This window comes from Hemicordylus capensis, chromosome 3 (assembly GCF_027244095.1).
Source record: "Hemicordylus capensis ecotype Gifberg chromosome 3, rHemCap1.1.pri, whole genome shotgun sequence".
In the NCBI taxonomy this organism is placed as follows: domain Eukaryota; kingdom Metazoa; phylum Chordata; class Lepidosauria; order Squamata; family Cordylidae; genus Hemicordylus; species Hemicordylus capensis.
In genome coordinates, this window is record NC_069659.1 from 218,916,986 (window position 1) to 218,989,074 (window position 72,089).

At 43.3% G+C, this 72,089-nt stretch overlaps 1 protein-coding gene and 1 pseudogene across 3 annotated transcripts; both read left to right on the forward strand.

The window, feature by feature from the left end:
• Positions 1 to 2,477: 2,477 nt before the first annotated feature.
• Positions 2,478 to 8,498, forward strand: LOC128350562 (plasma membrane calcium-transporting ATPase 1-like; annotated as a pseudogene).
• An 18,703-nt stretch (positions 8,499 to 27,201) lies between these two features.
• RGR (retinal G protein coupled receptor) lies at positions 27,202 to 60,611 on the forward strand. Of its 3 annotated transcripts, none has more exons than XM_053305231.1 (7): positions 27,202 to 27,284; positions 40,043 to 40,199; positions 41,903 to 42,024; positions 49,044 to 49,197; positions 54,499 to 54,616; positions 57,578 to 57,691; positions 59,459 to 60,611. In XM_053305231.1, exons 1-7 carry the CDS (start codon positions 27,203 to 27,205, stop codon positions 59,600 to 59,602), a joined length of 891 nt encoding a protein of 296 aa, XP_053161206.1. In that variant the 5' UTR covers position 27,202; the 3' UTR covers positions 59,603 to 60,611. The 3 variants fall into 3 exon arrangements, with proteins under 3 accessions (XP_053161206.1, XP_053161204.1, XP_053161203.1); XM_053305229.1 differs by lacking the exon at positions 27,202 to 27,284 and adding an exon at positions 29,199 to 29,343; XM_053305228.1 differs by lacking the exon at positions 27,202 to 27,284 and adding an exon at positions 32,624 to 32,932.
• The last annotated feature ends 11,478 nt before the right edge of the window (positions 60,612 to 72,089 follow it).

Genomic DNA, 72,089 nt, shown 5'->3' on the forward strand with positions numbered 1-72,089 from the left:
AGTAAAGTGTCCAAATTTGCAGGTGACACTAAGGGTAGTGAAATCCAAAGCAGACTGTGAAGAGCTCCAAAAGGATCTCTCCAAACTGGTGGAGTGGGCGACAAAATGGCAAATGCAGTTCAATGTTAGCAAGTGTAAAATGATGCATATTGGGGCAAATAAAACCCAGCTTCACATATACACTGATGGGAACTGAGCTGTCGGTGACTGACAGCTTGTGGAAGTGTTGACTCAGTGCATGGCAGCTGTGAAAAAGGCCAGTTCCATGCTAGGGATCATTAGGGAGTGGACTGAAAATAAGAAACCGAAAAGGTGGACCTCGATATTTGCGGGGATTCCATTACACAGCAATACCACAGATATGAAAACCACGAATATTGAAGTATTGATCCCTATGGGATCATGGGGGTTAGGTTCCCAGTCGGCCATTTTTGGCCAAAATAGGCCGAAAATTGGTTGATTTTCACAGGGGGGAGCTCCATACTAGTCTCTGCTGCTCCCCCGCAACTTGCACTGTGCCCCTAAACCAGCCCAAAACAGCTGGAAATGGCAGGAAATGGCCAAAAATTGGTGAAAATGGCAAAAATGAACTGAAAAATGGCTGAAAATGACAGAAAATTGGCCAATTTTCACAGGGGGGAGCTGCTTACTCATTTCTGCTGCTCCCCCCAAGTCACACTGTGCCCCTAAACTAGCCAAAAATCAGCTGGAAATGGCCAAAAATCAAATAAACATGGCAGAAGACTACTAAAACCAGCCAAAAACTGGCCAATTTTCGCAGGGGTGGGGAGCTTCTGCTGCTCCCCCCTAAGTCATGCTGTGCACACAAAACACCAGAAATCAGCTGAAAATCATGGGTTTTTTTGTTTTTTACGGGAGCCATTTTGTAGCTCCGATTCCTAAAATGACGGCTGGAAATTACCTCTGCAGTCATTTCCGGCTACTCCCAACCCACGGATATGCGAGGTCGACATGGGGGGGGGGGTGTTCCCCCATGTATGCTGAGATCGGGTGTCATTTTCCCGAACACAGACACGCGAAACTGCAGATAACAAATCCGCAAGTAAGGAGGTCCACCTGTATTATAATGCCCTTATACAAATCAATGGTGCGGCCACATTTGGAGAACTGTGTTCAGTTCTGGTCACCGTATCTTATGAAGATACTGTATCTTATTGTACACCGTATCTTATTGTAGAACTGGAAAATACACCGTATCCTATTGTAGAACTGGAAAAGGTGCAGAAGAAGGCAACCAAGATGGTCAGGGGCCTGGAGCACCTTCCTTATGAGGCAAGGCTACAGCATCTGGGGCTCTTTAGTTTGGAAAAGAGGAGACTATGGGGAGACATGATAGAGGTATATAAAATTATGCTTTGAGTAAAGAGAGTGGACAGAGAGAAATTCTTCTCCTTCTCTCACAACACTAGAACCAGGGGTCATCCCATAAAACTGAAGGTCAGGACATTTAGGACAGACAAAAGGAAGTACTTTTTCACACAGTGCATAATTCATCTATGGAATTCTCTGCCATGGGATGTGGTGATGACCACTAGCTTGGATGGCTTTAAAAGGGGCTTAGATAAATTCATGGAGGACCGGTCTATCAATGGCTACCAGTCTGGTGGCTACGGGCCACCTCCAGCCTCAGAGGCAAGATGCTTCTAAATGCCAGTTGCAGTAGAGCAACAGCAGGAGAAAGGGCATGCCCTCCGTTCTTGGCCTGTGGGCTTCTCAGAGGCATCTGGTGGGCTGCTGTGTGAAACAGGATGCTGGACTAGATAGGCCTTGAGCCTGATCCAGCTGGGCCCAAGCTGCAATATATTATCAGCCCCAGCTGCAATTTATTATGGCCGGGGATGATGAGCTGGAGAGCATGAGGTTGGCCACCTTTGCAGCAGGAGATCCATGACAGGATGTCCTGCATGTGTTTTGTTCTGTTTTGTTCTTAAAAGCAGCTTCAGGGTGGTTTAGATTGGGACTGTAGTGCTGAACAAAGGGAAACAACCCTTTTCCTCCATGCCATTTTCCCATTCTAAAGATAGTATTGGGGAAAGGGTTAATTCCCACATGCACACCAAATCCTTCAGTGCCGAAGCTCCAATCCAATGTTCACTCCAGCAGCAACTTTTTAAAAATTTCAGCAGGTCTTGATCACAGATCTCCTACATCACATCTAGTTTGACCCTCACTGCAGGTCTCATAGCAACATATGGCTCTTTGCTGCAGGGTCCATTACAGAAAGAGGAGAAAGGGTGTCTTCCTTAGTCAAGAAGGAAAGTATTACTTACTGATAGTGAAACTCTTGATTTCATTTGTTTTGGTTCCAAATTTTCTTTTTTAATTGAATGTCCTTTCTAAATATTGCAAGAAGTAGCTTCACATTAGTAAATATAGCAAGAGTGCTTGTATGCTTCTGTTTTTAGTTCAATTAAATGGTTCTAGATTGTCATTGTAAATTACAGGAAGTCAGGACAATGGTGACTCCAGTAAAGGCTGTGGCAACGGACTTCACTATCACTCTCTCAGAGCTAAGAAACTTGATGAAGTTATGAAGAACAGATGCAGTAAAGAAAATACAAGAAAACTATGGTGACATCAATCAAATCTGTGAACGGCTGAAAACCTCTCCCACGGATGGGATATGTGGTGACTCATCAGAATTAGATATAAGGAGAACTGTATTTGGGGGAAACTATATACTCCCTAAAAATACCCTAACATTCCTGGAGTTAGTATGGAAAGCACTGCAGGATGTGACATTATGCTTCTTAGCAGTAGCAGCCATCATATCACTAGGACTTTATTTGTATAGGCCACCAGGAGGAAGCATTGCAACATGCCACACAACCGACTGTGGAGAAGATGATGAAGAAGGGGATGTGGATTGGAAAGAGGGTTGTGCAATACTCATATCATTAGTATGTGTGGTACTGGTAACAGCTTTCAAAGACTGGAATAAAGAAAAACAATTTCAGGGATTGCAGCATCGCATTGAAAGTGAACAGAAGTTTCCAGTCATCTGGCAAGCGGCAGTGATCCAGGTGCCAGCAGCTGACTTGGTGGTTGGAGATGTTGCACAGATCAGATATGGTAACCTTATTCCAGCTGATGGTGTGCTTCTCCAAGGACATGTTCTGAAAACTGATGAGAGTTCCCTCACAGGTGAATCAGATCATGTCAAGAAGACTTTGACAGCCGATCCCATGTTGCTTTCAGGTACCTATGTGACACAAGGTTTTGAGGAAATGGTTATTACAGCTGTAGGTGTGAATTCACAAACAGGCAGTGGCAGCTGGTGACTCCTGAGACTTTGGGGAGGCACTAGGCAAGGCAGATGATAGGAAGAGCCAGGGATAGTGAGAGGTAGAGCCAATTGTGGATTCTTCTCTTTCTCTTTCTCTTTCTCTTTCTCTTTCCCTCTCCCTCTCTCTCTCTCACGAACACACACACATACACACTCCCTCTCACCAGAGCATACCATGCCCCATTTATCTCTGTGTGTGTCTCTCTCTCAAACACACACACCCCAAGCCCCCCTCTCTCAACAAGCCCCCGCTTTCTCCCACGAAGCCCCCCTCACACCAACTCTCTCTCTCTCACACACACACACCGTCTCTCTATCTTTATCTTTCTCTGACCATGCCCCCCACCAAGCCTCTCTCTCACACACCAAGCCCCCCCCCCTCGTGCTTGTGTGCCAAGCCTTGCCATCCAACCCACCCACCCTTCTCTCTCTCTTTCCCTCTCTCATTCTCTCTGCAATTATCCTCAGTTTACTGGAGTTAGGGGGACCAGTGAGAAAACAAAAGACAAAAGACAAAAAGCCTAAAAAGACAAAGGACTCTTCTGAGGAAGCAAATAATCTAGCCTCTGTAGGTACTGAAAAGGTGCCTGAAGATGCAAAAACCAAAATAAATGAAGAAGAAGAAGAAGAAAGAAAAACCTTCACACAAAAAGGAAAAATCAGTTCTACAAGCAAAACTTACCAGATGGACTGGCAATGTCTATACTCACAGTTATTGTCCTTATAACCAATTTTTCATTACAAATTTTGCAATTCATAAGTGTGTTTGGACTAAGCAATGCATTTGCACAATATTATAGAGTTCTTCTCATGATCCATGAGAAGAGCTCACAGGCAGTGTTTGGGGAAGGAGAGTTTAACTTACCTTCCCTGCAGACAATTGGCTAGAAGTACCTGGGCAGGCAGATTGCCCGCCCAGATGAGCAGCGGCTCCCACTGCAGCTCCCGGGGTCGGGGTGCCAGGACTCACCGCTGCGCATTGCCCTGCCCCCTGGAGCCTCAATAAAGATTACGAGAATTATGAGATTATGAGAATCCCCCCTCCCCTCCCCGAGTGTGCCAGCCACCACTGCAAGCAGTCGCGGCTGACACACGATTTAAAAAATTAGGTTAAGGGAGCACTCGCTCTCTTAACCTCATTTAACTGGATAGCTCAATAGGCGGGTTTGCTGCCATGTAGCCACCAGGATCGGGCATGAGCCCGGTGGTTCACATAAGCATGCAAAACTGGACTGGGCTCCCAGTTTTACACGCTCCTGTGAATAGCCTCTATATCTACTATATATCGTGACAGGCGCGTAACAATGATAGGGCAAGGGGAGACAGTTGTCTGGGGGCCCCACTGCCTGGAGGGGCACCCCAGAGGCACCTCATGTGACTCCCCATTGCCGCCTGCCCAGCCCCATAGCCTCTCAGCCACTTGCCCTCTTCGCCGTCTCTCCTGCGTGTTCTGCTGGCCGCAATCCAAGCAGCAGGCAAGCTGCAAAGAGCTCCTTTTCTCCCACCTCTCAGCTGATCGGCGGGTGGGCGGGGCTTCCACGGAGGCCTCAGTGTAGGCCGCAGTGAAGCCTGAACTCGAGTAGGGCCCAAGCAAGCCAGGAAGGAGGAGGCAGCCAGAGTGTTCTCTGCAGCAGAAGACCCCTTGCTGCCCTGCTCAACCCAGACCAGCATTTGCCAGGTAGAGTGTGAACTCCTTTTTGTGGTTACCTTTCCCGCCCCCCGCCCCCATATATAGGGATCTGCTTGCCATAGGGCTTGGATATGGGTGCGGGGGGGGACCGAGAAGTCTCTGGATATTTATTTTGAAACAGCTTGGAAAATTTGCTGATTTAAAAAAAACTATCTAAAAAGTCCTATAAGTGGCTTGTTTCATGGCAGAAAATTGCAAAAACTTCTGGAACAGTATTTTATTAATTTTATTTATTCATTCATTCATTTATAAATGCACTTATGTTCAAGTTGTTTTGCAACCCAGAAGGTCTGAGTGAGAACTGTGAAGCATGTGTGGTGTTTTTATTTTATTTTTCTTGTGTGTGAACTGCTCCCCAATAACTTGCAGGGACTTCAGGGTAAATCTGGCCAACATGTGAATGCAGCACCTCCATTCCAGAGGAGATGTGTCTTAAAGGGCTTTAAAAGCCTCCTGTGAAAAACCTCCTGCAATCAAACTTGACTGAATTTGTTCAGAATTCTGGGAAAACAAACATAGGCTCACCCTGCATGGTTGAAAGTCTCCTTTGCTAATCTGCAGCGAGGGGCCCATTTTAATCATTCATCTTTCTAGTGTGTTCTAGACATTAAAAGTAATACAAATGTATAGTACTCAATGTATATCACTATATATTGTGATGTGTGTGTGTGTGTGTGTATTCAGTGAAATGTATTTGCAGGCAGCATACTTATTTTGGAATATCAGACTTAAATCCTTGGGGTCCTGGGGTGTGCGGAGGCCCTGGACTTTGGGGGGGGGACCCATTTTAAAATCTTGTCTCTGGGCCCACTCCAACCTTGCTACGCCCCTGTATCGTGAAGTTCTTTTGGAATTACAATTTTGGTTGTAGCAGTGCCAGAGGAGTTTCCACTTATAGTCACCATCTCATCTGCATTCTCTGTGAAGCAAATGATGAAAGATAATAATCTAGTGAGACATTTGGATGCCTGTGGAACGATGGGTAATGCAACAACAATTTGCTCAGATAAAACAGGAACCTTAACCATGAGTAGAATGACAGTAATCCAAACCTTCATTGGTAACACACATCATAAAGTTATTCCTGAATTTAATTTAATTCTTCCATCTACTTTGGATTATCTGTATAAAGGCATTGCTATTTACTGTGCATATACTTCTAAAATAGTGAGTCCTGAAAAAGAAAGAGGCCTGCCCCTCCAAACTGGCAATAAAACTGAACGTGCTTTATTGGGATTTATTCTAGAAGTAGAACAGGATTACAAGGCTGTAAGGATGAAGATATCAGAAGAGAAGCTGTATAAAGTATACAATGCTTACAGGAAATCTATGAGCACAGTTTTGAAAAATGATGATAATTGTTATCAAATGTTCGCTAAAGGTGCATCGGAAATAGTCCTTCAAAAACGCTGCTGCATACTGAATGATGCTGGGGAACCTGTACCTTTAGCAGAAGAAGACTATGCTTGATGACAAATGTGATTGACCCAATGGCCTCCAAGGGACTCCAGACTATATGTCTAGCTTTCAGAGATTTCCTAGCCAGTGATGCAGAACCAGAGTGGAACAACGAGGACGATATAATCAAAGACTTGACATTTATCACAATTGAAGGTATTGAAGATCCAATGAGACCTGAAGTTCCCAATGCAAGAAGAAAATGCCAGGATGCCGGCATTGTTGTGCATACGGTCACTGGGGAAAACATTAATACAGCTCCTGCAACAGCTGTAAAATGTGGCATCCTTCAACCTGGGGACACCTTTAAATGCTGGAGAGGAAAGAATTTAATAGACAATTCAGAAAGGGAGATAAAGCAAGAGCTTTTTGATGAGGTTTGGCCTACACTTCATATGCTTGCAAGGTCCTCACCTACAGACAAGTACAGCTTAGTAGAAGGGATCATTAACAGCAACATCACCAAATAAAGGCAAGTAGTAGCAGTAACTGGAGATGGCACTAATGATGGGCCTGCATTGAAGAGCTGATGTTGACTTTCCAATGGGGGTTGCTGGAACAACTGTAGCCAAGAAAGCATTGGATATCATTCTAACACATGACAACTTCTTAACTTCTTGAGCATTGTTAAAGCAGTTATGTGGGGAAGGAATGTATATGATAGCATTGCCAAATTCCTTCAGTTTCAGCTTACTGTCAGACTTGTAGCAGTGATAGTCGCCTTTACAGTATCATACCAAATTCCATTCTGTAAGCTGTTCAGATGCTGTGGGTCAATCTTATCATGGAGACATTTACTTCTCTTGTTTTAGCAACAGATAAGTTTGTTGAAATGGAAACCTTATGGTAGAAATGAATAGGGGTGTGCACAGAACTGGCTGGTCGAGTCTGGTTCAAGCCTGAACCAAACCAAAATGGATCAGGCCTGTTCAGTCTGGCACCCCCTCGAACCCACCCCCCGGTTCAGTCGGGGGGGGGGATTCGTGAACTTTAAATATATATATATATATATATATATATTAAACTTACCCCCTCCGTGACCCAGGCCATACAGAGGCCCATTGCACAGGCACAGCAGCCTCCAAAATGGCCACCAAACCAGGGGAAAGGCCCAAACACCCCCCTCCGCTGCCTCAGATAACACCCCCAGAGGGGGTAAGGTTTTTTAAAAACAAAAACCAAAACCCATGAACTCCTCCAAACGGGCCGGGGGAGTGGGGGTGTTTGGTCTGGGGTCAGACAGAACAGGGGGTTCAACCCTGAACTGTCAAACCTGTTTGCACATCCCTAGAAATGAACCTCTTATCTCCTTACCTGCTTGCCCCCGCCTGCCACTTTCCTGCCAGCAGTGCTCGCCCTAGCAATGGCTGCGTGGGGCTGCAGCACTGTTCCCTGCAGCCTCTGTGCGGTGTTGGCATGCAAATCGCCAGCATACTGGCCATGTGCATGCTGACACTGCACGGAGGTTGCAGGGAACAGCACAGCAGGCTGTTGCTAGGATGCGTGCCACCAGCAGGGTTGTGACCCAGCAACGCAAATGACCCATACGCATGTGTGCCAGCCTCAAAAATGGCCACCGGTCACTCACAGAGGGCTGAAGGCCCCCAAATGGGCTAAAACATCCCGTAGAAGACTGGTATTAATGTCAATCGCTATTTAGATATTAAATATTAATATAAAAATTCTATTTATATATTAATAAATACTACTATATTATTATTAAGACATTAATATTAATTTATCAAGGATACATTCTTAATCAATATAGTAATGATTTATTAATCAAATAGAACTAATCAATAATATATTGTTATTAATAGTATATTAATAGTATTTGTGTGTATATGTGTGTTTGTGCGTGTATATAGAGTATATTAATAGTATTAGAGTATATGCGTATCTATGACTTCTGTGAATTAAAGGCTTTAAGTATATGGTATTTTGCTTGTGTTTGTGCTGTGCTTAGGCACTTTTTCATCTATTAAATATTTAGAACTGTGTTCTTTAGTTCCTGGGCTGCAACTCTTAGGGGATTGGGGATGTATTTGGCAACAAGTAGGCTATTTGCATTTTGTTGTTGATAGTTCTTTATAAGCAAAGAATATTCAATAATAAACATGCCAAAAACTTTCTTTACTCTTGTTGCTTAATTATTAAAAATTCTACCAAAAATTATGCATACAAAGAGAAACGCTTTAGACCATAGACTCTACCCTTGACTCTATATATACTGAACTCTATATAATTCTTCTATTTTTGTGTTCTATTCAAGTATTCCAATAGGACATTCCTTCCAATGATAGCCCTCCATTCAGTCTAGCTGAAGGAGGTAACCACCTTCAGCTTCTAAATTTCATCCTGGGCCTATTCTTTAAGACAAGAAGAAATTATACGGGCACAGTTTTTCCCATTAGTGCACAGTGACAGAGGAAAACTAATTCTGCCAAGCATCTCCCCATCACATAGCTTTTAAAGGGACAGATGGGGTGTCCAGAATGGAATTTGACAACTTTAGCCACTCAAGAACCAAAAGGAATATTTCCAGACAATGGTATTTTTGCATTTTGAGTGTGCAGTTGTTAGTACCAGCCATCCCCTCCCCGCCCCTCCAACAAACAGGAAACCTGAGCTTGCCAAAGACCACCCAAACAGGAAGATTTACAACATAATGGAGGCCGGCAAGGGTAGGGGGAACCTCCAGAGGACACCTCACACACACAGAGCCTCAGAGAAGCCCCCCCCAGTCTGAATTTTTTAAAAGAGCATGAACCCCTCATCTGAACCAAACCGGGGGGTTCGAGGAGGAACGTTTGGGTCCAATTTGGACCCGAACCAAACTAGGCCAGTCAGTTTTGTGCACACCCCGACTCTTTGGCCCTCATACATCACCTTCCCCTTCTTGTGGCAGCAAACCAGCAAACTCCTCCTGCAGCCACAAAAAGCGAGCGAACTATTGATGGCCTCAGCTCTACCTTCTTCCAAGGGTGGATCTATAATGGAGTGGCTGTGTGCTTTGTACATGATCTGCCCAGGGGGGTTGGTCTGCTGCTGCCTCAGAGGCACCTCCTCCCACCCCCAAGATCACAGCTACCATCAGCTGCCCCCTGCTGGCTTCCCATTCTACCATTGTGATGTGGTAGAATCATTATAAGCAGTGTAATGGGAAGCCAGCAGGGGCAGACAGCAGTGAACTACTGCAGAAGCCAGCAGTCTCACCACTGCCATCATCTGCCCCTGCAGACCTCCCATTATACTACAGTGACACGAGGAATCAGGGCAGTGACATCATTATACCATGCCATGGCAATACAATGGGAGACCAGCAGACAGAGCAGTGGTGAGCTGGGGGACACTGCGAAAGTCGGTGATGGGTGTGGGGGGCAGGTGGCAGTGAGTGCTGTGAACCAAGCTTGATTTGTATACTAGATATGCTCTGGAGCTAGCATATGAAATTAGGCTTATTTCACCAGTGTCACAAAGTGACCAGTTCTTTATATGGTGACCATGTATAATCTGGGCACGAAGGTGGAAAGAAGACCCAACATACTCTCAAACAATTCAATGGGCTTTATGATAGAAAGTTGCACATCAGGATAAAATTCAAACAGGTCATCCAAATTAAACATGTTTCTGATTCAAGGTGTAGTGCAATGTGCCTAGCTATTATATGTGTGTGCAATCAATCATTACAGCTGTCTGATAAATCCTAATAAAAACATTTAGAAAGAAACCGAGAGAAGAAGGAAGGGAGGGCTTAGGAAAGGGGTGGTAGTGATTAGTAGGGAGGAGGGAAGTGGAAACCAAGGCCATATTTACCAGGGTCCGACATGGGGCTGTAAGTGTACACAGCTTGGGTGCAAGTCTTGGGAGCGATGAGGCTTCAGATGGAAAGAGCTGGTGCTGCATTTCACAGACAGAGTCAGCCCTTGATTCTTCGCCCCGCAGCAAGAATCACTAAGCAGCCTCTTGTATGGAGGTTTCAGGCCTCTGCCTAGTTACACAGCTAGGCAGTCGCACTTGGGTTACGCACATAAGCAAGTATTGCTTGTTAGGCAAAGATAGCTGATTTGTCATGTCCAGAGACCCCTTCTTATAGTTGTTCCATCATTCGATCTCCATAGAGTCTATTCAAAATATCATCATTCTTCCTGGATCACAAAAGGTGTTAACTGCTGTTACCCTCCAGATCCTGTCTTCTAATTATTCAGTCCAGGGTAAACAGGATCTGGGTCCCATCTCCTGTTTGGGCAGAGTATTGTTCTGTTGACATTCTCAAAGCAAATCTGCATCTCTAGAGCTTGCAAATGGACATCTTCTTTTGTCCCCAGATCTTCTGGCACCTGGTCCCCGCCACCCAAGAGTGTTAAAAAGGTGTTAAGAGAAGGAAAATTCAAAGCTATAGGTGTGAGAGAGCAATTAAATCATTTTCTTTTGTGTGCATTTACCTAGGGTGGAATTCTAAAGACAGCAATAAGGTATAACAATGCTTCTAATTCTACATAGCAAATATCCCTCAGAGAAAGGCTGGATTATCCCCTTTGAGCAAATCAAAGCAATCACCAATGATTAACATAGACTTTTTTTGAACAGGAAATGCAAGCTCAGCTCCTAGCTTCCCCCAAAGACATTACCTGAAAGCAAGCTCAGGCACATTTTAGGAGTTTAATCATTTTACTCCATTTGAATTCCTGTTGCAAGGAGTTCAGTAGTACTGGCAAAGATCAGAACTCAACCTGGCCCACTGGGCTATGAGTTCTCATTCAACATGAATGAGTTGGGCACCAACATATCCAAATTGTTAGTGTGTGTGTAAATCTTCCTGTCATGTGTCTGTAAAGGCATTCCACAGTGATAGCAGTTCGATATGTGTGAGACAGGAAACCAAGCCTGGCCATTGTGTCTCTCAATTACCTGTTTCACAGACATTGAGAAACAATGTTGGATTGCCCCTACATTCACAAAGCAATTATCCTCTGTCTCAGATGCAGTTCATGAGACCTGGGTGTCATGTGCTGGTTAGCTCATCTGAGTTCAGGCATTAATTGATTCCTTAATACAATGGAATCAGACACAGGCCTGGATTCTACATAATTCTGCATTGGTAACTCTGGGTTTAATGTTGGAGTCAGGGTATCCACAACATGTGCCTCTGCAGGGTTTAGCTATGGGTGGGTGGGTGATGGCCTACCAAAAAATGTAGACATGGGCCATCTCTGACCTCACCATACTATTGCCTTCTTCCCACACCTTTCAGGAGATACTCCTCATTTCCAGTCCACCAAACAAGGCGAAAAGCAGCAGGCTAATACAGCAGTAATAATGGAGGTGGTTGTTATTAAGTGAGGCCTGAAGGTAGGGATGGGCCAGGCTTATAAACAGCTATTTTTCTGTTTCTTTGAACAGGTAAGGATCCTGTTGTTAGCAAGTACCCTTTCATAAACAGTTGGTCCTTTTTTCTACCCCATGGCCAGTGTGCCACAAATGAATAGAGACGTGTGGGAAGCCAGGCTAGTAAACTCTCATTAATTTATTTTCAAGGTGGGGATGGATGTTCTTTGCCTTGCAAATGTGCTTATGAGTCATTTAATGTTATGCATTTATTTTAAACAGTTCTAGAAAATCTAGCAGGACAGCATACCACAATGATACATCAATAAAATAGTGGACCGGGTCTCATGATCCGTGAGACCCGGTTTTGGGAAGTGAGCGGTAAGAGCGGACTAAGCCCGCTCTCCCCACTCACAAGCAGGGAGGGAGCCCTGGGCAGCCAGATCGGCCGCCCACACAATGGCCAGCTCCAAGATGGAGCCGGTGGGGGCTGGGGAGCTCGTGGGCCGCGCGGCCCCCGGAAGCCCTAGTATGCCCTGCGCGAGTGCGCAGGGCATACTGGGGAGGCCCCCGAGCCGGGAGGCTGCTTTTAAGCCTCCTGGCCAAGGGTCTACTTGCAAGTAGCCACGGTGCGGAGCCGTGCCGCGGCTACTCACGAGCAGATAGCCCGGGTTTGTGGATCGCTCACTCCGCAAACCCAGGCTAAGGGGTGGACTACAGGAGTGGGTTAGCCGCTTCAGAACCACCGGGCTCGGCTGCGAGCCCGGTGGTTCTGATGACCAACAGAAATCAGGCTAGCCTCTGCTAGCCCGATTTTTGTTGGCCGTCAGAATAGCCCCAGTGTGTATTATCACCTCAGCAGACCACTGCAGACTTGTGGACTAAAGCTGGGGTTGTCAACCTTCATTTTCCAGATATTGTTGGACTACAACTTCTATCATCTCTAAACTCTCTGGCTGAATATCATGTTTTTCCCCTCTAAGGCCAATGGGAGTTGTGGGTCAACAACACTGGGGAAGCCAAGGTTGGGAACCGCTGGACTAAGTGGTAGGAATAGCAGCCCACATACCCCAAACCAACATGCCATCACTTCTGCTGACGTTTTTGCTCAACCTGCCACCAGAAGTGCAGAATTCCTCCAATGTGACTAACCCCATCTCAACAAAATTCTTCAGTCTAGTTCCGTTGCATGGCAGCCAGATATTTCACAATTAGCACTGGCTGAGGGTTTATACAAATATAATGCTAACCAAAAATGTGTTGGGGTTTTGTTGTTCTTATTGTCTGTAAAGCACCAAGATTTCTTGCTAAGGAAAGCAGGGAAGAGAGAAGAGTCACTACTGTTACACAGTGGTAGTGGTGGTGGTGGTGGTGGTGGTGGTGATGATGATGATGATGATGGTGGTGATGATGATGATGATGGAGGAAGGAAGAACTCATGGCACACAACCATTTTGTTCCCCTCCCCCAACTTAGTCCTCTCCTGCGAATGATGGACCAGCTTCTTGCTGCTCTTCGCTGCTCTTCTCCACAGTTAATGACGTAGCTGGTGTCCACACTTTTCCTTATTCTGGAACAGGTGCTACTATATTGGGCAGCAGTGATATAGGAAGGTGCTGAAAGGCCATCATCTCCTACTGCACAGGAGGAGGCAATGGTAAACCCCTCCTGTATACTACCAAAGAAAACCACAGGATTTTGTGGGCACCAGGAGTCAAAATGGACTTGAGGGCACAACTTTACCTTAGCAAAGCCATGACATAAACATAACTAAGCCTGTACCCTCCCCCTCATTCATAGTCATCCATCTTATCCATCCAGGCCTTCAAGCTTCCTTTTCATTGATCTACCACCCGGAACTTAATGGTATGTTGTGCTAGCCTTCCATCATCTCTCAGATTTTCAATGTATTTCTATTCATTTAAATAGAGCTTGAAGTGATTTATGTTCAATACAATCACTCTTACATCCCAAACCATAAAAACAATGTTCGCAAATTATTGAAGTCCTACTGGAACAAAAATGACAGCTGGATGCTGAAGGAGGGTCCGATTGAGAACGGTGTGTCTGCACTTTGTTTCTACCACAGTGATCTGAAAGAGTAATATTTTATGTTCCTGGCTTCTAAATAGAAAAGTCCAGAAGCAGAATAAGGGAGAATGGGGGGGGGGGGTTAAATGGGACAATTTTTTATTTTGTGAGGATATGTGGTGGACATTTGTGTATTTCTTTGTTTTATTTTTAAGGTTGTAGTTTTTGAGATAGAATAAAAATCTAAATAAAAAATTTTTTGTACAACAAAAGACAATGCTGGAGAACAATGCCAACCACACCCAAAGTACACACAAAAAGGTAAACTTGCTTGCATGAACAACTCATATACAGTCAACAGTGTTCAACAGGACTGCAGGAACCTTGCCTCATACCACTGAACACAATATCAACCAAGAATGGATAGATGAAGCTATGAAGCTACAACAGTGGTGTAAAATTAAAGCCGACCAACAAGGCCTCGGGCAATGACTGTATCTCTCCTGAAATGGTTAAACTCAATGCGGATTGGTGGGCTCCTATGCTGACAGCTCTCTTTACATGCATAGACCACACTGGGCACATACCTAAAGACTGGGGCATAGCTATAAAAGGTAAAGGTAAAGTGTGCCATCGAGTCGGTGTCGACTCCTGGTGACCACAGACCCCTGTGGTTGACTTTGGTAGAATACAGCAGGGGTTTACCATTGCCATCTCTCATGCAGTCTTGAGATGATGCCTTGCAGCATCTTCCTGTATTGCTGCTGCCTGGTATAGGTGTTTCCCATAGTCTGGGAAACATACCAGCAGGAATTCAAACCAGCAACCCCTGGCTTGCTGGTCAAGTCATTTCCCGTGCCCCATATTTTAAAAGGGGAACAGTTGAGATCCTGCTAATTATTGCCAGATCAGCCTGTTGAGCATCATGAGTAAGCTTTACTCGAGACATTTAGATTGGAAGCTCCAAGATTAGATGGAGAAAGAAAGGGGGATGAACAGGCTGGTTTTAGAATGGGGCGCTCAACTATGGCTCATGCCTTAGCACTACATCACCTTATAGAGAAGTATAGCAGTAAGCCCAAGTGCTTCTTGTACGTGGCCTTTGTAGATTTCAAATCAGCATTTGACTCAGTTTTTGAGGCCAAGGCTGTGGGGAAAACTCAGGGATACCAACGTTGATAGGCTATTACTTCTCCTCATTCAAAAACTTTATGAGAACACCAGCGTAAGGGTGAGATGTAACCTGCAAGGCTCACTTTCACAACCAATAACTTCCAGCAAAGGAGTCAAACAAGGGTGCATTTTGGTACATTTTTTGTTTAACCTATATATAAACACCTTAGCCAAAAAGCTCTCAGATCCAGGGTTACATCTGCCAAATATTGCGGGGATAAAAACCCCAATTTTGCTGTATGCGAATGTTGCTGCGATTATCTCTCAAATCCCAGTAGGAGGGCTCAAAAGCTTCTGGCCAATTACTGTAAGGATAACCACCTAGTTATTAATTTTCAGAAATCTAAGGTGATGGTCTTTGCCAAAAAGCCTAAGAAATTTAATTGGTCTTTAGAGGGTCATTGGATTGAACAGGTTAACATTTTTAAATACTTGGGTGTAGTCTTTCATACCACAGGGTCTTGGAAGGCTCACATGGACTATGCTGTCCAACAGGCTCAAATGAGCACATAAGCAATTCTGAGATTTTTCTGCTCCAAAGGAGGAGAGGTTATTCTCACAGCACTTAAGCAGTTCATTGCCAAAACATTAAACCAACTTTTGTATGGTGCACAACTGGGCCCCTATTCCAACTACAAAGCACTGGAGATTGTCCAGTCTAAGTGTATAAGAACTGTACTCAGGGCCACCAGATGTTTCTCTAATGCTGTACCAAGGTTATAAATGTGCTTTCAGATGGTGGAATCCAAAGCATGGATTTCAATTTTCAGCTACTGACTTGGGATCTATTTTTCCCCTCTGGGGCTGATTCCTCTTGTACTGGCCAACAGATTTCATTCTTCCTGGACACAAGCACTGCTGGCAAAACTCTCATTACTTTGCTTCTCTTTAGAATATTTGTCACTATTGGGATATAAGCAAGCCAAGCAGTTCATCAAATCTTGGACATTGGACATTGAGCATCAAAATGACCAAAGTGTCATCCTGCAGAACATAAGAGGGTGCCTTGGCGATCACAGCTGGAAACCAGCCAGTTATTTATCGTCACTTTCTTTACCCAACCATCAGAGAGTGTTCCTTAGAGCAAGATATGATGCCTTACCTTCAGCAGTTTTTTAATGGGAAATTTCTGAAAATTCCCCTGGCCAGTCTGACCTGCCCTTGTGGTTTGGGTGAGGTTGAATCTGTCCATCACATGTTGCTGTATTGTTCCTTTTATAATGACAGTTGACATAGTCTTATTACTCCCTTGCTATTATATTACCCTGGCCGAACTGATGCATTTTACATCACACTTCTCCTCGCAGACAAGAAATCATCTATTACACACAAGGTTGCTAAATTTTGTGCGGCTGCTGTTAAGATCCGCCAACAATTAATTTCTACCCTTTAGCTCTTACCATTAAACGTTTATTTTGTTGGTGTATTGTATGATAGATTTCTTATCTGAATGTTCTGTAATTTGTTGTGTTTATGTCTGATCTATGATTGTAATAAAACTATTCATTCATTCAAAGCCTACCAAACAAATACACAGCCTATTCTGAGAAACTGGGCAGTCCATGCTACAAAGTCCCATTCTCAAAGCATTCCCAACCCACAGATAGGTATCTGGAGCCTCTCTCCCTGGATTCACAAGGGAGTACCATAATACAGGCACAGGAAGATGCTCCTGCTGGAAACCTGCTCCCCATTCAGCTGGTCATAGCAACAATCAATCACAGCAGCAGCATCCAATACAAACATGACAAGTAAGCCCTGGGCATAGCAAGGACCCCAGCAACATGCAGAACACCAACAAGGCACCAAGATTAGTTCCAAGGCAGGAATTACTAGTGGAAAGATGAGGCTGCAAATGGTGGGAGCTGAATGCTGAAGAAGTACAACTTAAGCAACTCACAAGAAAAAAGTAACACAATATCCCCAAGAGGTAAAAATAGAGACAAAGAGGCGCCACACACGATCCGTGTGTACAGCCTGGGAGGGTTCTGTGGGGAGAGCGGGCTTAGCCCACTCTCCCCGCAGATGAGCAGTCGTGCAGCCCTGGGAGGCCAAATTGGCCGCCCACACGACTACTGGCTCCCTCATGGAGCTGATGGGGCTGCGGAGATCAGGAGCCACTTGAGCCCACAGGGCATTCTGGGGGGAACCCTGATACCAGGAGGCTGCTTGTAGCCTCCCAGTCATGGGCCTGCTCACCACAGAAAACTCCAGTTTTTAGGAGAGTCACCAGCCAGTGCACACTTAGCATGGACATATAGTTACTATATGTGTGACAGAGAGTGGGTTTGTAGATTCATAGGCAACAACTGTCCCTATATACCAGGGACAGTCCCTATTTTCTGCAATCTGTTCCTGGTAAATCATTGAAGCTATTCCCACGATCACTGGAAAGCAGGTTAAGGGAGCTTAGCCTGCTTTCCACTGATCGTGGGAACCACCTAAAACACCCTTCCCTTAAATCAGGTTAATGGAGCAGGCTCTCTGTTTACCTTGATCTCCTGCTTGAGCACTTACCTTGATCTCCTGCTTTTCGGTGCATGATCCATACTGCTCCTGGCAATGCGGATCAACAGAGGCCGGGACTGGTTATCCCAGCCTCTGGGTATCCCACAAAGCACTGTGCACTGAACACGGTGCACTGGGGGATGGGCACTCTAGAGCAGGGATCCTCAACATTGGGCCCCCAGATATTCTTGGACTTCAACTCCCATAATCCCCAGCCAAAGGCCACTGGGCCTGGGGATTATGGGAGTTCAAGTCCAAGAACATCTGGGGGCCCAACATTGAGGATCCCTGCTCTGGAGGACACGGTATGGGGCAATCCCAGCAACTGGGTTAAGAAGAGTGTATTTGCACCCTTAACCTCAGCTAAGAGCCAGGCTCCAGCACTGGGTTTGGCACTGCGGGACTGCCAGGATCCTGGGCTTGGCTGCTCATAGGAAGAGCCTCAGTGTGATTGATTTAGAGCCAGTAATTGATTAAGAGCCAATGATTTAGCATTTTAAAAAATGTGTTTAGCTGAATATGTCAAAGAAAGAGACAGAGAGATGTCACCTGAATAGTAATAGACCCATTTGACTGCGGTCCCGTGGTTTACAGTTCCTTCTCCCCTTATCCTCACAGAAATTAGAGACGGCTCAAAATATTTGAAATTGATTCGTCAAGAAGGACACCGAAGCTATGACCCTTCATGCAAACACTGGATGGATTATGGTTGGTTGGCATAAAAATTCTCCATGGTTCTTGTCACAGCTCACCTTGTGTGATTATGGGGTTTCCTTTTATTGGCAATTGTCAGAGTGTCTCAGTACCTCAGGACCGAGGCTAGTGTTACAAGATAATATCCTATGCCATCCAGTTAATGCAAAACAAGATGAAAGATTACATGGGTGTGATGGAGACACTGCAGCCCAAAGCTCAATGTGAACAAGAACAGCTTCAGGGGGCAAGAGGGGGCAAGTTGTTGCCCCCCATCTGCACCTTGTTTTCTTTTTCAGAAATCTAATGTGTGGGACACATTCCACCCACCCAGAAATGCACTTTGCCCCTTCTGTGCCCCTCCCCAGTTGTTTTTCTGCTGCCACCACTGAAAATGAGAAATTAAGATCTGCAGGTTTGAGATGTGTGTTATCTGGATGTGACACTGTCTAAACAGGATATCTAGCTAGATTTACCCTATCAGTAACTGACACATTTTGAACATCATCTAATGAGAATTAGATACAATTTATATTAGGAAGCAGACTTGAAAAAGCAACTTTGTTGTATGAACATTGATACTCACTCTTTGAGCTCTCCCCATGCAAATCATGTTTTCACTAAAAGATTTGTCTCCTACTTCACGGATTCACAACCTGCTGAAATATGACTCTTCTTTATTGATTCTGTTTCACAGTTCTATGTTTTATTTCACCTGGTTATTATTCAATGAGCTTTGTCTTTCATCAGTCCTTTGGGACCATATCATTATTAGACTTTTAGTAAATCGGTCCATGCCTTCATAGCTTTGCTGTTTCTGCTACATCCATGGACAAGGGCTGAATGGAATCTTATCTGCTTTCTGTTGTCACTTTAAAAGTACCACATTCAATGTCACTGAATGAATTACTGAAAAATATATTGACTTCACCAATATTTGTGTTGTGATTATGCTGTTCTGTACCCTTTTGTTCCCCTGGCAGTGGCTTCTCCTTGGCACAATTTTCTTTCTTTTTGGCTTTTTTTGTCCTTCACCTCATTTCATCCTTGGCCCACTGCCACTTAAACCTATTGGCTGTGGCAACCCATGTGATTTTTGTTTAGAAGCATCCCTGGCATCATCAAATCAGATAGAGCATTGTGACATTTTGAACAAAATCATGTGAGTTTCCACCACAGTCAGTTAGCAATATGGGGAAAGGAGGCCAATGGCTATAAGGACAAAGAAGAATGTCCAGAAGAAAAACCATCAAGGCCACAGAAATGTATTCCTGAGTGATGAGAATTCCTGGAAACGGAAGGCACATTTTGACACTCCTGAAAATGAAGATGAAATGAGGTGAACAGTTCTGATTATGACCTATTCTGGGCACAATAAAATTGTTGCAACTACTAGAAGCATGAAAAAGAATTCCATTCTCTAAATGCCCTTGCTATAGCTGAAAACAAATGAAAAGAATAGCTGAATTGGAGCATTTCTAACTCCCTTTATTAAACTGGGGGGTGGGGGGGACACCATTGGCTTTTTGGTTCAGGCCTGAGGGTAGAACTGGAATACAGCTGATTCGAACTCCCAAGAAGTCAGTAAAAAGACTCCCAGTGTGTTTGCTGAGTATTATCAAAGCCTAATGTATAGCAAATGGGAATTGCAACACTGACAAGTCGTATGACGTGGCAAGAGCACAGTGAATAAGCTTTCTACAAGTTAAGTTATTTAACGAACTGCGGCAGCCAAGTAAAACCCCACTTCACATGGTCTACTTGGTCTGCTGTTGAAGATTTATTGTATTCAAATCAATGATATGTGATAGTTAATGTTTCAGAGGATACATCAGTTTGGATCACTGCCTGGTCTGTAGCTGATTTTCAGTCAGCGCTCAGAAGGCAACGCAAAAGGTAAATGGGTACAATCTGCTAAGAACTTCTCAGGGGGAAATGAGAAAAACTTGAAAGAAACTAGATAGAGGCTCACCTTTCACTATTTTTACATGTTCTTTGGATCTTTGAATGGGGGTGGGGGAGCAAAACTGCATGCATTGTTCCCATTCCTGACTCCATGCATTCATTTAAGGGAAGAATAGAGCTTATGTGTGTAGAAAGTTATTTATGCAAGGATCTCTACATGCACGGCTTTTTCAAGAGATAGATATAGATATAGATATAGATATAGATATAGATATAGATATAGATATAGATATAGATATAGATATAGATATAGATATAGATATAGATATAGATATAGATATAGATAGGTTCTTTCCTGACTGGACAGAAGGTCTGGAGTGGAAGTATGTACTAGACAATCCCCATGTACTAAAAAGAAGGTATGAAGGGGGTTATAATGATACAATGTGTGTGCATCCATGCATGCGCATGCTGCAGGGGCTTGTATTTTGTAGAGATCCTCAGGATGCAACACAACTCTGTGCATGGACGCAAATAGCGCCTTCCCACAAGGTCTCTGTTAATGAGGACCAGGACACTCACTCATATGAGGGGCACTGAAAAGGGGGATTTATGCAAGAGTGGTGCCCGTTCTCTGGAACAGTTTGTCCTTTTTGTAATGAACATTATAATGGAAAGGCCTTTCAAAAATCCACAACTGAGACACTGAAAAAGATTTCTCTGGGCAGACTCATAATCCTATTATAATGGTTTGTAAGTGGATGGAGTCAAATAGGCTTCAGTGCCTGCTTTTATTTTTCCGCTTGGATGTGCAGTAGAAATTAAGCCTGCAGGCCTCTTAACATGAATGCACCCAACAGACAACAGGCCTGTCGATAGATTTTTGTGGATGGTTTCTGAACACCTGGGGAAACTCCGTGTTGATTCACACAACTTTTTTTTTTACTGCTTAACTTGCTTTTCTCCTGCGCTTGAGTTGCCCCACACATTTCAGACTATTTACACAACCCAGATAGCATGTACATATCCAAACCAGGATGACCTGAAAAAATCAGCTTGGGATGAAAACAGGAAAATAATTGATTGTAGCAGGCAGGGAACACCCTTTTTACATTCTGCTTGCTGAAGAGATATGGGGCTCCCCATCTTCCCTTGAAAGCATGTGAACTTGTGAAGCCGCTCATACAGAATCAGACCATTGGTTCATCTAGCTATCTAAAGTATTTTTACCTGGAGATGCCAGGGATTAAAATATTTTAGGCATGGATGTATAGAATGTATAGTAGATGTAAGGATGTATAGAACGTAAGGATGTATAGAACATTTTAACAGCAAAACATTTTGTCTCAAAATGGGCAGTTTCGAGTGTTTGGAGTGCAAAACAGGATATCCTTGAAATAAAGGGGCAGTTTCAAGCTTGGAGCAGAATAACCCTATTTTGATCAAAACGTTTTGATGCCATTTTGGAGGCCTGTTTTCCCCTTGCTGATTGGTTTTCTGACACTGACTTCCCATAGACTTGTGATTTCCTTGCATCTTGTTTGGCTTGTTTTACAAATCAGTTGTTGTCATGGGCAACTGTGCCCCCATTGGCTGGGGGGAGGGAGAGGGTGAACACAAATGGAGGGTATTTCAAAATTTATACCCCAATTCTGGCAGCTCTTTTTACTGCTATTGGTCATGCTGTGCAGATTCCCAATGAATGGGACCCGGCAATAATAGTCCTGCTCTATTACAAAAAAGGAGCGATATCTGAGCCTGCAAATTATCAGCCGATTAGTTTACTTGGTGTAGTGGGGAAGCTTTATGCCAGACATTTATGGTGGAAATTCTGGTCCTGGATAGACTGTGAGAATATTCTGGCTGAGGAACAAGCAGGCTTCAGGACTTACCGATCTACAATAGATCAGTGTCTAGTCTTACAACATCTGGTGGAGAAGTACAGCTCTAGGCTACGTGGAACTCTGCTGCTTCCATTGATTTCAAATCAGCCTTTGATTCTGTTTCCAGTGATAGACTCTGGGCAAAGTTAGAGATTTCCTTTATTGACCATAGATTGCTTGCTCTTATCTGTATGCTTCTTCAAAACAGCTACCTGAGGTCGGGTGACGTGAAATCAGCAGGGCCATTTATCAGACCCGATTCCAGTCCAGAAGGGTGTAAAACAGGGCTGTATTTTGGAGGCCCCTGTTATTTAACTATTACCTAAATTCTTTGGTGCAGGTCTTACTAAATTCTAATTTCCATCCCTTTAATTTGGTGTCTCGTCCAATTCCTGCACTTCTTTATGAGGATGACATGGTAATATTATCTTTTTCTAAAATAGGTCTGCAAAGAGCCCTTAAGTCATTCGCTGCCTATTGTTTGGAGGAAAAATTAGAAGTTAACTATTAAAAAATTAAGATTATGATGTTCACAAAGAAACACTCCAAACACAGATGGCAGATTCATGGCCAAGAAACAGAGCAGATTAAAATTTACAGATACCTAGGAGTGATCTTCCAATCATATGGCTCCTGGAAGGCTCCTGTAGCTCATGTCACCCATGGTGCACATAGAAATGCAATTGCACTGCCAAGATAGGAAATCCCAGACAAACCTTATCCCTGGCTAGTTACTTATACAAACTTACTTTACCTGCTGACTGAGCAAAGAGACATCACCTTCAACATCATCTGTTAAAGTGATGATTCTCTTATATTTAGCGTGGGGAGAGCAACTGGCCCTATCCAACCCCAGCACAGCATCCCTCCAGTGCCGGTCACTGGTGTTTTCCTTATGTTTCTTTTTAGATTGTGAGCCCTTAGGGGTCAGGGGACCATCTTATTTATGTGTTTGTTTTTTCTGTGTAAACTGCTTGAAGAACTTTGGTTGAAGAGCGGTATATAAATATCCATAGTAGTGGTAGTAGTAGTAGTAGTAGTAGTAGTAGTAGTAGTACCTAACTTTGGCCTGTTTAAATGAGTTACCTTCGGCTGTTTGGGAGGGTAGATTTCACCATACGCCATATTCCCAATGGCTCTGCCCCTGCTGCTCAGGCATGATTGGGTCAGTGGGGCATGTATTATTGTATTGTGTGTTTTATAGAGATATACGCTCTCTTCTTATTGGCCCAATTCTGTTACATTAGGCAGGCAGGACAACTTTTATGTAGATTTTCTCCTTTCTGACTCTAATGCCGAGATTACATACTGTGTGGCCAAATTTTGCACCACTGCTTGTAACATCAGGAAACAAATGATTAACCTGAGGCACTCTAACCCCCAGACCTTGGGGACCCAGCTCGTGGACTCCAAGGTCTGGGGGGGCTCCAGATAGTCAGGGGAGCCTCCTCCTGTGCCCACCACACCACGTCAAACATTCATTTAAAAAAATTTCCAGCTGCCACATGGCTGAGGGATAGCTGCCGGGCAGGGGTGGGCCCAGTAGTCCTTCTCCCCCCACTGTAATAGAAGAAGAAGAAGAAGAAGAAGAAGAAGAAGAAGAAGAAGAAGAAGAAGAAGAAGAAGAAGAAGAAGAAGAAGAAGAAGAAGGTATTCAAAGGGATTGAGAGGCAGAAAGAGCCCTTATACTGTGCCTACCTACCTCCTCAGGAGAGGAGGTAGGTAGGTTTGATTTTGTGGTTTTGTTTTCTCTGCACTGTGTATAATATGCTGTGCTGTGGCTGCTATAAGTATCTGGTTTTGCTAGATCTCAGATTGACAAAGGCAGAACTTGGGTGCCTGCCCTGCTTTGCATTGTGGTTTGTTTAGTTTGTGAGATAGTGTTGTGGTGAGAAATGTGCAGTAACAGCTCTGTGTGTGTGCGTGCGCAATATTTCTGGCCTCGAGAGTAACTCTTGCTTCACTCACTGCTCTGGCCTGCTCTGCAATCTGTATTGCAAAGTGTTGAAGTTGCTCTAGCGGAGCTTGTGGCTACTCTTGCTACTAAGGGTGCTACTGTGGCAGTTGTTGCAATGCTAGGAAGTAAAGAATCATAGCTGTGTGAGAGAGAGCAACTTGTGCCAATGATGTTACTGCAGTGCAGGCACTGTAGTTGGCAGGGGATTCTGGGTCAGTGATCCTTTTTTGGACTGTGTTTTAAATGTGTGTTCTGTGTTGGCAGAGACAGATTCCTTTTTACTGTGTGCTTCAAAGCAGGGTTGCAAAATGCATTGCAAATTGCAATGCAAAACCTATGTGCATTGCATTCTGTGAGTGCAGCTTGTTCCAGCCATAGGGAGCAATGGAAAACATCCCCACAGGTCCTAGGGATACTAAAGTGGGTTGTGTGGTAGGGCATGATATGTGCTACCTACTACCCAACCGACAAAAGAAATGGGCATTTTAACCTTTCCCCAATAGGATCCTATGGGGTTGGGGACTGGGGAAAGGTAAAAATGTGTTTTAAATCACCCGCTTGCTCATTTCTTTTGTGAGTTAGGTGTAGGTAGCACCCATTACACCCTACCACATAACTCACTGTGAGTTTTCCTAGGAGCTGCCCATGGAGGAAAAATTGGTGTTTTGAGTTTCCCCATTGTTCCCTATGGCTGAAGCACTCAAAACGTTTCAAGTATCTTCCGTCAAAACATTTTGAAAACAAAATGTTTCTGCCATTTGCATTTTGTTTCAAGTTTGAAACAGAATGCAAAATCCATTTTCTGCACATCCCGAGAACCCAGCAGTCTCTGCCCCCTAGGATTTGAACCTCATCATAGCACTCAAAGACATGATCCAAAAGCCACAAATCTGGGACGAATACCATACCTCATCTTCCTGCAGTAAACTCAGAAGCACAAATTGGATCCTTCCCTGATTTTCACATCTGCATTTATTATAGGAAATCTAGTCCTATAAAGAGGCATGTGCTACTCACAATTGGCAACATTACATATGCAGTTTGCCATTTAAACTCAGGCTCTTTTTGGCCAGACTAGTTGTTACAATAAACATGCACCTGTCACCGAAATCAGTGGTTACATAACTACTTCCCCCACCCCCTCTGTAATATTTAATAGAATTTCCCTGTATCCTGACATCATGACAATCTACATTTTCTCACCACCACTGCTGTACATGATTGACTACCAATGGCAGGGGCACTGGGAAATGCAGAACTTTGTAATAACATGACACAAAGTAATTTCTACTAGATATTGCAGAGGAGATAGGATCTGGAAATGTGGCTTCTGTATCCAGTGGCATTCTGTATTCTGTATTCAGTTGCAGCTAAGCATTTGCCATAGTATTAGTTCAGCCCTGAGCTGAGTTCAACAAAGTATGAATCAGCTCTTAATTGGACCGCTCATAAGAATATAAGAAGCTGGAAGCCTACAAGCAGGGGTTGAGGGCATGCCGTCACTCCTGCTGTCACTCCCCTGCAGCTGGTATTCAGAGGCATCCTGCCTCTGAGGCTGGAGGTGGCCTATAGCCTTCAGACCAGTAGCCATTGATAGACCTCTCCTCCATGAAGTTATCCAGACCCCTCTTAGAGCCATCCAGGATGCTGGCTGTCACCACATCTTGTGGCAGAGAATTCCACAAGTTGATTATGCATTGTGTGAAGAAGTACTTCCATTCATTGAACCTAAATTTCCCGGCAATCAATTTTATGGGATGATCCCTGGTTCTAGTGTTATGTGAGAGGGAGAAAAAATTCTCTCTATCCACTTTCTCCACACCATGAATGATTTTATAGACCTCTTATCATGTCTTCTCCGCAGTCGTCTTTTTTCCTAAACTAAAAAGTGACAGGTGTTGTATCCTTGCCTCATAAGGAAGTTGCTCTAGGCACCTGATCATCTTGGTTGCCCTTGAACTGCATTTGCCATTTTGTCGCCCACTCGCCCAGTTTGGAGAGATCCTTTTGGAGCCTCACTCTAGTTTTGGATTTCACTACCTGAAAGAGTTTGCTGTCATCTGCAAATCTGGCAACTTTGCTGCTTAGCCCTACTTCTAGATCATTTATGAATAAATTAAAAATCACCGGTCATAGTACAGATCTTCTTACTTCCCTCCATTGTGAAAACTCTCCATTTATACCTACACTCTGTTTCCTGTCCTTCAACCAGTTAGCAATCCACACATGTACTTGTCCCCTTATCCTATGACTGCTAAGTTTTTTCAAGAGTCTTTGATGAGGAACTTTGTTCAACCTTTTTGGAAGTCCAGGTATACTATGTCAACCAGATCACCTTTATCCACACTCCTGTTGACACTCTCAAAGAACTCCATGAGACAAGATTTACCTTTGCAGAAGCCATGCTGATTATCTCCCAGCAGGGCCTGTTCTTCTATATGCTTTACAATTTTATCCTTCAGAATGCTTTCCACCAATTTGCCATTAAGCTAACTGGCCTGTAATTTCCCAGATCACCCCTGAATCCCTTTTTGAAAATCGGTTTTACATTTGCTACTTTCCAGTCCTCCTCATACTTATGCTTGCAACACTGAGGGCCAGCATGAAAAATTTCGTGGCCTTTTTGGCCTACATCATTTCAGTGACAAACCCAGATCTGCGACTTCGGTTTGTTCACCTACAAAACAAGAACAAATTACAAAACAAGGTCAGGAAAGGGGAAACAGTTTTAGAATTATTGCTAAGAAAATGTTCCTTTCATTCATAACAACAAAGGAATGTGCACACCAGAAATTTCTTTTGTCCCCTTTCCCCTAATTAGACATGTAATAATGTATGTTTGTTTTTCAGGTCACTCCCTAATTACATATTACTTTTTTCTCCCTGTTGTTCCAGGGCTTTTTAATTCTTTCCTACTGTTGCAGAATTAACCAAACAGCGTTCTTAATCTTGTCTTGACAAAGACCTTCTTGTAAATTCAATGAATGCTTTCCTTTTGCCATGGTTCACAAATAAGATTTGCAGTAGTGGGGGTGGGGATTCTGTCTGTCTCATTAACAGCATTCTTTTAGGGATTGCGGTGCTGGAATTAAAGCTCCAAAGCTTTTATATAAGAACATTCATATGTCTGCACGTGGATTGGCCCTTTAAGAAGGTAACACTCTTAGGCTACTGAAAGAGAGAAAGGAAATTTAGTGAAAAGAAGTGAGAAAGGACAGTCAGTTGGCTGTAGTGAAGAGACCAAGATAGGAGGTATTTTTATTGTAAATATGGTTACTTCCGCATATCCTGTTCCTGAAGGCTTCACTGAATTAGAAGTGTTTAGCATTGGCACCGCCCTGCTGGTTGAAGGTAAGATGGGGTAGATTACAGAATTTCACCTGCTACTTTGGAGTAAAAATGGAGTCAGAAATAATGCCAAAATTGAAGTAGCACATACGCTTCCACCGTCCCTATTTGCCAAGCTCAGCCTCCCATCCATTTATTTATTTATTTATTTTAGTACCCATATACTCTAGCCATTTCTATTTACCATGGACAGGTTCTGGGTTTTGGTACTGATCCCTCATTAATCATATTTTGCTTCTTGGGAAAATCTTGCAAATGTGTCTTTTTAAAATGTTTTCCATATGCCTACGCATGCACTCGGTTTTCCAGCTCTCAGGCCCTTGCCCTTGGGCTTGAGATGTCCGAACAGGAGGCAGGATGCCTCTTGCTTCAAGGCACAGGATATTCATGGGCACAACCTGACCAGGCACTACTTCCGTCTGCCATCTCCATCACTGTCTCTACAAACAGAATGTTGCTGGATGCACCGTGATTTGCAGCTTTCTATAATAAGAACTCCTGCTAACTGAACAAAAAGTCAGCTCCAAAAGCGGTACCTTTCTTGTGTTTAGCAATTGTTTAGAGCAATTGTGTTTAGCAATTGGGAGAGCAATTGTTCCTGTTCAGCCCAGCATAGTGTCCCTCTAGTGGTGGTTGCTGGTGTTTCTCTTGCATTTCCTTTTTTAGATTGTGAGCCCCTTTGGGACAGCAAATCATTTTCTCATTTCTTTTGCTGTGTAAACTGCTTTCAGATCTTTTTGCTGAAAAGTGGTGTATAAGTATTCTTATTCTTATTCTCATTCTTATTCTTATTAATCTTACTACTATTACTTCTACTACCACTACTACTACACTGTGGTACAAAACTGGAGGTGCCTTCACCTCCAGTTTCTCAAACTGTACGTACAAATGCAGGCAACCACAGGTAAATCAAAAAATGGATCCGCAGTTTACGTCCCCAAACTCTATTTTTCACCTTTGGTTTGCTCTTGGTTTTGCCGTCTCTGCCTCTGGTTTGGTGGTGCCAGCATTACATCCAAATGCTGGCAACCTTCTCCCAAACTGGAGTTGAGGAGGGAAGGTCCTCCCTCACTCTGGCTGCTATTGGCTGTGCGGGCTGTCCTTCATGAAAGAAGGAAACCCAGCCAGCCAGCTCCCTTGCCTCTCTGCAGGTTCGCTGACTGCAGAGAGGATGCGCTCCTGAATGTCCAATGTGGACAGGAAAGTGGGGGGAGGGGCGTGGAACTGTGGGTCTATTGGACCTGCAGTTCTGCATTATGTCTGAAGGCAACTTGTGAGTTTCCATTGACCAAAAGATCCATTGTAGGTGTGAACATTCTATTAAAATATGTAGGAAACTGTTGTCAGGATGAAGCTATAATTGAATGGGGTGGGGGGAGACAAATGTTCCTGGTTCCCTGAAGGAAGGGGGTCCACCAGCTGGGTGTCAGCTTACTCTTCACTTTTCCCAAGCATTGTTGATGTATAAAAAATGTTTTGAAAAGTGTCTGTGTGCATTGGAGTGTGTGATATTATTTGCATAGCGGTGAGAGAAAAGACATGCTGAGAATGCTTTGTTTTTTTACCATGTCCTTACAGTTCTTCTGCAGCAAAGACACAGAGTGGGGAAACCTTTTGTCCCAGGGCTCACTTCAACCTTGCTGAGCTGTGGTCAGTTCACAAACACTCTCCCACCCCACAAGACGGACAGTTGTAGAATGAATTAACAGAGTCTACAGCAGGTAGAGAAGGATCTTTATCAATATGTAATAGGAAGGAATGCTCAGGCCGTGATTCTTAACCTAAGAATATGGGTATTAGAAAAATGCCCGTATTTAATGTTGGTTGGTGTGAAGTGAGGAGAAATGTTTGTGGCAGTCATTTACAGGGCGGTTATTGTTACCATAGAGATGTCATCTTCTATTTGGATGAGCAAGAGGTAGCAATACGGGAATGTCTTCCCTTTCAAAAGAAAGCCAGTGATCAGCAGGCACTAAAATGTTATCCTCATTCGTAATATGGTGCTGCCTTAGCATTCTGGTAGTGCTGGATGCGTTGAAGGTTCTCTTTTTCAGAGCCAGAGGTAATTTCTTTTCATTATTTTATTGTATCAATTTATATCCCATCCTGCAAAAAAAAAAAAAAATTCTCGGGGTGGCTCACAGGATAAAATTGAAAATATTAACAAACAATAAAAGTAACCATAAATAAGCAGCAGGATAAAAATAGCAGCAATTTAAAAGCTGGGAGGAGGAGAAGGCCTGTGGCCAGTGCCAGGTGAGCCTCACTTGGAAGAGGCTTAGAAAATTTACATAAATTCTGACTGACTTCAGTGAGCAACAGTATGATTGTTGTGTTTAATTGGTTTGTTTATATAGTTCCACCTGTCTGCAAAGAATGAGAAGCTAGGTCTCTGCCCTAAAGGAATCCCAGATGGAGAATCCCACATGGAGAAGCAACCCAGGAAGGGGAGGGAACTGGAAGCAAGGATAAATATGTGTGATTATTTCATATGCATGTCCTTAGGCTTTATTGCAGTAGATTGAATGATCATTATTTTTATACCGTGAGCCTTTCGTTGGAAGTCATTCTCATTGGCTGAGATGAGATTTAAACAGAAGAAGATGCCCAGATCATGATCTCCTTAGCCGAGTTCTCGAACCATGACCAACCACACATGACAGGAAGAAGAAGGAATGAGATCAAAATTGGATTCCCTTCTTGGAATTAAAGCCATTCAGTTGGGCCTTTGATATACCAACATCTGTGTTTTTTTTCCTGTTGAATGTTCCTTTATCTTCTCCTGAGATATTAATATGTGTTGAGTACCAGTCTCCTTTTGTTAAAATATTGTGTAAGCATAGATGGTGCTACAGGGGACAAAATGAAAATTGGCGCTCAATCAGCTGTGGGGGAATGGGTGGCCTTGTTCATCTTTCACCTGTCAGAATGGCAGACGTCCATAGCAAAAAAAGTTACCAGCCATGCTGCTTGTCTCCATTGCTGATTGGAACTCAAGATGTACTAAATGGTTTATGAGCGTGGTTCATCCCCATTGTTGATATACTGCTTGTGCATTCTTCCCCCAGTCTAGTCAGTCAAGATGGCTTCCTTTATGCATTGCCAGGTTTCAGGCAGAAGGTACTACATCATGTCAGGGAAATGGGTTCAAAGCACTCCCTCATAAACTGCTTGACCCATTATTTTGAATATTTACTCAGTGCTATCTATTATCTTAACAGCAGCTGAGACATTTCTTTCTACTTCTCTTCCCTGTTGTCTCAAACTCATCCATCCTCCTTTCTCTCCTCTAGCAGAAAGGAGGGTGGATAAGTTTGAGACAAGAGGAAAGAGAGGCAGAAAGAAACATCTCAGCTGCTGCCAAGGTAATAATTAGTAAAGGTAAAGTGTGCCATCATGTCGGTGTCGACTCCTGGAGACCTCAAATCCCTGTGGTCTTTGGAGGGGTTTACCATTGCCATCTGCTGCACAGTATGAGATGATGCCTTTCAGCATCTCCCTGTATTGCTGCTGCCCAATATAGGAGCTTCCTATAGTCTGGGGAACATACCAGCGGGGATTCAAACCAGCAACCTCCGGCTTGCTAATCAAGTCATTGCCCTGCTGCACTATTATGTGGCTCTAGTTAGTACTGAGTAAATATTGTAACAGGTTTGCAGTCATGAATGCTACCTAGTCTACTCTTTTGTTAGGCTGAGATATCACCCCAGAGGAGAGTTGTAAGAGTCTGGTATGATAGCATGTATTCTCCACCTGATGAGAGGGACTGATATGATATTGTAACGTGGCTCATTCTCCCATGCCGCTGCCACCACCACCACCACCACGCCAACTAAGGATGCATGTATGGTCCGTGAAAAGAACAGTGGTTTCTGGCAGTCTCTCTGTGTGAGATTCAGTTGGATTTTTTCAAGAGTCTAAAATAGAGAAGCTGGTCCAAAAGATGAAGCCCTTTAGGGTGCAGCATTTGCTCTCTGGGCACAGATGTATCCGGTTGCTGACTTGCAGGCATGCTTTTCTATTTGATGTTCAAAAAACCTGCCAGTTTAAGACAAAGCTATCTCATTATGGCTCAAGCTCCACAAAGCTGGGAAATTGGAACTTAAGGTTAATGCCTTGACAGAGGTGTCACATGATCAGTAATGATGTTGCGCAATGTCACAAATGGTGCTTGCTTACAGCTTGCCCTCCATGCACCCACGCTATTCCTTGGTCTTTGAGGGGGCTTGGGCCAGGCCAGTGACAAGAACTACTAATAAATAATACTGACAGAAGCATAAAGGAAAACCAGGTCTTGTATAAACTTAACTTTCTGGAATATAACTCTATCTGGTAGGGAAGCAGAAGGAAGGAGATTGTTTAATGCAAACAGTTTACGACCTAATATTTTGGGAGAGAAGACAGATTGGCTAAGAGGACTAGGACTTCTTATTGCCAAGTCGAAAGAGGCCTTGTATGGCACTGTGGACAGATACTTTTAGAATGTGAGAATGTCACACAAGTCTCCTCTTCAGAAAGGAGACACGGGACTTTACTTTCAGTGAGCCAGTACCTATGATCAATGCAATGTCGGTTAGAAAAAAATCTGAGATTTTCCTGGTGTGCACCCTTCCATGGGAAATCCAGAGGAAATTAGGCAAAATGGAGCGATTTATGAGAAGCCTAGATTTTTTGGTGAATTCTGCTTGGCAGCACACCAACCCAATGTGGAACTAAGATCCATAATTTTTTTTTTTTTTAAATGTTAACTTGTCCATGTTGGTTATGCTAGATTGGCACATTGCTTAGCAGAGATCACCAGAAAATGCTGGGTTCTCATGAGTCGCTCCATTTTGCCTAACTTCCTCTCGATTGTGCCATATTATGCATAGAACACACAACTCCTTAGCTGAGCTCCAGAGATATGTTAGCATGCCTGAGGGAATGATTGATTGATTGATTGATTGATTGATTTTGCTTTTGAATCTCCATTTTCCATGTCACATCCCAAGTTACTTTTGAAACTCCTCCACATTTCAAATGCAGACTGCAGTGGCAGGGTGGAGATGCTCAAGAAATACAATGCCAAAACCTCCTTCAGCTCAAATAACTGGTTATGCAGTTGACCCAATCCTGACCCAATGCTTATTTGCTGAAGTTTATTTTGGAACAGAAATGCTTGTCAAAGTGGTCCCATGAAATTTTTTTTCCGAATGCTGGTCATTCTAAAACCATTCAAGCCTAAACCATTCCTCATTTGCTATCCAGACAGTACAGTATCTGTTGTAAAGACCAAAAAAACCCACATTCCTGCTCTTTTCAGGAGTGATGCAGCTTGCAAAACGTGTTGTGATGGGTGGGTGCTTTCTGCAGCAGATTCCTGAAAAGGTTGCACTGTTTACACTCAAAGTTTATTTCTCATCATAACTGGTCAGTGTCTACATATGAACTGGCCCTTTAAGAAGGAAGCTGCCTTGGGCTTTTGGGAAGAGGCAGAAATTCAGCCAAAAAGAGAGCGAGAGCGAGATTGTCACAGAGAGTTTGCTGATAGAGGAGGCAGAACCTAGGTTAATCTGGCCTTATGGCTACAAACATGGCAACATCACACCCTCTTCCAGAAGGTTTCACTGAGCTGGAGGTGTTTGGTTTTGGAACAGTAATGATGGCAGAAGGTAAGGTGGACCAGGGTGTGGTGAGGTAAGAGAAATCCGATCAGATGATCTTCTTGCTGTTGCTTGCTCCTTTTTCTTTGCTCCAAGCAAACCTGTGGTTTGGATGGGAGGGGGGGAACTGATATCAAAAGCCTCTGACAAAATACAAATGCTCCATTTGCAATAGGTCAGTATAGGCTTCAGGGTAAATGTTGTTACTATAGCTACACCATTGTTCATTATGCTCTTATAAAATAGGACAGAGTTTGCTTTGCAAGGCAGTTTATGTAACTAGACTATTGAGATGGCTCAAGTTAAGTTTGCTGTTTGAAGGCTTCAGGAAATAAAATACATTGTTTATATAGACAAAAAGATGGTTTTGCATTGAGGATACAAGATTCATATTGCTAGTTCATATATGGTAACTCATGACTTATTGTATTAGTAAGGCTCATTGCTTTCCATTTTTGTTCACCTTTATTCAAAGTAATTTATGGATTGTTTAATCGGTAAGTGTGTGGGGTTTTCTCCTAGTTATAAGAAAATGTCCAGAGACATATATTGGAACTATCAACAGAGTGCTAGATTTTAAGTCTGTCTTTCACACAAAAGAAAAATGATCTGAAAAGTCTATCCAGATAGACCTTTTCCCAGTTAGATTTTTTCATATAATTTTGCAAACTGTATCGATAGTGATTATATTAACAAGTCCAATAAGTTTTGCAAATGTGATTACATAAAATAATTGAATATCCCCACTTCACAACCAGATATGCAAATAACAAATTAGCCAACATCCCACATGCTCTAAATTATTGTCTCTTCTGCATTATTGGTTTTCCTGTCCAGTAGCATTAACTCCTACTGCAGAAACTTGTGGGTTTTATTAGTTATCATTTTTTACCATCTCTTTTATAGTTGTTCATAATAGCACATATTTAAATAACAGTTAAAAGTAAAGGGCACAATCTAGACAATGCTGAGAATGTTTTATTCCCATGGATGTCAGTGGGAGAGCTAAGCACTTAAATTTCTTCCACTGAAATAAATGAGACTTATATAGTTGAATTTAGGCTGGACCTTGCCCTAGCTTATAGCTGTCCATCTATAGTGGGTACTGTGTTATGTTGCATGACAGAACTAAAATGATTTTAAGGTAATCCCAAAGCTGCAATGCTACGCACACTTCTTTGGTGGAAACCCTACTGTACTCTGTGGGGCTTACTTCCAAGTAAATATGCAAAGGATCAGGCTTCAGCCATTTTCACTACTGTGTTCACTATAAGAATAATTTAATTTTAGAAAACCAGGATGGAAGCAGAGTATCAGTTTATTATGACAGCAAGCAAGAGTTAATAATTAAAGACTGGAAAAAGCTTTAATTTAGAGTTAATTGAGAAGTAATGTTGAATATTGATTAAGTTATATACTTATTGTCGTCTTATTTTACTATTTACTTTGTTAAGTAAAATATATATTTTAATAACAGCTTTTTAAAAGGAAAAAAAGAAATGGAGAATCCGAGTTCACACTCCTGCTTATACAACAAATACCAATACAACAAATATTTATATACCGCTTTTCAACAAAAGTCCCCAAAGCGGTTTACATAAATAAACAAAATGGCTCCTTGTCCCCAAAGGGCTCATAATCTAAGAAATGAAACATAAGATAGACACCAGCAACAGCCACTGGAGGGATGCTGTGCTGGGGATGGAGTTACCAAACTACTGTTGTGATCTTAATACCAATAGTTGGAAACAATTGCTGAAGATTAGGTATTACATAAGACTTCTATATTCCAAAAAGGCTGAAGTGCTCCTTGTTCAATCTGTCCAGTTCTCCAGGGAGTCTGTAGAGAAAAGCCAGAAAGTTGATGGCATTGTCTACAGCAAAAGCAGAATAATGATAGAAAATGGAGATGTGCACAAAATGGATTTTGCATTCTGTTTTGAGCTCGAAACAAAACTCAAAGGGCTGAAATGTTCCATCCAAAAAACCAGTCCAACCATTTCGTTCCATTGTTTCAGCGGAACAAACTTAAAACATTTTGAGTGTTTCAGTCGTAGGGAACAATGGGGAAACTTGAAATGCCCCGTTGTTCCCCTTGGGTAGCTCCTAGGGAAATCAAAGTGGGTTGTGTGGTAAGGCATGATGGGTGCTACCTACCACCAGCCCACAAAAGAAATGGGCAATACTTAACAAGTTTTTAACCTTTCCCCAAAGGTTTTGACCATGCTCAGCACTGCTATAGGGCTCTGTGGGCTCCTTCTATACTCCTGGCAAGGCGCAAAGGAAGCTGTCTGTGAACCACTAGGTGGAATGCAAAGACAGAACTACCAGCTCCCTTGGCCCTACCAGGGACACCATGCTGCTGGACCAGGAAATGGTGGTAATTCTGCTGCTAGGGGTGAACTGTACACTAGCAGTAGGCAGGCAGTCCAGCACCCTCCTCCTGGTTGCACCCCAGCCTCTTCTCCTGGGCTTGCCTAACTTCTTCAATCAGGAGGGCCTGGGCAGCTGGTCAGGGGTGACAGCTTTGCCCTTCATCCTTGGTTCAAATAGGCAGGATAAAAAAATGCACTACTGATGCAACCAAGGATGTCCTAAGCCAATCCACCACTCTAGTCCTCAGCCGACCTGCCAAGGTGATTCCTTCCTCAGTGTTCAGCATGGACTAGAGCTGACCCAATGTCTTTTTGAGGAGAAGAGCTGCGGGCAAAGCCTAGCTCAGCCTTGCTGTCTCTGCACACAAGCTGTTTGTGGCAACAAACAATAGTTCGAGTGTCAAGACAATCTCAGAAATGAGCACTCAGTCCTGGATGGATAGGTCACACACTTCCAAGTCACACCTTGCCAGGCCATGGATGGCCAGCTCTTGCTCCTGCAGGCACTGGAGCAAGAGAAATGTGGAGTTCCACCGGAACATCCTGAGAGATCAGGTGTTCAGGAAGGCAGACCTCAAGCTACCTCTCCTTGAGCTCCTATGGAAGTAAGTTTTGATCCTATGGCACCTGTCCACAAGATCAGCAGACTGGCAGCAGCTGACTGGCACTCTGCACCTTCTGCAGGGATGTCTCTCCTGGCCACAGCTCTGGGAAGTCCAAGTGCATCCTGCATGAAAAATTCCACAGTAGCACCCAGTTAAAGCCACTGGAGCTGCTGGTACAACTAAAAAGAGGGGGGGTGACACTGCAAAAAGGAGAGAGAGAGAGACCAGCGGGCACTCTCTGTCTCTCTCTCCACTGGGCCAGGCCACCACCACCAGTCTGCTCTCTGCCCTGCTGCAGTCTCTCATCCTTCCTCTAATGTATCCTCTTCAAGAGAGGACCAGTATAAGGGATCTCTCTGCCTCCAAGTCCCCTTAAATACATTTTGAAACTCCCTCCTTTTGGGTTCCCTCCTCCCCACCTTAGCCAAAGGGGGCACAGTTACCCATGAAAACCCTTGATTTGTATTATAACAAGCCAACCAAGAAGCAAGGAAATCACAAGCGAATCAGATGTCAGTGCCAGAAAACCAATCCGCAAGGGGAAAACAGGCATCCAAAATGGCACTCGGAGTGTTGAAATGTTTCAACTGAAATTGAGTTCTGCTCTGAGCTCGAAACAGGGCCTTTATTTAAAGGGTATTCTGTTTCTAGCTCTAAGCACTCAAAATTGAACCAAAACCAAACCCGTAAACTCAAAAGTAGTATCTAGTTCAAAAATGGTTCAATAATTAGACAACTAGGAGATCCTTTTAAAAGTTGGAAAATGCTCCTCCCTGCTTCAGCTATATTTAGAGGAAACATATTTCCCAGTGAGCCATCTGAAAAGGAGGAGCAGGAGTGATTGGAGGCAGGGCTAGGACCGATAGTCCTCCTGGGATTCAAGCAGCGACTCACCCACCTGCCCGCAGACTGTTGTCCAACAACAAGTTCTCAAGTGTGGAAGATTCTTGAACTTAGAAACCTTTTATGTTTCCTTGGCATTAGCTTTTTTACCTTAGAGAGCACCTTCTTCTGTAGGATCCCCACCGCACGTTGAGGCCATCTGGAGAGGTCCGTCTCCGGTGATCACCAGTACATCTGGTGGCGATGCTGAACTGGGCCTTCTCTGCAGCTTCTCCTGGACTGTGGACTGTACTCCCCACAGAAATGCATAGTTTGGGCTTATTGTTGGCCTAAGTTCAAGAGCAGCCTGAAAACTTATTTGTTTGGCCTGGCCTTCCAAGGTTTTAAAATGGTTCTTAAATGTTTTTAACTGGTTTTTAACTGTTTTTAAATTTGCATGGAGAGAGAGAGAGAGAGTTGATGGTTTTAAATGGTTGCTTGTTTTTTATCATTGTACATCGCCCAGAGCCTTTGGGTGGATAGGGTGGTATAGAAGTGTAATAAATAAATAAAATAAACACAAGCACTCTTGTGTTACCGGTCTACCATGAATTTCAAACAGGATGTTTTTCTGGTTTTTTCTTGTTTCTCCTCTTTATGCTTTATTTTTAAAAAAACGTTTTTTTAAACCCCCAAACAGAAACCCTTATAGAAAATAATGCATTTCCCCCTCAAATAGTACTCTGCATGAAATGTATCTAAGCCCATTAAAAGCCTTTTCAAAGTGCCTGAACTGGTTACTGAACCACTTTTTAAAACTAGTATCTCAACCAGAGAGTTAAAAGATATGAATGAACCTAAACTGGAGCTGAACTGAATTTCTAATAGCTCAGTTTCCTGGCCACAATCTTCAGCTGCAAAAACCAGGTTTAACTTCTGATTAGAGTGAAAATTAAAATAATGGACTATAAAGTGCAATTATTTATGGATGATACCCTACTGACTCTGTCTCACCCATTTTTCTTAGTTTCTAAACTGTTAGATCTACTAAACAAATTCTTGGCTTGATCAGAATTCCTAATAAAAGGAACAAGCCAGTATTTGTGCTCATCCTTTGTAAAGAGATAAAACCTGTTCTTCAAGGTTGGCCATTCCAAGGGAAACTTAATCTTATTCTGTACATAAGACTACTCATAACCACCAATCTGGCAAAAGTGATCATTTGTAATCTGGAATCCTTTGCAAGAAGGTTAACTCAATGGCCAAGAAATGCAGTTTTCACTTTGAGGCGACATATACATCATAAACACAACCATTTTAACTTACCCGGTTTTATATTCTGTTAAGTTGCCTTTTATAATGCTACAGAATAATTTTTTAAAAATGTAATCATATAGAACATAGGAGTAGGGGTGTGCATGGACCGCAGTTCAAGGTCTGGTCTGAATTTGGACAGGTCTGCAGTCCGGCAAATCGGTTTGGTCCAGTTCGGCTGAACCATGAACCGGTCTGGCAGTTTGGGGCAACACCGGGGTGGTACCTTTAAAAGTAAAGGGGTGGCAATGCAAGTGGCACCTTTAAAAGTAGATTTATGTGGTATTTGATTCTTGTAAGGCAGAACTTACAAGTTTTGCTTATGCTGGTAAAACTTTTCTTTCTCTTTATAATTTGGTACTTAAAAGTTTTGTTTTTCAATATTCCTTTATGCAAGGAGTCTTTGAAATATTTCCTGTAGTTTGAGACCTAGAAGGTGTCCATTTTTGATGGTTAAATCACACCATTTTAAAATCTTGAAAAACTTGGAATGTAATGCTCCTCCCAAAATATACAGTTCTGTGTATTTAGAGAAAATAATCTATGTCGTGCAACAAGATAGGGCAGTTTGATAAAATTTGGACTATTTTCTTAGACTGTTCCATTGAGTAATTTTGTATTCCTTCCTGTCCCCATTCCTTTTCCAATTGTCCAACTTACCCCAACTGATCTTTTTGATAATAAATGTTACCCTTTCATAAGAGGTGCAACCTGACTTGGTTTGTGTTGGTTTAATGGAAATGTTAGTCACCATTGCAACTGTATAGTCAGTCATGTTTACCTACGGTCATAGACCAAAATTTAAAGCATACATAATAATACACATGATATAATAATAATATATACATGATATAAGCAGAGACATAGACTCATCCTAATCAGCAGTTTCCAGTTTGCATAATCTGGTTTACCATCTGTTGTTTAGCATTCTTAGCTGCCTCACAGAACTTAGCAACTTTAATTGTTGCTTCCTCCTTCTGATCTGAGAGCAGATAGTTGGTGTAAAATACATCTGTATGTCCTGGGAAATCAGCCAGTGATGAGGAAATATAATGAGTTCGAAAGTCCCTATAGAAGAGACAGCAGAGTAAAATATGAAAGATAGACTCCTGTTCTCCAGAGCCGCAAGGGCATAGTCTCTGCTCTTTTGGTATCCCTCTGAATTTACCTTCTAGTTCAGCTGAAGGTAGCACATTAAATCTGGCCAGTGTGAACATCCTGCGGTACTTAGTAATGGTAATCTTGTCCAAGTAATTTGCAGGTTTAGTATTATACATTTGTAGACCCGAGAAAACTTCTTTAGAGATTAAAGATCGATCAGTCTGCATTTCCATGTCATAGATCCGCTGCTTTAGTATCAGTCTTGCACGAGAAAACCCCATTTCTAATAAAGCCATATAAACTTATTTGGCGAGATATTGACCGCTTCCAGCTAGAGTTAAATTTATCAATAAAAATTAGGTGAGCAAGGCCTGTAGAGAAGAAAGACAATCTTAACCAGAAGCTCAAAATGGAAAACCACATCCGGGATTGCAACTGTATATATTTCTATCATTACAAATAATATTAATTTAAATTTTAAAAAACCAATGTGATGGGATCTATTGTAAGCTACTTTGAACCCTTGCTAAATAAATATAATTTGTTTGTTTTATAAAAGAAATGAGAACATACAGCTGTGCAGGAGGTATACAGAAAGGGTGATCACCTATCTTAATTTGGTTATGTCATCAAACCTTGAATGCACACGAGCAGCCCTACCTGGATAGGGCTGCTCATGTGCAGCACCGGGATCGAGCCCAATCCTGGCACTGCCTTCCCCACAAGTCTAGATTTTGTACCCGAGTTTGTACTTGGGTTAAAATAGATACAAACGTTAGCACCTGGGTAAAGAGAGGGATAGCATTGTTGCATACTTTTTCTGTTCCAGTTTATTCTTCTGTGCTGAACCCATGTGTATAAGACAGAGTTGTAAAACAACTGCAAAAATGCTTGTTTTTCAGCATTGTTTGGATTCTGTCTCAATGGACTGACTATCCTTTCATTCCGCAAAATCAAAGAACTCCGAACTCCTGGTAATTTCCTGGTTTTCAACCTTGCATTGTCTGACTGTGGAATCTGCATCAATGCATTCATTGCAGCTTTCTCTAGTTTCTTAAGGTAGATATGATGTGTGCATATTTTCCATTTCAGCCATGAATAAATAACAATACTATCATGACAAATTTATATTAGGTGGAGGGGGGGAGGAACTATGGCAGACCTCCTAACCGAACTTACTCAAGGAAGTCCCACTGAAAAGAAAAACACAATATCTTTTACTTCTTATATAAACTATTACTACTTTTGTATCTTTCTTATGAATGGGGTTTTTTCTTGGATGGATAAGATCTTGTTTGTAAACATGTATTTTTGTTGGAATCTCAGAGATGTTACATTTTCTGTTTTTACTTATAATACTAATAAAAGCATTTTAAAAATCCCCCCGCCCAAAAGAAAGAAAAACACAATCTTAATTTTTCAATTTAATTTCATTGGGAATTCCTCAAGTAAATCTAGTCAGGATGTTGGCCTATGGATGTCACCTTGAGTTTCTTGAGGAAGGATGTAATAAAATAAGCAAACAAATGTTAATATGTTTCTAATGTATGAAAGGGCTGTGTCCCTGAGATGCTATCCACATAGGATACACAATTAACTAAATTTGGATACCAGGATATTTGAACATCCATAAGTTGTACAGTGGCTTCCAGATCTGAAACTGTCCATTCTATGGCTGCGGCAGGCTCCCAAATTCTCCATAGACTGTCATGGCCCCTACCTAGTGAGTTAGACTCAGAGGAGGGAGCAATAATTTATATGGTCCCCGGCAGAGATACAGTCTCTTTTCAAAACTTTATGAATACAATGATATTTATATACCGCTTTTCAACAAAAGTTCACAAAGTGGTATACATACATACATACATACATACATACATTAAAATTCTGACCTGGATTCCATTAAAATTCTGACCTGGATTCCAAGTGAAGTCGAAAGGGATATCTCCATGGGAACAGCTTCCCTATCCAGCCCCAGCACAGTGTTTCTGCAGTGACTGTTGCTGGTGTCTCCCTTACATTTCCTTTTAGATTATGAGCCCGTTTGGGCCAGGGAACCATCTTTATCTATCCAGCTATGTAAGCCTCTTTGGCTATTCATAGGAGTAGTAGAATACACAGTATTAGAGAACCCACCGCGCTCTGGTGGGTGCTCAGCCCAATCTGGGGAGAAGCTGCATTGGAAGAGTGCAGCACTATAGGGCACACACCAGCTATAATTGAGCAGATGGGTTCAAAGAACCCAGGCCCCCCAGCTCCCGAGAGCTACCTGGCTCACCCCTCCCTATTTTCGTCATAATCTCACTCACTCCAAGGAGCCACCAGAGTGAAGGACGAACACGAGCCCCCTCTCCCCTAGTTATGCCCGTGACACACATCCAGGAGTTAGAATCTGGTCACATGGACAGGAAACTGGAGTTAGCTGAAGAACCATCCCAGTAACTATCCAGAGCCCCATATTTTCCAGTCCCCCTTGCCTGGGGCACCAAAGAGTCCGCATAAGCCTTTTAGCAAGCCTCTTAGGGAGGACATTCACTAAGCCTCTTAGCAAGCTATTTGAGATGTGTGGGGTATTTTTCTTCATCTACTACCTTGAAAACCCACCTGATTATTCAAAAAAATGCATACATTTGTGTCATTGGAATAACTGACAATATATAAGCTGTGATGCTCTCTGTGCCTTCTTATCAAGACTACGTGCCTGAGGTGAGTGCCATTATTGCCTATTGGAAGCTTCCTTGTTCCCCTTTATCTCTTTGCAGATATTGGCCCTATGGCTCCGATGGTTGCCAGATTCATGGATTTCAAGGATTTTTAACAGCACTGACTAGTATTAGCTCTGCAGCTGCTGTTGCCTGGGACCGATATCACCAGTACTGCAGTAGTAAGTACTCCTAGTCTTTCTTCAGTCACTCTTAATTAAAAATGAGAAATATTGCAAAAGTAGAAAAATATGATATGGAAACATGATAAACAAAATATTTTTGAAAAGATTTCTTTAGGTTAGATCTGGTTTATGATGGAAACTGGAATTTTAAAGCACAATCCAGCCAAAGTTAAGTTTAAGTACTTTTGAGTTGTGGCTAATGGAACTTTATACTGCTTCATTTTGGCTGGTTTATGCCATTGGCCTTTAGAAAATGTTATAAAAGGGATTCCAAGCAGAATGAGAAAAGACTAATCCACCCCCTACTTGATTAAAAAATTGAAACAAGCACAATATAACCATACAAGATATAAAGCAGCAGCAATTGGAATGAGGGAATGAAGACCATGCTGCTTCACAGCACTTGTGATTCTAATTATTTTCATATCATTGGGATCCTGTGCCATCCCTTATTTCCAGTAAACGTTACTAATAATCATGGTGTTTTTTAATAGCAGTGAATGTTGAGGGAAAATCTGCATGGAAGCAGCATTATTTCACTATATTCAATCCAATATGGACCAAACCCTGCTCTTTTGAAACTTCTCATCAGGAACTGCCTGGATTGAGGCTAAGAGACATAGAGGCACTTTACACAAGCAGTGTGAAGCTCCATAAGGGGGTTTGCAGGGAAAGCGGGCTTGACCCACTCTCCCCGCACATGAGCAGGCAGCTTGCCCTGGGTGGCCGAATCATCCACCCACGCGATTACTGGCTCTGTCATGGAGCCTGTTGGGGTGGTGGGGATTAGGGGCCTCCCAGTCCCCGGAAGTACCAGAATGCCCTGCCCGAGTGTGTGGGGCATTCTGGGGAGCTCCCCGATGCCAGGAGGCTTGTTGTAGCCTCCCCATTGGGGGTCTGCTCATGAGTCACCACGGTGACAGACGACCAGGAAAATGGGGCTAGCAGAAAGCACGCTCTGCTAACCTCATTTAATGGGGGGGCATTTAAGAGGGCTGGCTACCAAGAGCTGTATGGCTCCTGTTGCGGCACACGGCCAGCCGAAACCAGGCTGGGCTCCCTTAGCCCAGTTCCAGCTGTTTGTGAGAATAGCTTCGGAGACTCGTTACATAGCCGCCCATGTGGCTGATTGATGAACTGCAACAGCCTCACCAGAACCTAGAGCTCTGAGGCCTTGGACTGGCCCTACCCAGCCAGGCTAGCCTTTCGATCCTTTCCAGCCTTTCCAGCATTTTAATGTAAACTGCCCTAAGCCATTTTTGGAAGGGTGGTATAGAAATCAAATAAATAAATAGTAATAATACATTTAAAAGGTAAAATATAAATACTTCCTGTTTAAACTTTTTTTCTCATTTTAAAATTGTATTAGATTTTACAATAGCTTTTTCATTCAAATTACGTTCATTTATCTAATTCTACACATAAGTAAATATTGACTTCCCACTTGCCTATCTACATGGTTCACAATAACTATACATATAAACCATTGCTATAATAATTCAAAACATACATACTCCACATCCACAATACTACTCGATTTTACCCAACCCAACCTGCTATTATTACTATATTTCAAACCCTACTGAAAAGTCCATATTAGAAAAATAATTCTTTAAGTAAAGCAAAAATGGTTCCCAATCTTCTTTAAAACATTCCAAATTTTCGTCTCTTATAAGTGCTGTAAGCTTTGCCATCTCAGCATATTCCAAATTTTTTATCAACCAGTCTTCTTTTGAGGGCATTTTAGTGTCTTTCCATTTCTGCACATACACTATCCTGGCGGCTGTGGTTGCATACATAAAAAATGTTAAATTTCTTCTAGAGAACTCTCTTTCAGTTATTCCCAGCAGGAAGGATTCTGGCCTCTTAAGAAATGTTACTTTAAAGATTTTCTTCAACTCATTGTAAATCATATCCCAAAAAGCTTTTGCCATCCCACATGGCCACCACATATGGAAAAAAGTTCCTTCACATTGTCCACATTTCCAACATTTGTTTGAAACATTTTATACATTAATGCTAATTTTTTTCGGTGTCAGATACCACCTATACATCATCTTATAATTTCTTTTAAAGTATAACATTCAGTAAACTTTAAATCAGTTTTCCATAATTTTTCCCAAGCAGCCATATCTATATTATGACCCACATCTTGAGCCCATTTTATCAGTCATTTTAACCACTTCATCTCCTCCGAAAGCAACAACTTATACATCTTAGAGACTAATCTTTCATTTTCACACAGCTCCTTCTCAAATCTCAACATTTGATCCACAAACCCAACCTTAAGATCCTTTTTATAAATTTCATTTGGCTGATGATACTGAAACCAATTACTAACCAAATTTTGTACTTCATTTAAATTTTTAATTTACAGCCCTTCTCTTGAAAACATAACAAATCCCTATAAGTACCCCATTCAGATTGCATATTTGTCTCTTTACGTGCCAAAGCCTCAGTCGGGGATACCCATAATGGAGTTTTACACTCCAACCATTTTTTATATTTTGCCCATACTCCCATCAAACTCCTCCTTACATAGTGATTAAGAAAGTCTTTATGCACTTTGCTTTTATCATACCACAAATATGAGTTCCAGCCAAACCTTCTATCGAATCCTTCCAAATCAAGTATTCTGGGATTTCTTAATGTTATCCATTCCTTCAACCAGGTCAAACAAACAGCTTCAAAATACAGCCTCAAATCAGGCAGGGTAAGACCACCTCTTTCTTTAGCGTCTGTTAAATTTTTAAATTTAATTCTTGGTCTTTTCCCTTGCCAAACAAATATAGTTATATCCTTTTGCCATTGCTTGAAACAGGTTAGTCTATTAATTATAGGAATAGTCTGAAAAAGAAACAACATTTTAGGTAAAACATTCATCTTCACAACTGAAATTCTTCTCATTAAAGGTAAGTTTATTCTAGTCCATCTTTGCAAATCAATTCTTATTGTATTCCATATTTTAATATAATTATTTGAAAACAACAAAGAGTTTTTATTTAAACTAAGTTTAAACTAAGGCTTTGCCTCAGTATCAAGGTTTTCTTAAGCTGAGGAGTGGGAAGAAGTGAATGAGGCTGCCATAACAATCTGCAGGTTTTGGGACAACTTTATTTATTTCTCTATCGTATTTATATACTGCTTGATATGTGCATCTCTAGGCAGTGTGCACAATTTAAAACACAACAAATATAAAACAGAGTAAAAACAATTAAAACCATTTCACAGAATAAAAAGTTATCACGGGATAAAAACAATTAATCAGTTTAAAATTAATTCCAGTTAAAAGCCTGAGAAAACAGGTGTGGCTTGAGGGTCTTCCTAAAAAGAGGGAAGGTGATGCTCTTATTTTGACAGGGAGCATATTCCAGAGCGCCTGGGCAGCCATGAAGGAGGCCTGGTCCTAGGCTACCACCAAACGAGTGGCTATATAGGATTTGAATACATAAACTCCATCCCTGTTTACCAGGGAGAGTTCTTATTTGTCCCTCGTAAATCGCTGTCCCTAGTTTTTCATCTTGGGGATGCCTTGTTCAGTTTTTTTCATGTGAGTTGATAGTTATCATTCTTCAGGTTTGCAGTGGGATTTCCATAAGGAAAATGCTACAGAGGAAGGAGTTAAAGCCCCGTCCACCAGCACTGAGATCCCAGTCCATCCTGAGCCCTCCCCACCCTCCATGAGTACTGTTAATATTTTAAAAGCCTGGAGATCCTATTTAAAGATTTTCTGCATAATGTCAACATTCTTCCACATACCAAAGTACCCATGGGTCAGTTCTGATCAGTGGGGCTTCCTTGCAAAATGTGCACCCTGCCAGTTTTAGAAGAATGACCCCTAAGCAGCCATTGGCATTAACACAGTTCTTTCCTTCCTTCTTTCCTTCTTCCTTCCTTTCTTTCCTTTAAAAAAAATTCTTTAAGAAAAAACACGATCACACTTAGGACCCAAGACTAAAGATGTGGGTCGGGAGGGGGGTGGAGAAAGAGAGAGAAAAGAAAAAAACTGGGGGGAAACGGAGTTGTTTTCCCCCCAGAAAAGGTTTATTTCCTGTCCTCCTCCACCTCACTGGTCTTCACATCTCTATCCGAGATTATTTCCGTTAGAAATATACAATCATTAGTTTTCTCTTCAAAGTGAAGGTCATATTTAATCGTTCCTGCTATTTACAATTTTGGTACACCCAAATTCAAGAGGAAGTCATGCCTCCTGGTAATTAAAGTCATGATGTTGAAAGTCAAACACATACTTAAAACAAGGGCTCCACAAGTTAGTTTAAACCCATAAACTTATGGATCTATACACAGTTAATAGCAGGACCTTTCTCTTTACTTGTCAAAGAAAAAGCCACTAAGCTTCAGTTTAAATTTGATTAGATATTTCCCTGTGCTAAAAGGGAATCCACCATTGTTATTGTAACTGAAACTAATCCTTAACATTTTGTGATTAAATCAACTCATTTACCATGAAATCTTGTGGGAAATAATCTTCGCAAAATGCAGTGTTTTTGCAGAGTGAAGTGGAAGTGCAACATGCATACTGCTTGTCCACAAGAACATTTCATTCAAAATGCAGCTGTCAGATCTCCTGTTTAGAAGATCCTCCAAATGTCTACAAATTCAGGGCTTGCACACCTCTTGGGTGGGAGAGATGTGAAGCTTATATTTCAGCCATGATGATGTTATGGGAGAAAAGTGGCCACATGTGTTTTCTGTCCACTCCACTGAATCACTTTGGAATATAGGAACATCGGAAGCTGCCTTATACCCAGTCAGACCATTGGTCCATTCTAGCTCAGTATAGTCTACCCAATGATAAGAGAACTGCCCCAGAAGGCTGGCGAGATGTTCCAACCATGCTTTTGTCTAAGATGGGGAAATTAGCTTCGTTTGAGGGAACAATTCTGTTACAGTATCAATTTGAGCAAGTTTTGCATTTTGGAAAGGATGAGGAACCAGACGTGCAATGCAACAAATTTATTTTGCAGTAAAAGGGGGTACAGGAAGGCAAATGTTATTTAGGCAGTGCAATAAATTTTAACTGATAGTCTCAACAAGTATCTCATTTAAGGTAGTTTAGGTTAGGGTCCAAATTGCAGGTTAAGACTTGCCGTAGAGGGTGTTTGAAGGCAGAAAGAGAAAGAGAAAAGGGGTGAGGAAGCTCAGAGAGGCAGAAGGTTGGCATTACCTGTCCTTATTCCAGTGGTGCGTTCAGTGCTCTTGCAGCTCGTTGCACTTGGCAGGTCTCCTCACAAAAAAAGGGCAAGGGGGTGAAGGGCTACCATTTGCACACTTGAGAACCAGCAGGGTAGAATTCATTCAGGCATAGTTGCATGAACTGGACAGTCTTGGGTGTGACTGGCCAAACAAAAGGCAAGAGTGGAAAAGACAAGACTAGCCAAAGAAAAGGCTTGTGGAAATGTGCGTATAGATCTGAATATCTGGTGGATTTAAGGCTTATCTGGAAATGGAGATGCCACTCCAGGAGCAAAGATATATGTTTTTAGATTTTAATGAGCCGCCTCCACTCTGTTCATTGCCAACTAACTGGGCCATTAATGGTGGGTTGTTAAATGTTGCCCCTTATCTGGTTGCAGGAGAGAATGCTTGGTGCAGCTATCTCTCTTGCAAAAGGTAATATTATTTTCCCTTGCGGTGTACATTTTGAATTAGGTCTACTTGCTGGTGGGTTGTCTCCTCTTGAGATAATGAGAGAGAGGTTGGGGATGGCCCCTTGCAGTCTTAGCTGTTATGACCTCGGGGTGCATTGCCCCATGCTTTGCTCATGCCAAGCAACCAGCTGTGAGCTTTTGCCAGATATGGGCAGGTGAAAAGTTCATGGTCCCATGCACGGAGGTATCCAAGATGGAGATTGTGTGCCCACAGTTCCAACTGCATAGAGCAAAGACGCTCTGTGCTCCCCAAAATCAGGCTTTCTGGTAACAATAGACTGGCAGCAGCTTCTCTAAGGTTCCAGGCAGGAGTCTCTCTCAGCCCTGTCTTGGAGATGCCAGGGAGGGAACTTGGGACCTTCTGCACTAGGCTCATCATGAGATATTACAGAAGAAATTATTTTTGCATTACTGGTACCAATAGCAGCTTAGAACATAAGGGCACTTCTGAATCAAACCAAAGGTTGATCTAGGGAGCTTAGCCTGCTGTCTGTTGATCGTGGGAACCACTGGGCCCCTGGGCAAGCCCGGTGCTCCCAAGGCAGCTAGTCCACCTAAAACACCCTCCCCTTAAATGAGGTTAACAGAGTGAGCACACCGTTAACCTCATTTTGTTGCTCATGTGTCGCCGCAGCATGCAGTGACACATGAGTAGGCCCCCCGACCGGGAGGCTGCAAGCCTCCAAAGCTGTAAGCAGCCTCCCAGGCTCAGGGTCTCTTTCCCCTCACCATAATCTTGATCTGGACTGCCGTATCCTTCCAGATGTGCAGGGCATCATGGAACTTCAGGGGGCCAGCTAGCCCCAAATCCCTACCACCCCTTCCGGCTCCATCACCGAACACCTGATGGAAGCTCTTCTCACGGATTGTGAGAAGAGCTTAATAGTCTTTTCCTATTAAATTAAATCATCCAGCATTCTTCCTGTGGCAATTAACAGCTGTAGGAAAGATACGACAGTCCAGATCAAGACTATGGTGAGGGGGGAAAGCTAGAACCCTGCTCCCGCTGTGTTACATTCCCAATCCAGATTGCCACTTGCCACAAAGCTGCTATTTTTTGCGGGAGGGAGGGGGGAGTAAGCATGCAAGGGCTATGTACATACTTGATTCAATGTTTAGGCTTGACTCTAAGAGACATTTTACAAATTTTGCCTTCAGATATTTTTCTAATATCAAATGCCTTTGTGGAAAATCCATGTTTTGTGTAACTTCTTTACTTGCATCTCCCTCCTGTAACCAACAGCCACCAAATCCCCAGTCATTGGAAATTAGGTGTGAAATGTTGTCATTCTTGGTTTTTAAATCCCATTCCAAGTTTATGAATATTTTTTCTCTGATTTGCAGGAAGTAAGCTGCAATGGAGCTCGGTAATCTCCATGGTGGTGTTTATATGGCTATTTGCTGCCTTTTGGTCTGTGATGCCACTTCTGGGATGGGGTGAATATGACTATGAACCGCTAAGAACATGCTGCACATTGGACTATACCAAAGGAGACAGGTGAGGCAGACCCAAATATGACTGGTGCATTCACATACACTGATGACTCTTTGCACAGGAAAGCACAAACAGCCAAAATGATTTTTTTCAGACATCTATACATACACCTGTAACCCCTCTACAAGACTATGATGGAAGGGTGCCTAAAGGCCGCTCTAACCTGTGCTGCTATAGTTGGCCTGTCTGAAAATGATACATTCCATCAAATGTTCTATAGGAGAAGCTAGACCAGCACTTGACTGATGCTGCCATTATAGGAATGGCCTGGGACCCTATGTTAGCTATTCCCTCCTTGAGCAAGTACAAGCCAGGTTCTTAAGAACATTATTTCTCTCTCTCTCTCTCTCTCTCTCTCTCTCTCACACACACACACACACACACACACACACACACACACACACGTATTTCTAATGCCACTATGAGACTGGAAGTGAGTGTTATCTAGATAGAGGCCAGAGCTTGGTATCTAATACTAATAAACTGGGCAGGAATAAACTTTATGGCCTCTGGTCTCCTTCCCTTCTTATTATTGGATAGGCACTGCTCAAGTTGGTGGGAGAACTATGTTAGGAAACTCCATACCTACGGTCTTTCACCTGAGGCAATCCCCTCTGTGGGATTGGTCAGGGCCAAAGAACTTATTAAACAAAGGATCTGGGATATTGAGTTTCAGAATGATCTGTTGAGGACATCTAGGTCGTTCCACCTGCTCAGTGGTGGGATAAAAACTTGCCCAGCAGATTATCTATTTCTCCTCACCTTCCCTAAACATAGATGTGCCTTCTCGAGAACCTGTATGAATGCCCTCCCCCTCAGAACTACTGGCTGGCAGATATAGCAGAATTCCAACTGAGCAGAGATATTGCCCCTGTAACTCTGAGGAGATTGAGTCAGTTGCACACGTTTTCCTGTGGTGTGGCTTTTATATAGGTCGTAGGCAATGGTTAATTGACCCTGTTTTACATAACTTGCCAGGACAATCGGACAAATTCTGTGTCAAATATTTGTTAACAGATATGAATCCGTCTATTACACAGACAGTTGTAAAATTCTGTTGTTCAATACAAGTTTGATACACTCTGCTCGCTAATGGTTAGATCCAGTGTACAGATATGTTATCAATATGGCTATGTTTAAATTTTACATTTGTTTTAGATGTTTTGATATTGGTCAAAGACCATAATCAAGACTGACTGACTGATTATAGGAATGGCTGCAGTACATATTTAAGCGAAGCAGAAGCCTGCTGCATCACAATTAGGCTCACAGCTGAATGGATGCTCTGACTTGGTTGGAAAGGTATATCTGTTCAGTTCAATCTGTGATAGTATACTTACATGTGCAAATTCTTGCATGATCAAGTGAGGAACTGCTCTGTATAGAAATATCATGGAGGTGGAATGGAGAGTAGACACAAGAATGAAATATCAGACTGGGTGGTTGTCCTTCTGGTTCATAGAATAAGAACATAAGAAAAGGTCTGCTGGATCAGGCCCAAGGCCCATCTAGTCCAGCATCCTGTTTCACACAGTGACACACCAGATGCCTATGAGAAGCCCACAGACAAGAGCTAAAGGCATGGCCTCTCTCCTGTTGTTGCTCCCCTGCAAATGGTATTTAGAAGCATCTTGCCTCTGAGGCTGGAGCTGGCCTATAACCACCAGACTAGTAACCATTGATAGAGCTGTCCTCCAGGAATTTGTTTAAGCCCCTTATAAAGCCATCCAAGCTAATGGCCATCACCACATCCCGTGGCAGAGAATTCCATAGGTTAATTATGTGCTCTGTGAAACAGTTCTTCCTTTTGTTGGTCTTAAATTTCCTGGCCTTGAGTTTAATGAGATGACCCCTAGTTCTAGTGTTGTGCAAGAAGGAGGAACATTTCTCTCTGTCTACTCTCTCTACTCCATGCATAATTTTATACATCTCTCCCCATAGTCGCCTCCTTTCCAAACTAAAAAGCCCCAGATGCTGCAGCCTTGCCTCATAAGGAAGGTGCTCCTGGCCCTTTGGCTTCCAGGACCTCCCAACTGCATTTCCCAACATGGCTGACATGGTGCACAGTGCTGACATGCATTATAACAACTGTCTCCTCCCCAGCACTGCCTAACAGCCTATCTAGACACTGCATGATATCCACAACCTTCGCACCAAGAGGACAAGTCATCGTGCAGGCTACACACAAGTCACCAATCCATCTCTCTATGCCCCTAAAGATTGAATCACCCACTACTAGGAGGCGCCCAGTACCCAGAGGAGTATCTTCTGTGCAGGAAGATATAGGCGCATCACCCAAGGAAGGGGTCCTTCTAAGGAAGCATCCTCTTCTTCCTCAGAGTGATGTTTTCCTTCCCTGAGACCTTCATTCCCCAATGATAGCAGAGTAGCTGTCAGCCTGGGAGTGGGATACCTCTATCAAATCCCTGAGGGTCTAACCCACATACCTCTCTGTTGCCTCAAGCTTGTCCAGGTCAGCCATCTCAGCTCCGAGGGAACATTCCCTGAGAGCCAGGAGCTCTTTGCACTAAGTGCACACCCACAAATTCTGCCCCTCATGCAGGTAGTCATACATGCAACACTCCGTGCAATACACTGGGAAGCACTCCCTGCTGGCATTCTACCTTCATAACTGGTTTTATTGGTTATTTAGAGTATATAGAGCTTGTTTACTTGAAAACTAGGTCTTAACTGCAGTTATTAGCTAATTAAAGGTTTTAAGCTCTGTCTTCCAGAAAATTAGAGAAGTGAGATAGTACTCACCTTCTCCTCGTGCTGGTTGTCTCCTTTGCAATAAATGGGGACTGTTTGTGTGCCTCACTGGACACTTCCTCGCTAAACTCCACGCAAAACCCTCTTGATATCTGTTAGCAGACTCCTGTCCTGCTCAAGTGCTGCTTCCAAACTGAGCCACTTCAGGAATGTGGCCCTCCCACAAGCTGTGTGATCCACCTGCAGCTAATCCCCATCCACGTTATCTTTAGGCACAAAAGAAACTGCCCTGTCAAAAACAAACCCGTAAGCAGCCAGAAATCAAACCCTAGAAAAGATTAGCCCTAACAAACGGACCTTGTCCTTTCCCCCTTGTTTGCTTGGTTGGTTGGCTTGCTGGCTTGCTTGCTTGTTTAGAAAAGAAAACAAAAGTTAGATGCTTCCCCTGTTCTGAGCCTTGACTTCTCAAGAGCTGCTTCCAAGTTCAAAATTAGTGGTTCAAGAGCAGCCTTCTGTTTTTCTGTCAGAACCACGCCCTAACCCTTTGTGAAAAGCCCCTCTGTCAGAGCTTTGGGCAACCACCCCCCTGCCTGTACCAGGCAACCATTGCTGCCACATCCTGCAGTGTGTTCTGCACACCACCAGCATCTATTTGGAGCCTTTGCTTTCCACTATGCTTATGCTACCTGCTCTCCCCATTAGTGCTTTCAGCCAAGTTTATACTTGGCAGGCTACAATGTTTTCCAGCCTGTCCCACCTTATAGACATGCACAACAGTCTTCTTGTGCCTTATAGGGGAAATCCTCCTAAAAGACCAGCAGTTACATTTAGCACAGATAGACCATAGAGCTGAAGGGGACCTATAGCCTACTTAGTTCAAGCTCCTGCTGGATGTCCTATCCAGAGCTAAAGGATTCCTAAAAGATGGCTGTGCTGCCTCTGCTTGAACACCTCCAGCAAAGGAGAGCCCACCACCCCCTAGTTCATTTGTTCCATTGCATACTGCTCTTACCATTAAGAAGTTTATCCTATAACTTAAGGCCATTCGATCAAGTCCTGTGGTCTGGTGTGGCAGCAAATAAATGTTTGCTGTCCTCTATGTGACAGTCCATCAGGTATTTGAAAAAGACTATCAGGTCCCCTCTCAATCTTCTGTTTTTCAGGATAAACATTTCCAGTTCCTTCAACTTTTCCTCATAGGGCTTGTTTTTCAAATCCTTGATCATTGCCCTCTTTGTCTACATCTTTTTAAATATGTGGTACCCATAACAGTACTCCAGATGAGGTGTGACCAATATGGAATAAAGTGCAGTGATTACTTCTCGTGACATGGGAATATGGTTTTGTGAATGCAGCCTATATTCATGTTAGCCTGCTTTACAGTGGACCCATGTTCATTTTGTGATCAGCTGCAATCCCAAGATGACCCTTAAGATATTTTGCTAATTCTAACTGAATATTTGGAAACTTGTCGGGGATCACCCAACAGGCTGACGGCCACAAATAGAGATTGGGCCGGCATTCAGGAGCCTATCCTCCCGCTGCGGCCGGTATTGGTCCCTTCCCACCATGCAGCCCTGGGAGTGGCTACTTGCCCCGGCCAGGAAGCATCTGTCTGGCCCCCACAGGATAGCAGCATGCCATCGCTTGAAGAAGGTGGGTTGTCACAGGATCAGGGGCAACTCACATGAGATCTTGGGCTGAGATCTCATGAGACTTGCCCCACCTGCCAAGGGCAAAATGAACCAGGGGCCAATTCAGGAGGAGAGCTGACAGGAGAAGTAGTTCTTGGAGAGCTGGAGATAGCAGTTCCCTGGGGCAGTCTGAAGGGAACAGATTGCTGAAAGGTGGAATATCGCTCCTGCAGTGGCCATAATTCTGAGGCCGTCTGGAGCCCTCTGTATGGGAGGAGGCAGAACCTGACAAAACTATTTAGTGGCTAGGGTTCTCTCTGGAATCCCTCGTACAGAACATATCACACCTATTTTGAAAGACCTGCACTGGCTGCCAATTTGTTTCTGGATCCAATTCAAGGTGTTGGTTTTTACCTTAAAATCCTTAACAGTTTGGGCCCTGGCCCGCCCCTGGGTACATGAAGGACTACCTGCTCCCAAGGGTTTCTGCCCACTCAACAAGGTCATCAATCAGAGGGGGTTGTGCTCCATGTGCTGACATTGAGGGAGGCTCGACTGCCATGCATGTGGGACAGGGCCTTCCCTGTTGTTGCCCCCAGGCTCTGCAATGCTCTCCCGGTGGGTTCTGTTCTCTGGCAACTGGAAATTCTTTTATTTGTTCGGGCTTTTACCCCTTAGGGGTTACCAGTCTCTCCTTTCTGGCTGCTCTGTTTTTGTTTCTATATCTGTTACTTTTTGGTGTTTTTATGTTTTTATGGTCTTAATTGGTTTTAATATTTTAATGTGATTTTATGGAATTTTATTCTTTTAACTTTTGCAAACTGCCTAGGGATACGTTTTATGAAAGGCAGTATATAAATTGAACAATAAATAAAATAAATACGATATGACTAGTGAGACAATTACCAGATACATACGTTATGAACAGAATAACAGATCTCTTTGTCTTTTTTTCTAGAAATTATATCACATACCTTATTCCTCTGGCCCTCTTCAATTTTATTATCCCGGCTTTCATCATACTAACAGCCTACCAATCTATAGATCACAAATTCAGGAAAACTGGACAGATCAAGGTAAGAAACATTTCCCCAGCTCCTCAAAGTATAATTATTTCAAAACATCCAAAAGCAAAAGGGAAGGTGAAGGCACCATCAAGGAGATGAAAAACAAGAGGGGGCCCTCAGATGCCTCACTGATCCTCTAATTATAGATTTGAATGAACTCATAGAACTCCCCTGCCCACAAATACTGCCCCATTGATTTCAATGGAGGGGCGGCTGTGAGTGTACAAAGGGATGTACAGTTGGAACCTTCCATTGAAGTGAGTGTGGAAGAGCGCAAATGTAAAAGCTCAATTTACACAGTGTAGCACATAAAGAATTCTAATTGGGGCACATGTGTTCATGTATATGCATTCTCTCTCACACACACACCAAATATATATCAGTTTCAACTGACTTGTTCCATTGTATCAAACTTTAGAGTTGGGGACAAAAATGGAAATAGGAGGTTTAGCTCTCACCCCATTGGTGTCTCTATGTGTTCCTTTTAGTTGTTAGTATCATAGTGAATGGTCACCATTCCAATGAGGAAAAATAAGGTTCTGAACTTGGGGAGACTACTGCAGTGAGGACAAGAGTAGTTGTCTTTTCCCAACACTGGTGACCCAGCCTCCACTGACAGGGATTGCACATTCAGCAGGTACAGTGTGTCTCCATGAGCAGAGCATATACAGACACACTAACACACACTGCACCCACCACAATGCCTTGTACTTGGTTAGTTCTGTGCTGGGATGGGTCAGACATCATGCGCAACCTCAGTTAAATCTTGGTTCTGTGTATTGTCCCTGAGCTTTTGGAGCATGTGCTGCTGCGCTCCAGAAGAGCTTCAGAAGAATTTTATTTCTGATTGCCGCTAAAAGCAAATCAAGATTGGTCGTGACATCTGAATCGATCAAGCTTGGTTTATTCTAACCAACTTGCCTGAAATCATCTGAGATATGAAAACCATTTCAAACATTGGGTTCAGATCTTGATTTATTTCAGGAAGTTGGTTAGAATAAACCAGGAACAGATGGTCTGGATTCACAACTTATCTTTATAGTTAAGAATAATTGAAGTATTCCAATGCATGCAGGCAAGTTGGGGGGAATGCGCACTCCAAAGACTTGAGGATGTCACATAGAACCTAAGATATAACTGTGCTTCTACATGATGTCTGAACAAGCCCAATGTTTATTAGGGATGTGCGAAACATTTCGGGTACAGAACGATCTGTACCCGAAACAGCCAATTTCGGGTGATTCGGATCTGAAACGAATCACAAATTTCGGCCCCCAAAATTTTTCGGAGCCGAAACGAAACACCCCCGTTTCGGCTCCGAATTATCTGTTGTTTCGGCCCTCCATTTTGTGGCCGATAAATGCCTTCTTCTTCCACCTCCATTTTGAGCAATGACGTCAATTTGAATTTCCCACCTTTTTGCCTCCCATTGACTTCAATGCAAAAAGGTCTGATGTGACGTCTACTCGAATTTTGGGTCCCAGGGCCAAAAGAGTGGGGTGGGGTGGTAGTGCCTAATGGGTGGAGGCTACCACCCCAATTGCAGAGGGATTGGGCAGAGGGCTGATTTTTGGTGAATTTCTGAAGTTTTAGTGTCTTTGGGGCAGATTGGGGGCATAACGTGGGATCTGGGGCAGAAGAGTGGGGTGGGGTGGTAGTGTCTAATTGGTGGAGGCTACCACCCCAATTGCAGAGGGATTGGGCAAAGGGCTGATTTTTGGTGAATTGTTGAAGTTTACGCGTCTTTAAGGCTTTTCCCCATTAGGTATAATGGAGGGTGTATCGCTTCACGTTGGGGGGAAAGGGGTGGCCCAGAGCGGTGTGGGGTTGGTGGTAGTGCAAGGTAGTGGCAAGGAAGCTACCAGATTTTTTTTCAAAGGATTTGGGCAGAGGGCTGATTTTTGGTGAATTGTTGAAGTTTACGCGTCTTTAAGGTTTTTCCTCCTAAGGTATAATGGAGGTTTCAGCAGCCCCATAAATGCACTTGGGGGGTGCTGGGATGGCCCAGAGCAAGTGGATTCATGGTGTCTCATTGAAAATCTCATTTGCTATCATAGAATCCACACTCAGAACACCTAAGAAACAACAGAACCCTGTACCCCATGGGTTAGAAACCCATGTGGGTGGTTGGCCCCCTATGTGCACTACACCACCACTCGCTCTGGGCCACCCCAGCATCCCCCAAGTGCACTTATGGGGCTGCTGAAACCTCCATTATACCTTAGGAGGAAAAACCTTAAAGACGCGTAAACTTCAACAATTCACCAAAAATCAGCCCTCTGCCCAAATCCTTTGAAAAAAATCTGGTAGCTTTCTTGCCCTTACCTTGCACTACCACCAACCCCACACTGCTCTGGGCCACCCCTTTCCCCCCGAAGTGAAGCGATACACCCTCCATTATAACTAATGGGGGAAACCCTTAAAGACGCGTAAACTTCAACAATTCACCAAAAATCAGCCCTTTGCCCAATCCCTCTGCAATTGGGGTGGTAGCCTCCACCCATTAGGCACTACCACCCCACCCCACTCTTTTTCCCCCAGGACCCGGTTTTTAATCCGATTCGGATTCGGATTAATTCGGATCCGAATCGAATCGGGGGTGATTCGGACAGGTCAGATTCGGATCCGAAACAAATCGGGGGTGTTACAATTCGGATCCAAATCGAAACACCAAAAATCCGAATTGCACACTCCTAATGTTAATAACAAATAGCAACTTTGCTAGTGAGCCTCACTGCGGTACTTGTGCCAAAATATCCACAGTTTCTTGTAGAAACAAAGAAATATCTGCCCCATAGTACTGGTAGTGTTTCTTCTGTCTGCAAATTGCTTGCTAGGTTTAGGTTTACTTTACTCTAGCAAATTACTTGCTAGAGTTATACAAGAAGAGATTTCTTAGTTATGCCTGTCTTAATTTTTTATATGGATTGTCTAAGTACAAATGCCACATTCCTTGTTCTTATTTTTCAGTTTAATACTGGTTTGCCAATAAAATCCTTAGTCATTTGCTGGGGTCCCTACTCCCTTTTATGCTTCTATGCCGCGGTTGAAAATGTGACTTTCATCTCGCCCAAAATCCGAATGGTATGTACATATAATCTTAGGACGTAACAGGCTTGGGTAGAATCCAGCCAAAGTTTAGCACCCGATTTCCATGAGAGAGTATACAGAACAGCACTGTGTAGCCATGTTTAAGCACATATTCATCATTTGCTCACTCCCATCCCTTCCTACCCCTCCCTCTCCATCCTACCCTCTGCTACCCTCCCTATTACCTGTTTTAGACTGTGAGCTCCTTGTAAGCAGGCAGTTGTCTATGTTTTGCTTATAGAACTCGGGAAAGTACCGTTTTCACTGACGGTGCTAGATAAGAAATAGAGCCCCAGCAGCGCATCTTAGGCCCTGGAACTGGGCTTCATACCCAAGTGGAGGGGCAGAAACAGCCAGTCCCCTGTCCAGTTGGCAGAACCCATCATGGCTGTGTGAGGTGGAGATTTAGGACACCCAAGAGGAAAGGCAGAACCTAAGAAGAAGTGGAAGGAGGGACAACCAAGGGAGATCTTGTGCATAGGCTGCTCTTGTTCCACTCTTGTCTGTCATGGCCTGACCCTGAGGCCAGTGAAATAACTACAGGGCTGACCATGGACAGCTAAGCAAGGATTGGGGATGACTGGACCAATAAAGAAAATGCATTATTTACCTGAAACATGCTTTCCCATGCTTATTGAGATGAATGTGTGTCCTGTTTCTCACTTGCTACATCAACCTGACATCAACTTTCCAGGGAATGACCTTGGCTGAGGGGCAGGTTCTGTTGAGGTGTGTGAGGGGATACATTAAAATCCTCACACAGCAGAGTATGCTCTGGTGGTAAAGAAGTTTAGCCCAAGAGATTATCTGAAGACAGTAGGCTGAGTTCAAAAAACAAAGATTTATTAAGAAACTAGACATCACATACTAAGAGAGAGCCACTGAACAACCTACTCAACAGGCACTAGCCTTTGACAACAACTGAACAATTCTAACTGGCCAAGAGAGACCTATTAACATGTCATCAGGCCTCTGGTGGCCAGAAGAGGTTACTGTAGTGCTAAGAGCTATGCTTTAGAATTCTCACTTCTAACGTTCCTAACTTAAAGAACTGGAAAGAGTTGACCTGTCCAATCCCAAGGGACCATTCATGGCCCAGAGGATCCTTAGTCTGTTTCAGGTTGGAGGTGAGGCAAGCCAATTTGCCTGGTTCAACATTGACGCAAGGGCTAGGACATGACCGAGGAAAAGAAGGGTTCTTGCCTCCTCTTGTGTCAGCTGAATTTGGAGTGGAGACAGGGACCAGGAACTGGCATGCATGCAGGGACGTAGCTAGGAGAGAGGGGGCCCGTGTTCACCCTTGTCCTCGGCGGCCCCTCAGAGTGAGGATGATAATAAAGAAAATAGGGTGGAGCGTTGCTGGTGGGCCCAGGTTCTTTGAACCCATCCACTCAATTATACAGTAGCTACGCCCCTGCATGCATGGTTGCCTTTACATTGGGTTATTGTTTCATTCTTGATGTGTAGGGCCAGGGAATAAGGAATTCCAAATCTGGGACAAAGTCCTTTAGCTCACTCCCCTTTAGATTTAGATAGGAGTTTCCAGATCAAATACAGACACCAGGAATGGGGGGAGGGGGGGACTTAATTCCTCTCAACCCAACTGACCAGCCAGAAGCAAGAGTAGTAGGGTGCCCGGTTGAGTGATGTGCCGGGACTTTCTCTCCCTTCACCCCACTGTACACAACTACTGTGGGGCAAATTTATAATGTCTGAAACTGCCTCTAATCTTATGCTATTAAATACTGCACTTTATTTCAGATTCCTGCTGTTATTGCCAAGACTTCGCCAGCAGTGAATGCCTTAATCTATGCCCTGGGAAATGAGAACTACAGAGGGGGAATATGGCAATTCCTCACTGGACAGAAGATCGAAAAAGCCGAAGTTGATAATAAAACTAAATAATGTGCTTCAGTGTTAAGAAAAGAGCCTCTTTACATATATGATTTTTTAAAAGTGTGCACCTAAACCTTTAAAATGTGAATGTGATGAACAGATATTTGAAGGCATGTATATCATATAGGCAGGACTGTCTCTAGCTTTTGCAGGGGTCCCCATGATGAGTTAAGGATGGGCCAGAGCTCAGTGGTAAGGCACCTGCTTAACATGCAGACGATCCTGCGTTCAGTCCCTGGCATCTCCAGGTCCCTACCTGAGAAATTCCTGCCTGATGGCCTAGAGAGCTGCTGCCAGTCCGAGTAGGCAGTGCTGAGCTAGATGGACCATTGGTCTGACTCAGTAGATGGCAGCTTCCTATGAATCAATATTGTTCTGTTCCTGCCAGAATTAGAAGAGTTTCTGTTTCTGTGCTACAGGATGGGACCAGGTGCAGGTGCAGGGCCCTGAGTGACTTCCTCCCATAGTCCCCCCACCCTCCTTCAGGCAGTCCTGCATACAAGTATACTTGTCAAAGAGCCGAGACTGGCTGCAGCTCCCTGTTGAGTGTAAACTTAGAATCTAACTTGGATATGCTGCTATGTACTGTGTGAAAAAGTCCTAAATTAAAGCAGACATATACCTGGAAGTAACCCAAAAGCAACCAGTAGCAGAAACCATGTGCATTTGCTGTAACTTTATAGTGGTTCCACATTGGAAAAGTTTTGTACTGTCTGCAAGCAGCTGTATTATTGAAAGGATGCCGTGCAGATATAACTATGGTGTTTGCCTTTCAATCTGTCTTGTGCTCTTTGTCAAACAAGCTTCCTCAAACCTCTGTGGGTTGACACTGGTCTTATTTTATATATAATTTCAAATAAATTGTGAGCTGTGAAGCAAAATGGAATAATCCTCAGAAAACAAACTGTACGAAAGACATCTAGGGAATCCAGTGAGGCCTGGTGGAAAGGATTTCCGCTTGCTTTGTACATATGGTTTTTCTGGGTTATCACGAGATTAAAGCAGTATTTCTGCCATATGTTTGAGTTTTATATTTACATAAAATGGATGTTTGCAAAAGTGGGGGTTGTTTCTGAAATTCTTTGCACATTTGTGAGTGCCATTTATTTTAAATGGCATCTGACTGAGAGATGACGGATTGGATTCTTCATCATGATTTGCATGGTCAAATCAGTATATATCATTGAATGTGTTATGCAGGTTTAATGCTTCTCATCTTAGAAGTCTTGTCTGGCAAATTCTGATTCCTCTATTTCTTTTATATCTGCTACTCTGAGGTGACTTGTTTCACTCCATTTAAACATCTATAATGCTGCTATGGATATTCTGTGAAATTGCATTTGTTGAACTGATGGCTGATATTAGCCAAACTAGTGTCAATCAGAACAATCACATGCACTATTGGGATTGTATCTAAAACTGAGGTAACATGAATGTCCAAAACAGCATTGAATTTTGCTGAACACAAATAGTCAGATTCAAGAGTTATTTCTTTTGCCTGATTTTGAAAACTATTATTAATTTAAGGATGTGGATATAGAGTGCTCAGTAGTTCTGTACTTGGTTCTCGAATAGTCATTCTGTCAGTGAATATTCCCTGGGCTTTGGAAGAGAGGACAAAGTCATTTATCGAGGTTTCTGGTAAGTCACTGATGAACCAATCCCATTCTAAATGCTTAGAGGCAGATATTTGTTGTGGTAAATTATGGAAGCAAAGTGGGGCTCAGACACAATCCCATTCCCCACCACACCTTTGAGGTGTACTGTTTGCCCTACATTGAAAAGGCCTATGGAATTATGGGAAATTAAAGAACCAGCAGCTCTTATTATTCCTTAAATGCCTACATCACCCTTTGATTGCAGTTTTCTCAGGGAGACCTATACATTATATTGTGATAATAATAAGAAAAATACAAACAACCAAGAGGTCACTTACCACAATGTGCATGTAGCCATTTGACTAGCTGGTCATCTGTATCATCCTCAGAAACCTGAGGGAACAAACCAGGGAGTGGTAACCAGTGTTCCATCTAATTTTTTTTTCATCTGTGCTCAGAATGAATTTTGTTCTGGGCAGCAGTGTCAAGACAGTGTGTGTGCACGTGCATTCAGAATGGGGCCTTCCTGCTTCAACCTGAGCGGGATCTAAAATTAACTAAGCAGACTCAAAAACTTGTGTGTATGCACACATGCGCACGCCTTAGAGGGAACACTGGTGTAACATTTCCTAGGTGGGATGATCCAGACAACTGATTTTCCAAGTGATTGCATGAACACCATGCTAAGTTACCACTTTGTAAGTGGTTGTTTGTATTCACTGCAGTTTTTTCAGAGTATATCTTCACTAATACAGCAACCAACAGGTGCTCTCCAGTAACACACTACCCAAGTTCTGTTAGAATTCCAATTATTAAATTTGTAATGACTAATGAATCCTGTCTTGTGAAGGCCTCTGCCACAGACAGACAACATTTAAAGTTTTCAGTTTGTCACCACCAGTATATGACTTTGCTGAGCATCTAGTTTTCCAGGAGAGCAACTCAGAAGAGGAGATGGTTGGGTCATCCCCATCCCTTATAGGCAATAGACTGCCAACTGATCCTGCCACCATTCCCTCTTCACACTTTCTTCCTCAAGGGGTCAGATTGGTCTGGGGGGCTCCAAAAGATAAGACCACTGTCTTATCCAGTGGCCTTCAAGGTTTCCACACACAAACACTACTAAATTGAAATATGGGGCCCATTTTTTATTGTTCACCTTTTTATTCTTCTCTTCACTGTTAATCTGGTTCATACGTGATTTCTTATCATTTGATTCCTGAACATTCAATGCCTGGCAGCTGTATATTTTTTAACTAATTAATTAATTCTATTTCTATATATAAGAAATAAGAAATGACTTCACTGAAAAGAAGTGCCGAGGTGATATTTGGTGAGTGCTTTCTGTGGTGCTACTTCTCTGTGGTGGTTCATTCATACATGTGAAGCATCAATTGTTTATGAGGACTTTGAGAAGCCAACTCAAGCAGTGCAGAGTGGGGAGGGCATGAATATTTTACAGTTAAATGAATACAGTATCTCCTTCCCTCGTCTTTCTTTCACTCCAGGAGATGGTCACAGTGCTCCTACTGCAAGCCACTTTCAGGCATGCTGTAACCCACTTCTAGGTCATGACCTATGAGTTGAAGACCAATGATCTATTCAAACACGTCCTTCCACCAAACCCCACTAATGAATGCAAACAATTCAGATGTTGTCCTAAAGCATCATTGCCTCTTCTATTGCTATATTAATGAGCTTTGACTAAATACTGTGCTCCTCTGTTTTGTTTTGATGCCCTCTGGCTAGGACTAAATGTTACAAGAGTCACGTGGCTGTCACCAGAAACAGCAGCTGTGCCATTGCTCCTCCTCCCTCCCTCCCCCTCCTCCTCTCTCCCCTGTCACATCTAGTTATATAAAGCATGTGACACAATGTGGCCATACTCTCCATTTCCCTAGCCCTGCATGGAGTGCACTGGCATCACGTCACATGTTCTGTGTTGATAGATGGTTTGGGGGAGGGCAGATCTGCTTTGGGCTGCAGCCATACAGCCCTCATAACATCTAGTTCCTGCCTCAGTCTTTTAGGTAAATCACTATAACTCCCCTCAGCTTGACAAAAATTGGGCAGTGTCCTTCAATCAGTAGTAGAATAAAATACAGTCATCCCTTGCCAACCATGGTTTTACCAACTGTGGTTTTGAGTATATGCAAATAGGAAATTGTGATAGGTCTTGCCAACCGTGACCTGAGTATCCGTGGTTGGCGAGGTTTTTGTGTGTGTGTGTGTGTGGGGGGGTATTTCAGCAATTGGGGAGGGGGGTTCAGAGGTTCGATCTGCTCATTCTTCTTGTTGACTCTTGGCTATATTACAGGATTTTTTGTGATTTTTCTTTAGCTTTTTTGTATTTTCCCCTTTATTTTTAGGTCATTTTGTGGTCGTGGTCCCCCTAACCCCCTGTTTCCTATAGACTTTAATGCCTCGCCAACCATGAATTTTCCAGCAAGGAGGTTTTGCCAGAACAGAACCCTAACGGTTGGTGAGGGATGACTGAACACATTACTGTTTGTTGTAAACTGCCTGACAGTTAGTCTATAAATACTTCATAATCTACAGCTTCCAATGCTGCCAATCCTGAGAAGCATTCCTACAGGCACTCATGGCAGCCCAAGCTCATTATCCCAATTAGTGGAAATATAATCGTCTGATATATGGATGAGAAAAAAGCAAGGAGGGGATTCTGTTACATTAAACTGCAAAGCCAACCTGAATTTCTTGCCAACATACAGATCCCCTCATGCTCAGCAGAGCTTTCATGGAGCTTTGGACTGGCCCACAGCCAGGCCCAAACCCTGAGAAACAAGCACATACTAAATTCCTTTCATTTTATCAAAGGTATGAAGGAACACACACACACACACACACACACACACCATCTCAACTTAAACTGCACCTGATAAAAATAACTCATTATGGTAAGGAAGAACTCAGTGGTGAATGCTGAATATGGGGAAGGACTGTGGGTCAGTGCAAGAGCATCTGCATTGCATGTAGACGGTCCTTGATTCAGGCCTGGGCATCTCCACATAGGGCTGAGAAATACCCACCTGAAACCCTGAAGGACCACTGCCAGAGAGATACATACATCTGACTAGATCCATGGTCTGACGTGGTATACGTCAGCTACCTCTGTAACCTAAAGGTCCTTTGTGAGTTCGTTGGAAAGGCACCAGCAGAGTAAAAAGATAGCTATATCTGAGGAGTTTGTTGTAGTAAAAGATATGCAGGCATTTCATCTCCTTGGACAAGTATGGACATCATCCCATTTTCATGGTGCAATAGAGCTTGAACAAACATTGTACAGGTCAGTGTTTTCCATACACAGGGAGGCTATTCTCATGATGGGGGGAAACCGGGCTAAGGGAGCCCAGCCTGGTTTTCCCCCATTGTGAGAACCATCGGGCTCATGGGTGAGCCCAGTGGTCCAATAGTGGCTACTCCGCTAAAGTAGCCTTCCCCTAAAATGAGGTTAGCAGAGCAAGCACTCAGCTAACCCTATTTTTTTTTTCAATCATGAGACGGCGCGGCACAGCTCTGCACCATGGTGATTCATGAGTAGACCCCCAACCAGGGGGCTGCAGCAAGCCTCCCAGCATTGGGGTGGTCCTCCCAGAATGCCCCATGCACTTACACGGGGCATGCTGGGACTTCCGGGGGCTGAATGGTCCCCAATCCCCGCTATCCCTACCAGCTCCACGATGGAGCTGGTAATCATTTGTGCAGCCGATCTTGCCACCAGTGGGTGGGCAGAATGCAGGGAGAGCAGTCAAGCCCACACTTCCCACACAAGCCCTGCAGGCTCTCCACACTACTCATGTGGAGAGCCTCCTTGAGTTTCAAACTGTTGGGCAGGCCCTCTTTGGGGATGGTGGGAGAGCCAAAAGGGGATAATTTCCAGGACTGAGAGGACTCTGAGGTGGAGGGGGCTTCCTCCCCTCCACTCCCTCCTCCCTCCCTCCTTCAATCAAGCCCTAGGTGGGTTGACTTTCCCCTGGCGGAGCATCCTATCTCAGTCAGAATGGATTTGCAGTAGGGTTGTGCGTTTTGGTTTTTTTTCTGTTTTGTTTTTGGCCTGAATCCGAAACACCCCCGTTTTGTTCTTTGTTCAAAATCAGCCAATCCAAAACACCCCAATTTTGTTCTTTGTTCGAAATTGCAAAATCCAAATTCGACACATTTTGGATTTTGAAAAATAGCCCCGGGGGGAAACTAGTGGGTGGGGGTGGTAGTGCCCAATGGGTGGAAACTACCACCCAAATTTCAGAGGAATTGGGCAAAGGGCTGATTTTTGATGAATTTTTGAAGTATAGGATTTTTCCCATAGGGAAGAATGGAGGTTTCAGCAAAAGTATAGCTTCATATTGGGAGGAAAGGGGTGGCCCAGAGCAGAGTAGGGTGGGTGGTAGTGCCCAGTGGGGGCAAGAAAGCTGCCAGAATTATTTCAAAGGAATTGGGCAGAGGGCTGATTTTTAAAGATGTAAAGGAGTTTGCGCGTCTGTAAAGTTCTTTCCCATAGGGAATTATGGACCTCCATAATTCCTGCCCCATAACTGCACTTGGGGGCACCAGGGTGGCCCAGAGCGAGTGGTGGTCCCCCATGGGTTGCTAACCCATGGGGTACTGGGTTCTGTTGTTTCTGGGATGTTTTGAGTGTAGATTCAGATTCTCTGGTAGCATATGAGAGTGGATTCATGGTTTGTCATTGAAAATCTCATATGCTACCAGAGAACCTATACTCAGAACACCTCAGAAACAACAGAACCCAGCACCCAATGGGTTAGCAACCCATGGGGGTGATTGGCACCCTGTGTACACTACACCACCACTCGCTGCCAGCTACCCCAGTGCCCCCCAGGTGGAGTTAGGGGTCTTCTGAAACCTCCTTTATTCCTTGGGGTGGGGAAAACCTTAAAGAAGCGTAAACTTCAACAATTCCTAAGAAATCAGCCCTTTGCCCTATTCCTTTGGAATAGGGCAAGTGGCAGGCACCCCTTGGGGCACTGCCACACAACCCACTGTTTTGCCCCTCAGGCCCCCTTTCTGCCCCAAATCTGCCCCAGAGACATGTCAATTTCAGAAATTCTTTAAAAATCAGCCCTTTTCCAATTCCTTTGGAATCTGGGTGGCTGGAGGCACCCATTGGGGCACTACTACCTGAACCACTCTTCTGCCCCCAAAGCCCCCTTTCTGCCCCCAATCCACCCCAATAACATCAACATCACACATCAACATCAGAGCTTTGGAAAAAATCAGGCAGATTTCCAAAGGTCATGCACATCCACATCCCCACCACCCAAAATGCAATTGATCTACACACAACAGTGTGAAACAACAACAATGAAATGCACACTGCCCCAGTGGGCAATGAGGGTAAATGCACACTGCCCCACTAGCCAATGAGGGTAAAATTTACCCTTAAATTTGCTTAAAAGGAATAAAGAGGCAATTGCCAGCAGATCAGCCCATGCTTTCACTGGCCAATCTGCGGGCTGGAAGGCCTGGAAATTCAAACAGATGTCAAAACTCAAAATGGAGACTGAAGGAGAAAGACTTTTTGCGATTGCAAAATGGAGTTCCAAAACAGCTAAAACAACAAAACATTTTGTATCCGAAACAGGGACGTTTTGTTTGGGCTACAAAATTTTCTGTTTTGAGCATTGGGTGTTTTGTTTTGGCCACAAAACAGCCGAAACGGCCTGTTCTGTGCACAAAACGTTTTGTATCCGAAACGAAACGCACATCCCTAATTTGTAGAGATGACTATATTCCTATTCCCCCTTAGCGCTCTGCTAACCCCATTTTTTAAATTGTGTATTGCTGCGGCACAGCTCCGTGCCACAGCAACGCACAAGGAGACCCCTGTCCAGGAGGCTGCTAGCAGCCTCCTGGGCTTGGGGGTCTCTCCAGAATACCCCGTGCAAGCAGAACTTCCGGGGGAACTTCCAGGGGGCGTGCGGCCCCAATCCCCACAGTCCCCACTGGCTCCGCGACAGAGCTACTCTCTGCCTGCTCTCCCCACAGACCCGACTTAAGCTCTTCTCACTGATCGTGAGAAGAGCTTCATCGTTTCTTTAGGGAAAGAGAGTCAGATGTCCTGTTTCTCTTCTAATGCTAATGTTGGCTAACAACCCAGATCCACAGATCTCTACATGCAGCATTGGGGGAGTTGACCTGTAGTACCCATGAGACCACCATTTACCCACCCATCTGTGGAAGAGATTATTGCTCTCGAGCTCGGAGAGAAGCATTGGGTGATATGGTGGAGGGCTACTGAGGATTTACTACACCCATGCTGTATGGCAAATGGATCTCAAAATGTTTATGTTTGGCACGAATCAGAATCAATTTGTCATTTGAGGGGAGAATGCTGTCTCTTTCAGAAGAATGTGCTTTCAGCACAGAAGAATGCAGGGCTTTCTGGAATGTAGATCTATGGAAAATCTGAAATTGGTGTGGGAAGAAGTGGTTTGGGTATTGTTGGTGATTCATTGGAACGGGGCTGTTCTCTCTAGTCCAGTTATGGAAATGAACAGGTTCCCTCTATGGAGAGCTGGAGTGTGAAATCAGGATGTGTTACCCACACCAAACCCTCATCAATAACATTGACCTGTTTACTTGAGGCAACTTGTAATGCATCAAGAGGATTTGACCAATTTAGAAACTGAGCAAACCTTTTAATAGAAGTCACTCTACTTCCTGCCATACTGTGGAGGCTGACAAGACAGCCTTTTCTGTTAACATGCTTAAGGAAAGAACCTTTGGTGAAACAGAATGATATTGAAAGGGTTTATTTCCAGAAGGAATGTAAAACTCCAATGATTATTGCAATACAACTTGAAACTGGGTCAGTAGAACGTGTGAGAGAAACAAATGAAAAATCAAGCTGGGAAGAGTGAAAAACTGTTTTAAAACATTGTTCTAAAAATTTTTAAATTGTTGTAATGTTTTAACTTTTTCTGTTATTTTGTTTTAACTATGGTTTTGACTTTTTCTGTTGTTTATTTTGCTTTATTGTAAACAGCCCAGAGATGTAAGTTTTGGGCAGTATACAAATAAGGTAGGTAGGTAGAATGTGCAAAAGGACTAGGGGTGGTGTTTGGGGTTTCAGTAGAAGGCAAAGTGTGTGGACAAGATTCGCAGGCGGAATCAGAGGCCCACTCATGGATATATTCAAGGCTAATTGCAAAAATACAAGATTCAGTGTCTTTGAAGAGCATTTGTTGTGGTTACTTTCTAATAACCACACCATAACTGGAGATAGAGGCCCCTCTAAGTCACAATCAGTGGTAACATGTGGTCTGAATCAGGGACACCATGATGCATTTTAAGCTGGACAGATGCAAGCATTAATCTCAATCTTACCCTTCCTGCAAAAGACTGTGACCCAGCCACCAGCCACAGATACTTCTAACAATCTGTTACCCCCAACTGTACATGAAGAATCCACTTTTTCAGTGTAAGCTCAAATGTAGGCCCCAGTCACATACTAGACAAGATTAATAGTTTGTCCATGACAGTGTATAAGCAGCTGCTGGGGGTATGTACACCGCTTTGGCAACTTTTGTTCAAGAGTGGTATGTACATATTGGTTGTAGCTGTAGTAGTGTTTGCTGTCCCCCACCCCCAGAACAGGGCCCTTGGTGATTGCTAGGAAACCACATCCCCCCTGCCCTTTACCTCTGGTACCAGCAAAATGGGCAAAGAGGGCAATTTTGTAAACTGGAGCAGACAGGCAAGTGCTATCTTAACATAGTATGACCACCCCCACCCTAGATAACTGCATGCCCTATAAGTTTCTTCTTGCCAGCCGAGTCTAGAAAGCTTCCGCCTCTTGTCCTGTCCAAATCCCAAAGTGCCTCTGTTTCCCTTTCTCGGCACACATCCTCCTAGGCAGAACACTGGCTTCACTCAGTCCCCGCCCTAGTAGGAGGGTGTGGCCTACATTCCAAATTACATGATCCGCAGCTGACCATGGGTGCCTATCAAGCCAGCACACCATCCAAAAGCCTAAGAAGAGTCTTATCTTCACTTTGCACAAAGGAAGAGCAAGGCTCACGACAATCTGAACCGCTTACAGAAGCAGCAAGTTGATCCATCCCAAAAGCAAAAGGGGAAAGTTAAGCATGCTATAACAGGGAGAGAAAACAGAGCATGCTGCGCACAGCCTGAAATATGAGTCCTGGCCTTTTGTCCAGGACCAATGTCTGACCAGTACTCAGAGGACAAATGGAGAAATGTGTTCAATGGCATTGAAACTGAAATTGGATGCATGGAATATGATCATTGTGCTTGGAAGACTGGTGAACCTGGGCCATTGAGACCTAGGTTCAAATCCCTGCTCATCTACTCTGGGGCACTCACTGTATGTCACCCTAACCTACCTCACAGGGCGGTTGTGTGAAGATGAAATATATGGATGATAAGGAAATCCCATATATGTTGCCTTGCGATCCTTGGAGGCAGGCCAGCATAGAAACATAGTACAATACATTAAAAATCTCTTCATTGACAAACACCTGCCTCTTTTCCAGGACTCTCTCCTACTTTGTTACACACACACTGTATATCTATTTCTCAATGTGATAATATTTTTTCCCAGCACAATAATTTCTCCCCTAAACCTTCAGAATTGTCATCAATGAAAACTGTCTTGCTAGGAAACACTGAGCTAAAAAAAAAATCCATGGCCCTCACTGACCGGGGGAAGCTCAGGTTGTTTGACCATTGAATGTTTGCATCATTTCCTAAAGACCCGCCACCTGGCTCTTTTTTAAAAAATTGATTTGGGATGGGATCAGTTGCCTTGAATATCAATCACAATTTAACTCGCAGCAAAGCAGTTTATGTGTGCACTTTTAATCCAGCCTCTAGTCTAAAGGCTCTCCTCTAGAATCCCCGATTTGAATAAAATTTACCCAATTAACTTTTAAAATAAAATAAGCTCAGTTGGAAAGAGGTATGGAAATATATGATGTAATTAGTGGTGCAGACAGAGGGAAATGAAGATATGAAATGAAGATACTGATTTGAAGAGCAATTTTTAACTTAAATTTGAAGGGAGGAAAGATTCTTTGATGGAGATATAGGTTATTACATTTGGCAGGGGGAGTTCCATATAATGGGGGAGGAGCTCCCAATTTCATGGGGGAGTCTGCACCCATGATATAAAATATGCACCTAACTCTCAAGAACAAGGATGGCAGTCACATTCATCCACTCCCCAAATAGTATTTGATTGATTGATTGATTGATTGATATTTGGTTTTTCAATAATCAGCTCTTCAAAGCAGCTTCCAATGTGTTAAAAAACACAATTTTAACTACTTCCCATGAACCAAAACAGGTTCATCTTCTGCTCGGGGTGCTTTCCATTTGTAGGTATGTGTCATAAATCTGTTAGCTCGGCTAACCCAACAGGATTTACAACCCCTTCAGTACTCCCCCTGTGAGTTAATAGAAAGTAGCAGTGAGGCTACATGAAGGAAAATAAAAGGCTCACAAATAAAATAGTAAATGAATTAAGTCCCCTGAACTGAACTAGGTACCCCCCACCACTAACAATAACTGAGTAATAACTGAAAAGAAAACACAGAGAAAGGAATGAAAAAAGAATGAAGGACACCAGAACAAGGAATTAACGGAAGAAAGCAGGAAAGCACAAACAAGGGCAAACTGGAACTCGGAAACGTTGGGAATTCAAAACAGCACACGGTCTGCGGTCAGCGAAAGTTGCTAACAGCATCTGAGCAATTGACTGATTGCTAAATATATATGGCTCATGAGAACCAGCAGCCAATCAGGCTTCCCTGAGTCAGCACTTCTGCTTCCTCTCTTGTAATCTGTGTGACTCCCACTGAGCTTCCCTCTTGAGACGTCTTCTCAAGACAGGTGAAATCCCAGCCGCCTCCTCATCAGAAATCATATCTGGCAGCTGTTCCAAATCCTTAGCTCCAGAGTCTGGTCTCCCAGCCAAATCCTGTTGCTGTCCCTCTCTAGCAGGCAAATCCTCCCATTCCTGCTCTGACCCTTTTGAGTCAGAGTCTGAGCCATGACAGTATGGCACTGACAGTCCTCTGAGTGTTGAGCTCTCCTAGAGATCTTTTAGCATGAACTCTTGAAAGCCTGAGGGTTCTGGGTAGCACTAACACCCATTTTTACTCCATACAGTAAATATTGCTGGATGCATTTGATTTGTAGCATCATCATCATCATCATCATCATCATCATCATCATCATCATGAAAAACAAGTTAAAATAATCGACATAGCAATACCAGGGGATAGCAGAACAGAAGAAAAAGAAATAGAAAAAAATCACAAAATACAAAGATCTACAGATTGAAATTGAAAGGCTGTGGCAGAAAAAGACCAAAATAATCCCAGTGGTAATTGGCGCCCTGGGTGCAGTCCCAAAAGACCTTGAAGAGCACCTCAACACCATAGGGGCCACAGAAATCACCATCAGCCAATTACAAAAAGCAGCTTTACTGGGAACAGCCTATATTTTGCAACGATATCTATAACAACTGACAATAAAATTCTTGCATCCCAGGTCCTTGGGAAGGACTCGATGTCTGGATAAAACAAGCCAGTCAATAACAGCTGTCTGACTGTGTAAACAAGAAATGATGATGATGATGATGATGATGATGATGATGATGATGTTAACTGAGCAAACTGGCCTCTTGCCAAGTGGTGGCTTTCTTATAGGGGAGAGCAACTGGCCCTTTTCAGCCCCAGCACAGCATCCTTCCCAGTGGCTGTTGCTGCTGTCTCTCTTCTGTGTCATGAGCCCTTTGGGAGGTGGAACCATCTTTTCCCTATAATTCTTTGTTCTCCATCAAGCATTTTGAAATGTTCTCTGTTGAAAAGCAGCATTCAAATGATGATGATGAT

Excerpts from the sequence above, each read along its gene's own strand:
- RGR (XM_053305228.1), top strand. The coding sequence starts at position 32,842 with ATGGCTACAAACATGGCAACATCACACCCTCTTCCAGAAGGTTTCACT. Across the intron at positions 32,933-40,042 it reads AACAGTAATGATGGCAGAAG|CATTGTTTGGATTCTGTCTC; the intron begins GTAAGGTGGACC and ends CTTGTTTTTCAG. Across the intron at positions 54,617-57,577 it reads GGAAAACTGGACAGATCAAG|TTTAATACTGGTTTGCCAAT; the intron begins GTAAGAAACATT and ends CTTATTTTTCAG.